General features: G+C 38.3%; 5 protein-coding genes across 6 annotated transcripts in view; 3 read left to right on the top strand and 2 right to left on the bottom strand.

Annotated features, from left to right (window-relative positions):
• The window catches only part of gusb (glucuronidase, beta), a 26,151-nt gene extending 15,212 nt beyond the window's left edge, over nt 1–10,939 (top strand). The window contains exons 9-12 of the mRNA XM_038273690.1: nt 4,345–4,429; nt 4,740–4,916; nt 8,217–8,352; nt 10,699–10,939. Coding sequence (XP_038129618.1) covers nt 4,345–4,429; nt 4,740–4,916; nt 8,217–8,352; nt 10,699–10,850 — 550 coding nt within the window. The 3' untranslated portion in view covers nt 10,851–10,939. The remainder of the gene's footprint in view (nt 1–4,344; nt 4,430–4,739; nt 4,917–8,216; nt 8,353–10,698) is intronic.
• A 7,381-nt stretch (nt 10,940–18,320) lies between these two features.
• vkorc1l1 (vitamin K epoxide reductase complex, subunit 1-like 1) lies at nt 18,321–28,408 on the bottom strand. Its single transcript, XM_038273689.1, has 3 exons — nt 28,154–28,408; nt 23,170–23,279; nt 18,321–21,103 (listed from the first exon to the last, which is right to left on the bottom strand). The coding sequence occupies exons 1-3, from the start codon at nt 28,342–28,344 to the stop codon at nt 20,877–20,879; spliced, it is 528 nt and encodes a 175-aa protein (XP_038129617.1). The 5' UTR covers nt 28,345–28,408; the 3' UTR covers nt 18,321–20,876.
• A 5,716-nt stretch (nt 28,409–34,124) lies between these two features.
• LOC119775636 (nuclear protein 2-like) lies at nt 34,125–35,130 on the top strand. The gene is made up of 2 exons (XM_038273685.1): nt 34,125–34,446; nt 34,824–35,130. Exon 1 carries the CDS (start codon nt 34,199–34,201, stop codon nt 34,427–34,429), a length of 231 nt encoding a protein of 76 aa, XP_038129613.1. The 5' UTR covers nt 34,125–34,198; the 3' UTR covers nt 34,430–34,446; nt 34,824–35,130.
• Nucleotides 35,131–36,583: 1,453 nt separating this feature from the next.
• znhit3 (zinc finger, HIT-type containing 3) lies at nt 36,584–41,370 on the top strand. 2 transcript variants are annotated; one of them, XM_038273693.1, is made up of 5 exons: nt 36,584–36,775; nt 37,376–37,407; nt 37,497–37,562; nt 40,968–41,045; nt 41,163–41,370. In XM_038273693.1, exons 1-5 carry the CDS (start codon nt 36,708–36,710, stop codon nt 41,345–41,347), a joined length of 429 nt encoding a protein of 142 aa, XP_038129621.1. In that variant the 5' UTR covers nt 36,584–36,707; the 3' UTR covers nt 41,348–41,370. The 2 variants fall into 2 exon arrangements, with proteins under 2 accessions (XP_038129621.1, XP_038129619.1); XM_038273691.1 differs by having other exon boundaries at nt 36,585–36,775; nt 40,965–41,045.
• A 675-nt stretch (nt 41,371–42,045) lies between these two features.
• On the bottom strand, nt 42,046–70,504 carry LOC119775635 (unconventional myosin-XIX). Its single transcript, XM_038273683.1, has 24 exons — nt 70,261–70,504; nt 66,707–66,839; nt 64,545–64,693; nt 64,324–64,437; nt 64,005–64,137; nt 59,222–59,291; nt 59,036–59,138; nt 58,864–58,960; nt 58,706–58,782; nt 58,489–58,579; nt 58,222–58,387; nt 54,690–54,763; nt 54,480–54,601; nt 54,198–54,311; nt 53,596–53,772; nt 53,380–53,517; nt 52,093–52,200; nt 51,939–52,009; nt 51,781–51,848; nt 47,426–47,568; nt 43,542–43,671; nt 43,208–43,293; nt 42,796–43,119; nt 42,046–42,712 (listed from the first exon to the last, which is right to left on the bottom strand). The coding sequence occupies exons 1-24, from the start codon at nt 70,324–70,326 to the stop codon at nt 42,599–42,601; spliced, it is 2,868 nt and encodes a 955-aa protein (XP_038129611.1). The 5' UTR covers nt 70,327–70,504; the 3' UTR covers nt 42,046–42,598.
• Nucleotides 70,505–71,145: the final 641 nt, after the last annotated feature.

The following is a 71,145-nucleotide window of genomic DNA, read 5'->3' as shown; positions in this document are numbered from 1 at the left end:
CAGCTGCCGCGGTGAACCGCGAGGAGGCGAACCGGCCAGAGGCTGCTGATGAAGGGATTCCTACTGTCGGCGCACCGCTGGTATGTGGGAATCTGAATGAACTGACTGCACTGATTACGTTTTCAGGTGTATTTTCTAACTTAAAAACATTAAAACTACTTTATTCCCACTGATCATAGCAAATATAGCTGCAAGGCAGAGAAAGGATAGTGAAGCTCCGCCCAACGCGCGTCAGACACAATTTTGCACCGCGCAGCCAGAGCAGCAAAGCTGCTTCAGCCGTGCGTCAGAACTAACTGGTACAAGCAGTAAAAATGAAGCAGCAGACGCGATTTTGCTGCTTTTGCTGCGTCCGGTGTAAAAGCAGCACTGCACAAAGATCGCCACTGTGCTAGCAACGAGCATGCTTTTAACTGGGGGGTGTAACAGTTCTCGCCGTAAAGCAAGTACGACTCTCGCGAGACTTCTGAGCCTGTGGGTGCGGGTCGGTGCTCCTGCAATTGCAAGTGCGGTATTTCCCCCACAGACCACCAGGGCGGCCGAGAATACCTTTGTTCAACCTGAAATGACTCATTTAATCATCCAAAACGTTATGGAACACATTAATTAACTGAAAATGTTGCATAGTGTGCCTTTAAATTATATTCTTCAATTTTTTTAAATTCTCCAATGGAACAAAAAAATAGTTTTGAAAAAAAAAATCTGACAGTTCACCTAGTTTCTAGAGTTTTCAATCATCTTTTCACACTAATGATAAAATAAATACCCACTTCTATTAAAGCTGCAGTCTGTAACATTGAGGAGAGAGCAGACTTCAACTGAAAATTTGAAGAAAAACAGGTTTCACGCCACTCTCCCACCCTCTCTGCTTCCCTCATGTCCAAGCTCCACCCCTCTCACAGCATCTGCGCGGCTACCGCATGCGACCAGAAGGGGGGGGGGGGGGGGGGGGGGGGGGGGATTCAGCGTGTGTGAGCTGTGATTGAAACTCCATCAGACGCTCCTCTGGCTGTGATTGGTTGTTTTGACTCGTCCCGAATTATTCTTTCCAGATTGAAATACAGGCAGTAGGCGGTACCAATTGAAGCAGTTTTTTTCACAGGTTACATATCACATGTACTGCTGTCTGGGCATAGGGACAGATTTAGCCAATATGACAAAAAAGTGATTTTTAGAAACTTACAGACTTCAGCTTTAAAGATTGGTGGGATCAAAGCTCAGTTTACCATTTTTCAATCAATTGAATTGATATCTAAAAGTTTTTTTTGTTTTTCTAAAAACTACTAATTGAAAGTAGAAGCCTTGAACAGAAAATTGGGTAAATGTATATAACCTGCATAGTAGCAGGTACTGTGTACATGTTTTATAAAGACAGAGAGCAGGAGTTTAACCTCTGATCCAGGAGAAGCATGGCTTTTAAATACAGAAGCTCTGTCTTTGTTCGATGCCACAGAGTTTATAGTTTATTCCCTGTAAAGCAGGGATGTTAAATTAGTCTTTGAGGGCCGGTATATCTCCCTGGTCCAACACCTCTGAATCAATGGCTTTATTCCCTTCTCAGATGAAGTCCGGTTCTTTAGAGTCCTGCAAAGGACTCACTAATTTCTTGTGTTAAAGCATGCATGCATCTAAAAGGTGCAGGACAAATGTCCTTGAGGAGGGATTCTCGCATCCCTGCTATAAAAATTGGACTCTCTCAGGCTGTCTTCTTGTTCCTGATCCCAGTTCTTTGGCTTCATGGACCGGATGTGTTGAGGAGAGGAGGGGGTCTGATTTGGAAACCTCAGGCTCTCATCCTTGCTACTTCTTTTTTTGCTGATAATGTTTTCATCTTAAATCCATGGCCCTCCAGTGTGTATTAAGGCATTTCCCAGCAGTCTCAGCCTGGTTTTCAGTTGTCTTTTTAATAATAATAATAATAATAATAAATCCAATTTGTACCGCACTTTTCATTAACAAAAAAATCTGTCTTTTATTTATTTCAAAATAAATAAAAGACGGATTAGGTCCTTCTCTGCATCCTGGTATGGATAAGCGTTATTTAAATTCTGTCTTTATTACTGTTGGCAGTACTAGCTAACTCACTGTGGAGGCTCTAAACCCGGGTTCTTCAACCCTGGTGCTCATGATCTATTGTTCTGCAGGTTTTAGATGCATCCCTGCTCCATAACAGCAAATTTAATATATATACCGTATTTTCACGACCATAAGGCACACCGTACTAAAAGGAGTAGTTTCAGTTATGTGTGCCATTACTGTATTTAACATGTACATGTCCTCTACTACGTTTAAATACCTCTACTGCGTATTTCAAAATAGAGCGGGAGCAAAACTGAGTATGATTGTGCTTTATTCATGTATTTATTACAAAGTATTAATCAAACCTGGGAGCTGGCCGTGAGACAGACACATCGCTGATGACACAGAGCGCTATGATCACTCCTCTGAAACAGTTTATTGACGCATAAATTAACTTAAAATGCAGAAATCTGCCGGCAGAATATGTTGGCTTTTATTATCCTTATCCAGAGGCTGCTGTTGAATGGGATTCCTACTGACAGCGCACCGCTGGTATGTGGGGGTCTGAGCGGCTCCTATAGAAATAATATTGGAAGGCAGGATAGTAATCTGGATGAACTGACTGCAATGATTAAGTTTTCAGGTGGACTTTCTCACTTTAAAAACATATTAAAACTACTTTATTCCCACTGATCACAGCAAATATAGCTGCAAGGCAGAGAAAGGATAGAGTAGCTCCGCCCAATGCGCATCAGACACATTTTTGCACCGCGCAGCCAGAGCAGCAAAGCTGCTTCAGCCGCGCGTCAGAACTAACTGGTACAAGCAGCAAAAAAAAAACACCTGGTCTCCTTACATTCACCTCCCTCAGCCACGCTTTCATAATCTCCTCAATGAGGAGATGAGGAGTTCTGCATAAAGCACATACCTGTTCTTTTATACACAATCCACGCCCACACTTCCCCCTTTAACGTTCTCATGGTGGTCTCAAAGGTCCGCAGTAACAACACACATGGGGCGCACCGCACTATAGGGTGAGCCGCACATTTTGAGGGGGGAAAAAATACGTTTATATGCGCCTTATAGTCGCGAAAATACGGTATTGATGGCATGCTGAAGAGATAATCCAGTTATTTGAATTATCAGTGTCTGAGCAGGGTTGCATCTAAAATAAACTGCAGGACAGTAGATCTTGAGGACCAGGGTTGGAGAGCCCTTCTCTAAATCCATCAGTTAGACCAAAGGTTTCCATCATTTTCTTGGTAATTTAATAGTTCTTAAACCTAACCAATCTTTTCAACTGTAGAAGACTGAGAAGTGAACAGCGCTAAAGAATATAAAAATAAAATAAGATCCCCTTTATTTGAAGTGTAACAGTTTATTTTACAGGGTAACAGACTTCAACGTCTCCATATATAGATAGAGATGTGTTTCTACCGCGATGTTAAACCAAGCCTCAGTGGTCCTCTTCTACTGCTCTTCAGGGGCCGCTGCCCTCCTTGTTCCAGCCCTGCATATATTAAATCATGAGTGGTTCTAGACCGGGGGCCAGTGGGTGCCAACGCCCCTGTATAAATGGTCCTTACCCCTGTACTAAAGACATGATACTAAATAAACGTTCTATTAAATACATTTTCTGGAACAGATACTGTGACTGATGGGTCACTTGAGCCAGCTTCATTTTTCTTTTTTTTATAGTTAGCAATATTATACAGTTTTATTTTATCTACAATTTTTTACATTTGCCTTGTTTTTTGTTTCATTGTCTCTCAGGCAAAGCCCACCTGATTCAAACGTTTGCTCATCCTCTGCTGCCATCTAGTGGTGCAGAAGCCTCACTCAGTTCATTTTATCAGGAAGCAATGAGACGCCTAAAACCGCTGATAATTGAGCCATTTATCGAGAATAAAGTACTTTTTCTGGAACTTTTCTTTATAACCATTTTGATGGGAAGTCCTGTAATTTGAAAAGCATATGAAATATGAAAGAGATGTTTTAGTTCAGCCTTGATTTCACGGAGGAATCGTTGAGAGCCTCCCTTACACTGCGCTGTCAGTCACTTTTCTGTAAAGTAAGGAATGCTGTTGGACCGGTTATGAAGCTGCAGCTAACAGCTGGAGTTCAGTGTTCCCAGAGAACCACACATCTTTTCCAAATAATCCACAAATGAACCGTGAGAACAAAATGGTCCCACTGTTCCAGCTGCACAGACAATTCCACAAATCCTGTTATCTCTCTGATTGCGTAACTGTGTAATCATCAATCCAATTTGCAGATCAATCTCCCTGGGACTCTGTGTTTTCAGTTTATTTTTTCTTCCTACAGGACTTTGATAGCGCACACCAGAGCGTTGGACCCCACCCGACCTGTAACCTACATCACAGACAGTAACTACGCACGGGACAAAGGAGTGAGACGGTTTTCCTCTTTATAACAGCAGTACAATAAAGTAAAAACGCTCCGATGTCCCTTAGATCTGACCATTGGGGTAAAGATGAGCCTTCAGCTAGGAAATTCTTTTCACTGCGGAGGGTAACCTGGGTCAAATTAATCTGTAAATCCTTTAATAGAGCATGTAAACACACAATATTTCAAACCTGTAGATATTTTCTTTTTTTAAAGAGGGACAAATATCAAACATCGTTTGTAGACATTGAGGACCTTTACAGGTTAGCTTAGCAAGCCTGGCGGCTCTCTAACATGTGCTGTTGTGTCTCCAGGCTCCCTTTGTGGATGTGATCTGCGTCAACAGCTACTTCTCCTGGTACCACGATCCAGGCCACATGGAGGTCATCTCTCTGCAGCTCAACACTCAGTTTGAGGACTGGTACGGAAAATACAAGAAGCCCATCATCCAGAGCGAGTATGGAGCGGATGCGGTGGCGGGGGTTCATAATGTGAGGAGACACACCTACACAAGCACCTCTAGCCTTCCAGACTGCTGTTCTGCTCTGAAGTTCACATACGAGCATTGTAGGCATTTAATCTGCCATTTTTTTACCAACGTGTAATTATTATAATCAATTGGATTTAAAAAAAAAAACAAAAACTAGATGTTCCAGTTAGTTGTTTTTTTTCCTTAAATATATACATACACACCTTTGATATTTTTGGATTAACTTTCTTTAAGTAGTTGCAGAGAAACGTCAGACTTTGGAGCCATCAACAAGGTCATGGCATCTTTCTGGCCAGAAATGTGACCACTTTACTGACATTTATAGATAAAAGTTAATTTGAATTGATTAACCTAGGAAAGCCTGAATGAGGCTTTGGGAAGGACATCCAAGCTCCATGTTTAAGAGTCACTATCCTGTTCGATCATTGCGATTTTGTACAGGTTGACCTATAGAGGTTTTATTTTCTTTTTCTTTAATCCTTTTTAGGATTATTTTTGACATCAGTCTAATCTACATGATTTGTATTCCGGATATTTTTGGGCCTGTTGTTGCTTTTTCTTCCTGCATTTATATGAAAAGAAATGTTACAAATGTCTCAATTTAAACAAAACACAAATCAAACTAAAGATTAGCAATGTAGCAATTAGCAAGGCAATAACTCCAACTTTTATTTACAAAACAGTTTTTATGCCCTCTCAATCTCTAACCCCACTCCAACCTTTTCAACAATTTAATAAACCACGGTCAACAGCAGGGAATTAATATTTTAATAAAATAAACTACAGTCTACTTTAAATTAACATAACTACCACCTTTAAAGTGTAATTATTTTAAGTTTAGCCGTTCATTCTAACGTGTAACAGATTTCAACATTGCTATCAACTAGGGCTGAAAAAATTAATCGGATTAATCATGATTAATCGATTAATGAAATAATCGTCAACTAATTTAGTGATCAATTCATCATTAAATACATTATAGAGAGTCTAAAACATGCTTTTAGCTGACAGAGCAATCCACTCAGAGCAGTAATCATATTAATTTGCATTTAAGATTAAAAAATTTTTTGGTCTGTCACTATGCTCTGTCCAGAACTTCTCAAGTGGAAAAGTTTTAGTTTTACTTGGTTTAATTAAGTAAAAAACTTCTTTAAGGAAACTTTTTTTTTTATCAGATTATTAATCGATTTGCAAAATAATCCTTAGTTGCAGCCCTACTATCAACAAATAAAAACGTTTTAACTGGGTCAGTTATGCGATGTCTTTCTAACACGCTCCCCCTGCAATATCAATGCCCCCAAACCCCCCCCACCCACAGTTTAGAAAGCCCTGCAGTAATGAACCATCCAATGCATGCATATATCGGCTAATACGATACAAGAGGAACATAACGTATCGGTCTATCTATGATATTTGCTTTTTCCCCTGTGCTTCGGTTGATGTGTTAGTTTAGTTGAAAGGCTCACATATTTATCCCATTTGATCCTAAAACTTCTCTCCAGAGAACTTTAATGCGATTCCAACAGGATGGTTCAGCTTATAAAACTGCTTCTACGATAGAAAATCTGATGATTTTACAAAACGATCAATAATCAAGAGTGTTTTTTTTTTTTTTTTTTTATGCCAGATTTTTGAAAGCCACAGGTTTTAGGTAGAAAATAGACAAAGACGTTCTTCCATATTTTAACAGGGCTGTATTTGTGTATTTAGACCAGTATACAAATCCATTTGATCCAGATTAGAGAGCATTCAGAATACCTTAAAACTTATGCTTCTAAATTCTAGTAAATTAAATGAATCCTGTTTTTTTTTCTCTAAACATAAAATAGTGTGTCTATTCCCACAGGAGCTGCATGGGTAGGGTGACCAAACGTCTGTATATCCCGGGACATATCCGTATTTCACGTCCTGTCCCGGGTTTTTTTTAGAAAGTGAGGAAATGTCCTGATTTCACTGCGCACAACGCTCCGTGTGACGTAATCCCTGAGCCGCGTCAGTGCGGGCAGCCCTGTTCTTAATCAAAGGCTCTGTTAAAAAACCTGGGCTGCATCCTCCAAGGACGCGGTCTACCTAGACTGGATCCTTCGAAGTCCTTGAAAATAAGGAGGCCGGAAGAGTTCTGTCTGTAAATTCGAACAGGTCTACCCTTCGGCGGGTTTTACCGCCGTATGCTCTGTTGCTTAGCAACCGTGAAAGTTGACACACAAAGCAGGAAAAGAATGAATACCGAGGTTTTCAAAACTGTTTGTTTATTTATTTATTTTAAAAAAAGTTAAAGTGAACAAAGACTACACTCACAAGAATCCAGAGTGGAATAAAGGTTCCAACAGCCGGGAGCAGGAACAAATCAAATCAAATGTAATGATAGAAACCTTAGTCAGTTAAATAACATGCTGCTGTCATTCTGCACATCTCTGATGTTGCTGCTATTTTCAAATATCCATTATTGTAAAAATGTCCATAGCTGCATATTGGTTATTAATTCTCCAGTTTTATATTGTTAAAACACTTTACAGAATTTTATTTTTTATATTTTAACTCTTCCCTATTATGTTATTCTTATACATTTCTCTAAGCTCCTCATTTGTGTGACCATTTTCAATAATCTTTCTGCTGCTGTAAATTTGCCCATTGTGGGACAATAAAGGGATTTTCTATTCTATTCTATAAAAGGGTTAGAAATATATAAGTAAATCTAAACAATGTATCTACAAAATGTATCTGCAAAATCTCTAATATTCAACAACAAAAAATACTTAGTTAAGCATATTGTGCAAAACAACAATAAAAAAATTAAAATCCTATCAGATTTATAGTCCCCACTCTGCAGATCTATTAGAATCTGTCCTTAAATTACAGCCAAACTCATTTACACAGTAACAGATTAAAACCTTTAGATAAATCAAACATTACCGCCACATATCTGACTCAATAACCATTAAAACAACTATTTTCATTAATTTCAGACGGAACTATTCACAGAGTTGTATTATTATATTAAACTGAACTTCAAATTTTCACAACTGTTCTGCGGCAAGTAAAATTTCCTCTGATCACGGAGCAAATCCCGATGATGAGACATTTGTTCACATTTGTTCTTTCAATATCAACCCCCCCCCCCCCCCCCCCCCCCCCCCCCCCGCTCCAAGGTGTCCTGGTTTTCCCAAATGAAAATATGGTCACCCTATGCATGGGTTTGTATCTTTTACGTCAGCTGAGAGTTTTCACCTGTAAATCGCCATGGTGACCAGATATCTGACACAGCCCAGCTTAAGAAGTATAATTGACTGTTTCTCCTCAGGATCCACCTGTGATGTTTACTGAGGAGTATCAGAAAGTGGTTCTGCAGAGTTACCACAACGTGTTTGACCAGAAAAGGAAGAAATATTTAATCGGGGAGCTCATCTGGAACTTTGCTGACTTCATGACCACACAAGGTGAGCAGGAACTGCCAGCGTTCTCTCTCTGGATCATTACTCCTCATCGGGGGGGGGGGGGGGGCAGAACGTTATGAGCAGCCATCAGTAACATCATTTTTTTTTCTTTTAAGCCCAAATATTGCATTTTAAATTTTCTTTTGCAAGTTTTAGAAGCAATTTTGGTTGCTGAAGTGAAAAAAAACAACAACTTTCCATTAAAAGAGATTATTGCTCTGTTATAACAAATTTGCATCCATTTATTTAGCAGTTTTAGCCTCTCTGTAAACCTTACAACAAGAATTCCCAAACATTTCAGCCTGAGACCCCCCAAAAAAGACTTACGACCCCCTAAAATACATTACATTAGTTCAGTTTATTCATATAGTGCAAATTCACAACACATGTCATCTCAAGGCACTTTACAGTATTTCCCTCTGTTTAGTTATAAGTGAAGTAGTTATAATTATTTTAAAAGTAAATACATTCATTTTAAAATGTTTTTTTCTTCCAAATGGTTCAATTATTTTATTCATAATTTTAAATGAATTTCAAGTTATTTATTGCTGCATTTTAAAATTTAATTATATATTTAATGTTTAAAAATACATCTACTTTCTTATTATACAGTTATTTACACTCACCGGCCACTTTATTAGGTACACCTGTCCAACTGCTCGTTAACACTTAATTTCTAAGCAGCCAATCACATGGCGGCAACTCAGTGCATTTAGGCATGTAGACATGGTCAAGACAATCTCCTGCAGTTCAAACCGAGCATCAGTATGGGGAAGAAAGGTGATTTGAGTGACTTTGAACGTGGCATGATTGTTGGTGCCAGAAGGGCTGGTCTGAGTATTTCAGAAACTGCTGATCTACTGGGATTTTCACACACAACCATCTCTAGGGTTTACAGAGAATGGTCCGAAAAAGAAAAAACATCCAGTTCTGTGGGCGGAAATGCCTTGTTGATGCCAGAGGTCAGAGGAGAATGGCCAGACTGGTTCGAGCTGATAGAAGGGCAACAGTGACTCAAATAACCACCCGTTACAACCAAGGCGGGCAGAAGAGCATCTCTGAACGCACAGTACGTCGACCTTTGAGGCAGATGGGCTACAGCAGCAGAAGACCACACCGGGTGCCACTCCTTTCAGCTAAGAACAGGAAACTGAGGCTACAATTTGCACAAGCTCATCGAAATTGGACAATAGAAGATTGGAAAAACGTTGCCTGGTCTGATGAGTCTCGATTTCTGCTGCGACGTTCGGATGGTAGGGTCAGAATTTGGCGTCTACAACATGAAAGCATGGATCCATCCTGCCTTGTATCAACGGTTCAGGCTGGTGGTGGTGGTGTCATGGTATGGGGAATATTTCCTTGGCACTCTTTGGGCCCCTTGGTACCAATTGAGCATCGTTGCAACGCCACAGCCTACCTGAGTATTGTTGCTGACTATGTCCATCCCTTTATGACCACAATGTACCCAACTTCTGATGGCTACTTTCAGCAGGATAATGCGCCATGTCATAAAGCTGGAATCATATCAGACTGGTTTCTTGAACATGACAATGAGTTCACTGTACTCAAATGGCCTCCACAGTCACCAGATCTCAATCCAATAGAGCATCTTTGGGATGTGGTGGAACGGGAGATTCGCATCATGGATGTGCAGCCGACAAATCTGCGTCAACTGTGTGATGCCATCATGTCAATATGGACCAAACTCCCTGAGGAATGCTTCCAGCACCTTGTTGAATCTATGCCACGAAGAATTGAGGCAGTTCTGAAGGTAAAAGGGGGTCCAACCCGTTACTAGCATGGGGTACCTAATAAAGTGGCCGGTGAGTGTATTTTATGGGATATTACTGTATTTTATTATATATTCTGTCTCTCTATAAAGGGTAATATCACAATGACTGATAAAACCATTTTTGCGACCCCTATACTGAGGACTGTTATTGTTAACGAGTATCGCAGGCTGAGGGGTGTCCAAAGACAGTCCTCCAGGCCTTTGGTGTCTTACAGGATTTCCCTGCTTTAGCAAACCTGATTTCCACTGATGGCAGCTGATCATCTAAGTATGGTGTTTGAGCAGAGGAGCTTCTCAAACACAAAATGCAGGTTTCTGAGCTGTTGGCTCAAAATCTGCTGGTTTAGTTCTCCTGACTCTTCTCGTTGATTCTCCATTTTCGCTTGGATCTGTTTTGGGTTTTTTAAGTCGATGCATGACGTCTGATCCTGAAACAAGTAGACCCATTTCTAGGTTCTTGATACAGATTCTGCAGTTGGTGTGTTTTTACCAGCCTCTGGCTTCATATACTGGGATATCATTACTGTGAACTGTTTTTGTTGACCTTTTCTTTGCAGGGATCACGCGGATGGTGGGAAATAAGAAGGGTGTTTTCACCCGGCAAAGGCAACCCAAAGCGGCGGCGTTCATCCTAAAGGAGAGATACTGGAGGCTGGCAAACGAAACCGGCACCCTTCCACTGTGGACCAAGTACCCCTGCCCACTGTGACAGATTAACACAGGTGTTTAGGGCCCAGGATGCATTGAATCATCGAAAGCGACTTTAGTGTTTACACTCAAATAACGTCTAATCAAAATGTGTAATGTGTAAAGGTCTGATTCATGTTAAACAAAGAAACAACTGTTATATTTTTGAATTTCTTTGTTGAACTTAAATAACTCAGGTTTAACGGGATCAGCTGCTGGAATCAATCTCTAGAGGCAGGACTGTTGGACCAATCCTTTTTAAATGCTTACAGGCAGAAATTATACGGCAACAGTAAACCTGCAATGGAGGCAAGCCTTTAATAAAGGACTGCTTATTAAAGGTGGAATATGCCCTTAAATAGAGATTTGATGAGGAAGCATCTGGGGTCCACTTGTTTGATATTGAACATGTTCTCCAACATACTGTTTCTCTGTAGTTTTACAGATGGACCAATAAATGCACCCCAACACACACAGAGCCTGGTTCTGCTTAAGGTTCCTTCCTCTTAAAATGGAGTTTTCCTCTCCACTGTCACTACATGCATGCTTGGTGTGAGGGATTGACCTTTTCCTGTAAAAAGTGCCTGAAGGCTGTTTGTTCTGAATTAAGACTGTAAATAAAGTGAATCTAATGAATGTTCCAGCCTGTACTGGTGGTAGCAGGGTTATCTTCTGGTATTCAAGTTGTTCTAGTCATATGCAGGATTTTATATTAAATTGATTTGACTTCATTATAAACAGGAGTGAGTCTGTAATTAGTCCAGACCTCACCTCAGTCATCCGTACTGATATCTAAACGCTTTTTTTTTTTTTTTTTGATTGGGGTTTATTTTTCTTTTCCAAATGATAGGTAAGCATATCAAGCATTCAACATAACATAGCCTCCAAAGATTAAAATTCAGATCTAAATCTGTCAGAACCTGCCTTTTTTTTTCTAAATAGTTGTTAGTTTGCTCTGACTTATAACCAGTATAAAAACAGAATGTGAATCTTATGTATCAAAGATGTTACCAGTAGAATATGCAGTGGAAACGATACAGCGGAACACCTACCTGGTTTATCACCTGAGCAAATCAGACCTGGGTTTGGACCTGCTGCGTTTCCCTGAATTAGACTAGATTCAATGGAACTGCTCCATTTAATTATGGTTAACGTTTTTCTTTTTTAATCGTTATTTTTGATTATCTCAACAACTGTTTCTAATTTTGACCTTCTTCCTATTCATTTTGTATCTTAAAGGTTTTTTATTTGGAAGAAAAGATCCGTTTTATGTTTGTTTTTTGAGCTTCCTGAAATATGAGTCACTTTAATTTTCCAATATTATTTGTTTTAATCCAATTTTACTGCTGCAGACTTTAGGAGTATAAATAATACACATACACTGTATACACAGGCCGTGAGACGATTTAGTTTTTATGGAATAAATATTGAAAATTAGAACAACTTTAACTGTGAGTTGACTAGCTAATGCTGGAAAAAGACATGAGATCATATTGTTGGAGTAAAGCAGAGGTGTCAAGTAACGAAGTACAAATACTTTGTTACTGTACTTAAGCACACTTTTTAGGTATCTATACTTTACTGCATTACTTATTTTTCTTGTTACTTCTGCCATCTACTCATTACATTTTTTTTTTTTTTAACAGTGTCCTGTCTGGCAAGGTGGCAATAAGAATAATTGTCTTGATGCCAAAAGGAGCCCAACAGATTTTACTTTCACAAGTGTAGCGGTATGGCAATTGCCATACTGCTCCACTTGTTTCATGCATATAAATTGCTTTATTATAATTATGCAGGGAGTTTTACAGTTCATATGGACACTGCAATGTAAGTAGAGCAGAAAAACAGAAGAAGAAAAAGGACAAAAGATGAAAGAAAGAGGAGATAGGAAGGAGACAATGACAAAACATTTTCAGTCTGCTTCATCACCTGTAACGAGATGAAAAAAAGAACAGCACAACCAAAAGACACGGTACGAGATATACAATAAAGCAACACCTTGAAACTATCGCTAAAGTAATATTATTAAGTCTGACATGTACTCTGTGTTACCTGAAGATATGAATTACATTTTCACACAACTATCTGTACTTTCTATTCCTTACATTTTTTAAACAAACATTACTCGTTACTCTTGGCTTCGGTTTTATGTTTATAAATATTTATTTCCCATCATGTGCTCCATCCAATGCAGATCATTGGCACCATCCACATCTAGTGGAAACTGGTGTAATTGGATGAGTCATAGAACGCAAACACTCATTGGTTAGCTAAAGGAAATCATCAGCAGCAAGCAGGTGTTCTTCAAACTGCAAACGTGAATTGTCTATGCCGTGCTACAATTTCGGATTCAGAAAAAGATGTTGAAATGTCTGAAAGGTCGGACACAGGCGAGAGCGTATTGGGAGACGGAGACCAACAAGACCTCCCTCATCCTTGGCCCTATCTCAATTAATTTTTTAAATAGTTGAAAAATTTAGCTTTCAATTCATATAAAGGCATCTGGCTGTTTATTAAAGGTTACTTAATAATTTTATACTTTAATTAGATTTTGGAGCACATACATTTGCACTTTTACTTAAGTAAAGAGGTCAAGTTGATCAACTTTAACCAGAGTGTTTTTAAACTGCAGTATCTATACTTCTACTTGAGTATCAAATGTGGATACTTTAGACACCACTGGAGTAAAGTTCCAACTAATTTTGATTTCATTTGTTTTTCTAAAAATCAAACTTAATATTGGTAAATTATGTGTTAAATTTAAATTAGATTTAATGATATAGATTTTTTTTTCCACATCTAAATCACTTGAGTAAAGACAATATGAAAACTATATGGAGTAACTGCGTGTTTTGTTTCCAGATCTTTTTTTCTTTTCTTCATATTTACAGATCGCTTTACTTTTGGGGAGGGCTTTCTTCTGGAGTGAAGAACAAAGACCCGTTTTATTGGTCAAGTGTGTTTGTAATGAGCTTGAAGAGAATGTAATCTGTAAAATTCTATTTAAAAATAATGCAAACTCCATCTCTAAATAAAGTTATTAAAAGTAGTTTAAAAAACTTTATAAAAATCAAACAAATTGAAAAAAAAATTGGTAGTGTTACTTTGCAAACCTTTTTTTGATCAAAATGCTTCATTTTTGGATTGCAGCAGTTTTCAAGTTCCAAAACAATAATGGGCCAAAATTTCCCCCATACACCTCTTACATTCATCCATTTTATTTAAACAGTATTGTTAAATATAAGACAAAATGTGACCAAGATTTTGCAGATACTCTTACAGGGTTAAAATAAATGGCGTGACTATTGTTGATAGTGGCATGATGACTGTTATCAGTGACTCTACCCGCACACTCATCACATCCCTGACCTTTGACAATGCAGCGTAATTATTATTCCCATCCTACTCGGGACATTAGACACTTAAATGGAGAGATATTCTTTAAAGATTTTTTTTTCCCTGGAAAAAAAATCTAAATTACACAGGCAACCTTTTCTTTCTGTGTAGTTTTGTGCACAAGTTAAAACTGGCTACATTGCATCACAACATGTCAAACATTGGTTTCTTTCACAATCCCAACAGCAAATTGGAATAAGAGGCAAATAAATGGAAATAAACAAAGAATTTGTCCAAAATGAAGCCTGAATCCTAAAGGTTAAAGTTCATGTTTTTGGTGGCTAGAAATGAGATTTTTAGTTATGTTCCAACACACCTGAATCAGATTGAATAACCTTGATTAGCATATCAAGTTGTAAAATTTATATTGACCTGGATATTTGATCCCACTGTGCAGAGCAGAGATGACTCTGAAAGCTGCAGGGCTTCAGTCCTGGAGTGAGACACCTGTGGATAAATGCACCAGATTTTCCTGTCACTGCTGTATTTTAGTGGGTTGAAGATGCCAGAGAATGTGGAGTTTGGAGCTGCTTTATTCGTTCCCTGGAAGCAGCTGAGAGCAGGCTGGCAACCAGAGCAGATAGCTTGACTAATAAAGCGCCAAATCATGCGTATATAAGGAACGCTACTATTACTACATTTAGCAATAGGTCGTAACCTTAAACTTTATAGTAATGAGTCAGATTGCATCTTGTTTTCCATTCACCTCTGATAAATCAGTTCAGAGCTGAATCTTATGATGAACAAACATAAGTTTGTGTCGTCTTTTGCTATAAACAGTTGCTGCAGATGCTGAAGATTTAAATAACAAAAAAAGACAGGTGGGTTCAGAGGGAATGTTTTAATGATAGATCATTTCAACATAACAGGTTCAAATTTGCTCGGCCAGCCTTCTTCGGATCATATATGAACGAGAACTTTTTTTCCCCCCAACATTTCTACCATTCCTGTAACACTTTCCATGTAAGAAAATACAGCATTTTAAAACATATTTGGCAATACAGAAGCAAACCCGGTGAGTTTCCCCCACAATGAATTTTAATAAACCATTTTTTTACTGACAAGTGAATTCAGATCCCTTCAGCCCCTTGACTTTTGTTTTTTTACTAAAATAACTCCTAATGTTAACAGTCTATACAGCTAAAAGAAAATAAAAATAATTTACCAAACTAAATTGCAATGTCATTTTTTTAACAGAGTGTACTCTTTTGAAAAAAAAAAACTGTGTTATCTAGATAACAATAAATGGAGAATAATACTGTAAAATTAGGATTAACTAAACAATTTGAAAAAGCAACCATGATTCAACAGGGTTTTTTAGTCGCTTGATTGAATTAAATCTTTGGGAATTTCCAATTTCTGTGATTCCGTCCTTTGGAAGGCAAGCAGAAGCGCCCGGTGCACTTCCTCTACAATCCTGTCACTGTTGCTCATCTTTGGCTCAAGGCCGGGTGATCAAACAGAAGGCACATTTGTTGGCATTAGTGATGTAACTAACATGGCAGTTATACCTCAGGGATTAAATAAATATTAATAAAATATGGAAGAAAAAAAAAAGAAATTTTTCTGACATCAATTATTCCATAAACAAAGCGATCCTTTATGTTTAACTCAAACTCATTTCCTAAAAAGTCGCTTTTAAGTGCAGCACGATCAGCACTGCCAGGTCTGTGTAAACCTCACCAGACCCATATCTGGATCCTAGCAGAACCTGGCAGCTTAATGTCAGTTTGAGTTGGGTTAAAAGAAAAAGACAGGCCTTCTGAAGGGGGGGGGATACTGGACACTTGGGATGAGCTCATTCCTCGTAAAAGACGAGATGTTTTATTTCATCCAATGTTTGCCAAGCGGGGAATGAAAGCAAACCGATTTTAACCTGGAACCCTTCTTTTCTGAGCAGCTGTTGGTTCCCATTCATTTCAATGCTTCAAAAACGAGTCCCAGACTGTGAGACTTGAACTATACAAAACAGAGATGGGCTGGTTATCAGCATAGAGGTTTGGAAAAGTTAAATTCCAAAAGTGCCCCAATTCGACGTTGAACCAATCCTTAAATATAGGCCATTTCAGATGCAGCAGAAGGGAAAGTGTCAGATTAGCAGATTTTTTTCTCCAGCTGTACGGGGCAAAGAGAAACATGATGCAGGGTACTGTGGGCTGAAACAAGGCTACTAACAAATATAGGGCTGCAACTAATGATTATTTTGTAAATCTATTAATCTTCAATTAATCAATTCATAATCTGATAGCAAAAGGTTCCTTAAAGATTTTTTACTAAATGAAAACTTTTCCACTTGAGGAGTTCTGGATTGAACATACTGCGAGACAAAAAAGGTTTTTTTATCTTAAATACAACCTGTTTACATATTTCTTTTATGATTTTGATATAATTAGAGGTCTAATTAAGTTGGCCGCTCTGTCAGCTAAAGGAATGTTTAACAGTCAGTTTCTAAATTAGTTGACAAATATTTAAATTATTGGATTAATCATGATTAATCCGATTGTTTCAGCCCTAAACAAATCCCTCACATAAAAGAAATATTTTAGGAAGTTGTGGAAACAACCAACTCCTTTGCAGGCTGGCTACCAGAGCAGATGGCCTGACTAACTTGTGTACCTTCCAGTCTGTATGTTACTATTAAATTTAGCTGGTATAGTTTCGCTTTAGTCTGCATATCGAAATTGGCTTTAACAGTGTTCTTACAATGTTTGCATTTTTGTCAGTGATGTCACAGTAAAGGACATCCGAGAAGCCAATCATAACACCTTTATCCTCTCCATTTCCCCCTAACCAATCATAACACAGCACTAAAGCTGGCTTCTCATTTAGCATTGTGGACAAGGGCTAGTTTAGCATGTTTAGCATAATGTTTAGCATTGGCATGATGCGGAAAACAGGCTGCACGGTGACACAGTGGGTAGCACTGCTGCTTTGCAGCAAGGTTATGGTTTCGATTCCCGGCCCAGGGTCTTTCTGCATGGAGTTTGCATATTCTCCCTGTGCATGTGCGTGTTCTCTCCAGGTACTCTGGCTTCCTCCCACAGTCCAAAAACATGACTTAGGTTAAAATGCCTCTCTAAATTCTCCTTAGGGGTGAGTGTGTGAGTGCATGGTTGTGTCTTTGTTAGTCGCTGGTTGCCAAGTGACAGACTGGCAACCTGTCCATAATGTAGAGTGCCTCTAGCCTATGGACTGCCGGAGATAGGCACGGGCCCCACTGTGACTCTGACAAAGACTAAGTGGGAGAAGATGGAAGGATAATTCTGAAAACATGAACTGGATTCTCCTTTATTCATTAAAATCATTTGATTATAGAAAAAAAGAAAACATATTAATCTGTCCACCCAGAACTCAAGTGAAGTTTTAGTTTGACCTGGTTTCATTCTGTAAACAAATCTTCTGTAAGGAACCTGATTATTAATCAACAGACCAATTGATTGGCAAGATAATTGTTAGCTTCAGGCCTAATATGAATCCAACATGATATAGAGGCAAAAGATCCAATGAGATGCACGATTTTGAACTTAAATGCATTTTATCTGGTGATAAAAAATAAATCTCACTTGACTGTAAAGACAAACACTCAAGTTGTGGCAAGCCGAATATGTCATCATTTAAGTATAAACTGATGCAAAAAAAAAAATTACCACAATTTCTTTATAATTACATTTTTCAGTAGAATAAGATAATCTGGAAATTATTAATTTTCAGACTTTAAAATTGATTGAAATCAAATCTCACTTTTTAAAACTATGGAAGACACCTGAGTTAGTTACATCAAGACTGCAGTAATAAAACATTACACATGTGCTTTGAGTTAAATGAAGCTGTGGGGTTTTTAGTCAAAGTTACTCCAGTTAAAGTTCATGGCAGCCCATGCCTTTTCATAAGTAATAATCGGATAATGGTCAGCAGAGAAAAGAATGGCTGCCTGGAATGTAAAGGAGGAAAGAGATTAGAGGTCTGCCTTGGAAAATGGTCAACATGAACCGCCATGAGCAATGGAAACGTGCCGGGATTGATTTATCTCTAGAAGCACAGTTCAACAGTTATCAGCACTTAAACGCTCCCTTCATTTACAACAGGATGCAAATCGTACTAAGAAAGGGGACCATAGGCGAGATGGTTTATTACCACAGATGACTCAGACCATTACATTTATTACAGTGACGGTTACAGATCTTTGTAAGTGTCCAACTGGGTTACGGCCATAGAATAAGAAAAAAAAAAAAAAAAAAAAAGGATGAATCCTGGCTGGAAGAATTTCAATCTTTCTACAAGCTACATGGGCTTTCTCCGCAGAGCAGTCTGATTCTGCTTCAACCCGTTGTTTGATCTAAAACCTGGTGTGGTTTAAAGAAACAAAAAAGAAGAATGGTGAGGGACTCTGTTGTCTCATCAGAACAAAACAGAAATACACATATGGCTTAACGCAACATTTGGTTCTCTTAAAAAACGCATGAGTTTACATCAACAGTGCACCAGCTTTGTTTTTTTTCCATGTAACCCATGATTCCCCCAACAGACACCAAAGTTACGCCAAACACAAGCAGTATTTAGTGCATCCGCCAGACTTTAAGACTCCTGAGCCAGCTGGAAGCTCTACCCCCTTGAGCAGACGATCACAGTGTAGCAGCCTTTTGCTACCTCTAGGAAAACAAGAGGGCAAACACTTCGGTGGCTTCCTGCAGGCATGGGCCGGGTACGGGGATCCAGCTGTACCAGGAAGTGTCCCTCTCAGTCTTCCAACTTTAGGTCCATTTTAAATAGACACCAGAGAGAGCTTTTTTTCTTTTTTTAAAACCTCTGAATATATTGGGCATAGAATAATGCAACCCTCCCAATTGACCCTCGCCTACACGCTGCTGTGCATTGCCAATCAGCTACCATTAAAAAATAAAATATTTCTGTTTGCAAAAACAACATAAATGTGAAATTAAAGGAGCAGTTAGAAGCTACTTTATGTCATCCCAGCTAGCTGAGTAGAAAGTCGGACCAGAACGGTAGTTTCTTTACGTTTGTTACCATCTAAAGGCCGGAACGTCAAAAATATGTAATCATCTGCAAATTTAACCCTCCTGTGGTTTAAATTAATTTCCTTGAGATGCTGTAAAAAGTAGCAGCATTACCCCTCCCCCTCTTGTTGCTGCACCATTTTGAATGTAACTTTTGTTTTAAAGGAGAGAAGTTTGTTCTGAAATAATTGACATTCAGGGTTTGATCACTAAAGTAGCCCGGGCCACAGACCTTAAAGTAACACTGTTTAGCTCTAAAAAGTTGGCAAAACTCAAACAGCCTGACCGGTTAACCACCTATTATCTGCTTACTCTGCAAAAGACAAAAAAAAGGATAATTTGCACAATTAACACTGTGAAAAGCACGACATTGTGTTATATTTAGTCAAGCTTGTCAGATAGTGAGAATCCCATCCCGGCCCACGCCTTGGCTCCTCATTTACAAAAACAAACAAATGGAACGATGTCACCAAGACGATAAAACCGATATAAACAAAAACCTCGGTGTCAGTATTTAACCCCCCCCAAAAAAGTAAAACACTTAGGAAAAATGGAAGGTAATTCACCTTAAAACTCCTATAGGCACATAAGTCTTAATGGATCCCACCCTGTGAGGTGGTTAGGAATGCTTCTTACACATACGTTAAAAAAACAAAAACAAAAAAGGTAGTGAGGGTGCCTTTGAGCAACCTGTGAAAATAACCTGCAGATCTGTTTCTGGTGTAATTATCTCCATATATAAACAAAGATCCTCCTGACCCATGTGCCCGACAAGCACTTCCCGATCTCGATCAGCGATCTTCCACATCTACCACAGTCTTCCTGTTGATTGGATTTTCATCTGCAGCTCAGTTTCTTTCCTCCAAACCAAGCCCTGAATATTGCTCAGCAGCTATTTACAGAATTGCAGAAATAAAACAAACAAACGTACTGATCTACACAAATCATCTCACAATGTCCCATGTTTATTTTAGTGGTCCTCATCAATAAAAAGAAATGTACTACGAAGTGTAAACATGGAAAAAAGAAACAAAACAAACGATTCTTTATAAACGGTAATCATTGCATCATCCTCTTCTCAACCTGCTGTAAGACCTTATCTGCAAACTAAACGGCAACCAGATGTGTTTTGTTTGGACTTGGGGACCTTTGCTCAGCACTTTAGTACAGATGATCTCTACTAATTCCAACTATACCATTTAATGTCCTTTTATCTTCTTTTCTACGATCCAGTTTTTATGTCGTTGAAAGGGTCCTCCATTTGGTGCGTGCCATGAGGGCTTCCTCAGGCGGCTGTGTTTCCCACTCGCTGAAATTCAGGCAGCTGGGCCAACCACTGAGTGGTTAAACAGGGAAGGGAGGGGATTAAAAGAACAAAAACCATCTTTCACTTACAAATCCTTCAGTGTTAGCAATCAATATTGAGATGTTAAGCCCAACATTTAAGTTAAATTTCTTCATTTTTTTAAACACACAGCAGAAATAAACATTGTTTGGAAGCAAGGTCTCCTGGTGGCAAGTCAAATGTTCAGAGGTCACGTTCACTGTTTGTTGTTTTCTTTTGTTTCATTGTTGTTGTTGTCAGGTTTTCTTTTTTATTTTTGCTTCTTTTTTTAAACCGTGACTCTCTGTGCAGCTCAGTCCTGCTTGGCTTGAAGCTTCTGCTTCCAGGCCTCGTTCAAGTAAACCAGTCGCTTGTAGTTGAGGATAAACAGAATGAAGTTCAGCGCATACGTGGTGATGCAGATGACGCAGAAGTCCTTTAGGACAAAGTAGAGGATGTAGCCCAGGTAGAGCGAGCCCATCACCGACAAGATGGACGTCGTCATGAGAAAAAGGGCGGCCATTGCGCTGACGGTCATTCCTATGGCGAGAGACACAAACTGAAGCTTAGCTGAGCAGGAGAGAAAAAAGAAGAAAAAAAAAAACAACTTGCACAAGCAAAGCTGATGAGTCTGGGTTTTCGCCGTGGATCAGACAGTTCTCCTTTCATACCAAGCGCCTCCTCGTGATGACATTCACCTTTTACCGCTCAGCAGACTGGTCATATTGTGCTGGCATCACATGGAGTTTCATCACAAGAGTTTTCTCAGTGTTTGGTCTTCATGAGACAGTTGGAAATTACATTTTCTATCATGTTTTTTTTCACCTCGTCAGTAACAATAAGCCTCCTTAACCTTAAGGGTCTACCATAAACAGCCTGTGGTAGACTGTAAACAAACCAAGCCTTTACAGTGAAAAGAAAAACTGACAGACGTCAAAGGTTAATAAATTAAACAAGTGGTTTCACAAAAAATGTCCTGATCATCGATTCTGTGACGCGTATTTGTTAACAAAGATCCCTCACAGGAGCAGCACAATGTCTCATTCACAGACTTGATCCGTCCCTAAAGCCGCATTTTACACATTTCTGGATTTACAGCACATTTTTTAAAGCCCCCTTTAACGATCAGGGTTATTATAACTCTATATGATGGACAAACACAGAGTGGTGTATAATTATGAATGTCATGGATACATGGTTTACAGACAAAAATCTGAAAAGTGTGGTGTGCTTTTTATATTCAATCCGCTTTAATCTGAACGTTCTAAATAGAATCCAAAGCAACCAACTGTCTTCAAGTGTCAAACAGAAGGTACTGAGGATGCTGTGCTAACATTTCCAGCCGCAACCAGGAAGAGAGAGCTGCTTTAAGAGGCAGGATTTCCTGAAAAGCAACCAATCACAGGCAGTTTACTTTCTCATCATGGGACAAAATTCGGCGAGAGCACAGAAGCCAGTAGGAGAGAATCTACAGACACATAAAAACCAAGAGCAGAGAAGGACCAGGAACTCATGCTCCTTCCCTAATATGCGTGTCACATATTAGGGACCCCAATGTTTTGAATCTTTAAGCATGTAGACTAGCTTACATTTGTTTTTTTCTAAATAAAACTGCTTGTCTGCCCTTTTGGTACAAGTATGACTTCAAATTAAACTCAGTATAAATCCAACATGTCTGTGACGGCCTCAGAGGTTTGTCAGGGAACAAACATGGAGTCCAAGGAACAATCCAGACAGATTTATTGGTAATTATATGAAAAAAGCTTTACATTTTGTTCTAGGCAATAAAAGAAAGCAACACCCTAAGATAAGGCCATCTCACAGAGTGCCATCGTTCCTAATAACAAGGAATGGGGAAGGGATCTGGTTGGACCAGTCCAGAGAGAAAGAGAAGCCCTCTTAGCCAACTTTTCTAGAAAGACTGAAACAGCCAGGCTTTATCAACACAATCCTTCCAAATAATAATTTAAAGCCCAGACCTAAATCTGATCAGCCAACTGAGCTCGAGCTATTTTCAACAAAAGAAAGGGCAAAATTATTACCCTATATGGATACAAAAGCTGAGACTTGCTATTGTACCCACAGCACCTTTCAGATTAATGTTTGTAATGATTTTTGAAGCCATGTTTCATTTTCTCTGTGCTTTATAAGATTGCCCTGTTGTGTATTGGCGACTCTCATAGAAAACTGTTTATATAAATCAAAGCCACTACATAACATGTTATAAAGTTAGATGCCAAGGTGCTGCTTACTTCCCACTGGAGCTGAAACTATTCAAAGTTTGTATCGCCTTATGGAAATCCTGACAGTTTGGTTTAACTGGGCTGCTGCTGTGTTAGTCAAATGAAAAGTCAGCCGTCTGGCTTAATGCTTGGTGGCAAGCCCAGGTGGCCGGGCAAGTCCACCAGCATAACTGAGCATGCAGCAGGAAGCGTTCATGTTTCAACAAGTAGAACAAGAGCAGAATCATTGCTCAGCTGCAGTGTGACCCAATATCATCCCAAAATGATGTCAAGTTTAGCTGGGTATTTAGATGAACTGGTGCTATCTGGAGCTACATATGCAGTATACACACACAGCTCACATCTACCAACGCTGCATCTTACCTAGTAGGAGCTGAAAGGCATAAAAGAGTATCCCGTAGACACTGTTGGGTTGGTTCAGCGCGCTGTCGTTCCCAAATATGGACCCCAACAGTCCGAAACCTCGACCCCACCTAAACCAGGAAAAAAACGCCAAGAACAAAGAGTTTCATTCAAACACAGCAATCTAACAAATCAGATTTTTGTATCATCAGAACTATAAATGAGGCAGTTAATAAAACAGGTCCTTCCAATGAGGGAATCCTGTATTCTTAGAGAGCAAAACTACAGACAGATTAAGTTGTTCAATCGACCAACTCAACACTTTTCCTCTCTGACAGCCATTGGTGCTGCCATTTAAAGCTTCTGTGTTCGTTTTGTGTTCAAAGATGGATTTTATTGCTTTTACTTCAAGGAATTTGAGATAAAAGTTGTTTCTTGGAAAACTCTTAAGGCCTTGCAGCATTTCATGATCAGTCGAAACATGCCGTTCCTGGAGGAACTAGAGATTCAGTGAAAAAGAAAACCAGCCATTTCAAATTTAACATTTAATCCATGCAGTTTGAAAAGCATTTTCTAATTACGCACTTTGAATTTAATTTTTAAAGAGAATAGAAGAAGAAACTTGTATTTTTATTAACCACTTATTCAATACTGGAATTTGAAAACGTGTTTTCATTTTCAAATTTCAGTCTTTCATAAGTAATTCATTGCTTATTAAATTATATATGTTATTACTCATTACCAGTTTAAACAATCAGAGTTGCTGCTCAGATGTAACCAGCTCCCTTATTGGTCCTTTTGTTAACCGTTTGTGGCAGTCTTATTTGAAATTTAGTTATTTATTTTTTATCAAATTATGCTTTTCAAATTGTCTGATTTAAATGTTAATTTTAAATTAGCTGGTTTGCTTTCTCAGTAACTCTCTAGGTCCTCCATAGCCGTTTAGCATGTTCAGGTTTCTTCCAAAATGGCAGCACTTGCTGGACTTTGCAGGTTTTGTTTCTCCTCTGCCCAAAGCATATAGGAAATAACAGGGAAATATTCATTGTCTCTCTTATTGCTAGCAGGTTCTATAGAGACACTTCACAGTTGTCTAAGCTTCATCCAAAAATATTCCTAAATGCCCTTCTCTTTAAGCTGGGAACCAGATCGAGCAGTAATCTGTCAGAAAGTAGGTTTTATATCCCAGCTCAATGTGTGATGCTTATCCGGAATGACAACCAACTTCTAATTTATGCCAGCTGCCAGTCAGAAAACCAGAGCTCCACGCTAATCCTTGTGCTCAGAATAGCCGCTAGCTATAAAAAGCATATCGTGCATTTTATAGGATATCAGACAAAAGCTGTAGTTGCTTATTTATCGAAACAAAAACCATAAAAAATGCAATTAAATTAGTGCACAGCCTCAGCATTTATGCCCCAGCTATACTGGGAGAGGAAGTTTGGTGTGGTAGGGAAGCTCCATCAAATTCGGCTGAGTCTGGTTTTCTTAAATTACAGTCTGACGATAGACTATGAATGAAACATCATTACTAAGCTTAATATCTCACGTTATTCTAAAAGGGGTTTGTTTAAATCCTGCTCTTTTTTTAGCGCTCAACTCAAGCAAACTAGTCTGATATTTTGTCTTAATATGTCAACCTTTTTATATCCATTTTTTATATCTCCTTATACCCTACGATAATATTAGTTAATTGAATTATATTCAAGCCTGTAATTTCAAATGTGACAAAAGAGTTTTAACTATAGCTTTTCCCAGATAGCGCTTTCCCAAATTTATTCCAGTTTATCATAAGTCATCTTTCAAAGAACCAAATTAATTCTCGATTAAAGAAACAGACAATTATCAAATATAGAAAACATGCTAGATCATTACTAGAAGTTTAATCAGTTTATTTATACAACCAATCAAAACACTGAGTGTTTTCTTTATGTCAATTACTGTGATTTATGTGCAGATTAACAGCACCAAGTTATATTAATGTTTCAAAACAGCTTTTAACTAAAAACCCAAAAACCATGAGGTTTTTTTTCCAGTTGCACTGTTAGTTAGTTGACTTTTAAAAAAGGGGGGGGGAAGGCTACTTCACTTTTCTTTCACTTACAAAAAAACATAGATACAAATTATAGTTTGACTTTTTGTATTAAAAAGCCAATAGTCATGAATTTAGCATTTCATTATTCTCTTAAGCTAAAACTATTTTCAAATCTACACAAGAAACACGTGTCAATTCTGCATGCTGGTTGACTGATTTACTGAGTAATATATTTTGTTAGACTTAAAGTGTTATTCTATTAAGTGTAAAATGAAGAAAAGTTGTATTTAATATGCACCTTTTAAATTCAGTGTGTTTATCTGCATTTTGGTCAAGTCTGTGTGTCAATACAAACAAACTAGTATACACATTAATTTGCCAGAGGAAAAAAAAAAATCATTAGTTTTTGTTTTATATAAAAATTATTTTCAAAAATAAATCACAAAATAAAACTGTAGTATGTTGAGTCAAAGTTACCACAACATGGGAATCTCTTTCCAGATCATTAATCATTACTCACGCAACTATAAAAGTTGTCAAAGTCACCCACTCTAAAGTTATTCTATATAAATGTTTGGCTGATCAGGAAATAAACCGATGTTCTTTTTTAGCTGTAAATTATCACTACCAATTCTACTCATAGTTTAAGCCATCCTCAAACAAAGCGACGACAGGTCCTAAACGGCCCACATTCCAGGGACATTGTACTTCCTCATGACCTTTTATCCATCAGGCAGGTTTTCTTCATTTTTTATACCCAATGTGGCAACTTAAGATGGCTCCTGACTATGAATCTAATCTATAGATGTTTAAACTTATTGATCAACTAAATGATAAGTAGCAACTTTATTAAAAACCTAAGTTTTTATTGCTATCACGAGGATCTTTCTATAAAATTTAGGGGTTTTCTTTACTTTTCAAGTTTAAATGAAAAATTACATCGTCATTACTTAACTATTTATTGTGCTTGTTTATTAAATACTGACTAAATACACAAGAACGTGTTTATTTAAATATTATTAAACTTGTTTATAACAAAACAGATTTTTTAAATGAACAAAATATGAGCTTATTAGATTATTTTATACAAAAAAATAAGTCAAACAGTAATGATTTCCAGTGCAGAGATTTTTCTGTTTTGTATATTTAAGAAACATTTATTAAGCTGATTTTTCCCATCTGTAGGTTTTCCAAAAATAACTAAGATCATCGTATTAAATCTGACTTTCATTTGGACTGTTTTGCCGGATCTGGATCCGCTTGTATCAAAACTTGTTAGACCAAGACTTTTACAAGACTATACATGCTTAGTTTATGGCCAGTGATGAGTAAAAAAATTTAAAAATTACAGAAATGTAATGCCATATTTGGTACATAAAAACAAGTTCCATAAAACATATATATACATCATCCTGGAGGGTCTGAAGAAAAAAAAAAAAAGATCAATACAAGAGGGCAGGTTTTGGACCAACTACAATAATTAGATAAAAGCCAATAAAACTGTCCTTGAATTTTCTCAAAATGTATATTCAATCTTCTTAGATACATCAGCAGGAACTAAAACATGTTGAGTTTATCTGTGTTTTTATTTGCATGTTACAATCAGTTTTTGATGCTATAATTTAAGTGGCATTTACACTCCTGTCTGCACCTTCCGATCCATACCTGCTCTTTATTTACTATTGTTTAAAAGAGATGGGAACACTAGTTGATGTGTGTAATCTTAAATCAAACTGATTAGATGATTAAAGCCAATCTACACCATTCAGAAACAAAACAAAGCCTATTTGTTGTAGCATCAGGCTTATCAGTTGACCTGAGACCGCATGAGGAACTGGCAGCAGTGTCTGATATGTTCAGGGTCCCTGTAAGGGTTCAGGGTAGATGGGGACATTTAGCTCCAATGCCAAGGCGCTAAAGTGGAGGCCGTAAATTTCAGGAAATCGTTAAAGAAGCGTTAATCCTTTGTAACAAAAACCCCGAATAGTATTACTATTGCATTATATCAAGAATTTCATATAAATACGAAAGCTCACTTTTAAATGTAAAGACTGTTCGTTTTGCCAACTTTGTTTCTTTTCCTGTTTGTTTTAATGTTTGCCTGTTACACAAAATCTGCTCAGTCAAAACAAATACATTTGTACAATTATTTACTTATGTGAAATATGCCTTGTAATATCACATTTTAAACACGTTTAACCTTGGAAAAAACATTTTTTTAACGGTAGTGCTAAAGTAGGATAGGAATATAGTATTTTTTAAATTATAAAAGTCCTCTTGTAAATTAAATGCACGACTGTTTGTTTTCATCTTTTTTTCTTTTCAATTAAACTGTTATAAATCCACAGCTCAGTCATAACATGTAAATATGTACTTTTTCTAAGGTAGAATAAACCTTTTTAAATCACATTTAAATCTTTACTTTAAAAAATGTTATCCTCGTGGAAAGAGTAAAAACAAAAAAACTCATGAAATAGAGCCATATGAAAAAGTTAAACCACAGGATTTCCCAGTTTAATTCACCAGTAACAGCAATCAGAAAGGCTCATCTATCACCTCAAGACTCTTCCGGAGCAGCTGAAGTTTCGTAGATTCACCTACTGTTGCTAAACTACAACAATTAAATTCAAATTAAAAGATTTCTTCTCCAAAAATAAAGCCAAATGAACGTAACTTAGCCTGCCGGCTAATGGTTAGCATCGTTAGCTTTGTCAAGCTAAATAGCTAATGTTGTGCTTATTTAAAAACAGTGAGCTTATTCCTAAAGTTATAGGTCCTAAAAATATCTATCGGCATCCCTGCAGTGAAAATATAACTTTTATAGCTAAGCCTCCGCCTCTCAGAGCAGCAGTCAAACATTAGCCGAGTCCTTTTGACAGCGTTAGAGCGCGCGACCCTTCCCAGATTGCCATAATAGCAGCCAGCTTCATTGAGCACCACAGAAGGCGCTCTTTGCTGAATTCAAATTACCTGGAGCTGAACACTTTAGAGCAGCTGATGGAGCTACTGACGTCGCACATGGCCTTATAAGTCGGGTCCTGGGCCTTTTCCCTCTCGACGTGAAACGCATACAGAGAAAGCAGAATACCCAGCAGGCAGACGAGGAGCCGGGCTATTCTTTCCCACCGAGGGGTGGACACTCTCAGGACGGGCGCCGCCATCACTCTCTGGCCTAGCTGGAGACGCGCATGCACACGCAGCAGGTTCGCCTGATTGAGGCAGAGCTGCGACGTGGAAAAACGTCAGGACGTGTCACCCCATAAGGGGCGGGGCCAGACAGCAGAATGCATCCAGAGGATAGTAGAGGAAAGGAAACTAATGATGTGTAGAGATAGCATTGAGACGAGAAGTGTAATAACATCTAGAGCAGGGATCACTAATTAAAAATCAGTAAAGGTCCGGAGACATTTTTAATTATAATCTGTTACTTCAAACGGAATTTTAGGGAAAAGGATTATGGCCACTGAAAAAACAAAAAGTTAACTGATTTATAATTTTATTTCAATATAATATGAGATAAAAGTCAGAATTCTGACTTTTTTCTTAGAATTCTAAATTAATCTCAGAATTTTGACTTATTTCTCAGAAATATTACTTTAATCTCAGAATTTTGGATCTTAATGTAGATGGGCACCATGAAGGAAGAGATGTGGGAGCACTCAGCTTCACTAACAAATATGTGAGTTGTTTGGGAAGACCAGTAACACATTGGTGGAAAATGACGGAATCAGACAACTTTTTATCTGCCCAAGGGGTCCCTGGTGATGCTATTTCATTACTGGAAGAACAGAAGGTGATTAAAACAAGAGAGCTGGTCTTTAAAACAGACATGGCTACAACTTGATGCTAACATGTTTGTTAGCTGTCAGAATTCAGTAAGAATTCTGAGAAAAAGTTCAGAATTCTGAGATTAAAGTCAGAACTCTGAGATTAAAGTCAGCATTCTGAGATAAAAGTCAGAATTCTGAGAAAAAAGTCTGAATTCTGAGATTAAAGTCAGAATTCTGAGAAAAGTCAGAATTCCGAGATTAAAGTCAGAATTCTGAGATTAAGTCAGAATTCTGAGATTAAAGTCAGAACGAATTCTGAGAAAAAAGTCAGAACTCTGATATAAAAGTCAGAATTCTGAAAAAAAGTCAGAATTCCGAGATTAAGGTCAGAATTCTGAGTTTAATTCAGAATTCTGAGAAAAAGTTCAGAATTCTGAGATAAAAGTCAGAATTCTGAGAAAAAAGTCAGAATTCTGAGATTAAAGTCAGAATTCTGAGAAAAGTCAGAATTCCGAGATTAAAGTCAGAATTCTGAGATTAAAGTCAGAATTCTGAGAAAAGTCAGAATTCCGAGATTAAAGTCAGAATTCTGAGATTAAGTCAGAATTCTGAGATTAAAGTCAGAACGAATTCTGAGAAAAAAGTCAGAATTCCGAGATTAAGGTCAGAATTCTGAGATTGAAGTCAGAACGAATCCTGAGAAAAAAGTCAGAACTCTGATATAAAAGTCAGAATTCTGAGAAAAAAGTCAGAATTCCGAGATTAAGGTCAGAATACTGAGATAAAAGTCAGAATTCTGAGTTTAATTCAGAATTTTGAGAAAAAAGACAGAATTTTGAGAAAAAAGTCAGAATTCTGAGATTAAAGTCAGAACTCTGAGATTAAAGTCAGCATTCTGATATAAAAGTCAGAATTCTGAGAAAAAAGTCAGAATTCTGAGATTAAAGTCAGAATGAATTCTGAGAAAAAAAGTCAGAATTCTGAGATTAAAGTCAGAACTCTGAGAAAAAAGTCAGAATTCTGAGATTTAAGTCAGAACTCTGAGAAAAAGTTTGGAATTCTGAGATTAAAGTCAGAACTCTGAGCTTAAAGTCAGAATTCTGAGAAAAATTCAGAATTCTGAGAGTAAAGTCAGAATTCTGAGATCAAGTGACAATTCTAAAATAAATTCAGAATTCTGAGGAAAAAAGTCCGAATTCTAAAAAAAAGTCAGAATTCCGAGATTAAAGTCAGAATTCTGAGATTAAGTCAGAATTCTGAGATTAAAGTCAGAACGAATTCTGAGAAAAAAGTCAGAATTCCGAGATTAAGGTCAGAATTCTGAGATTGAAGTCAGAACGAATCCTGAGAAAAAAGTCAGAACTCTGATATAAAAGTCAGAATTCTGAGAAAAAAGTCAGAATTCCGAGATTAAGGTCAGAATACTGAGATAAAAGTCAGAATTCTGAGTTTAATTCAGAATTTTGAGAAAAAAGACAGAATTTTGAGAAAAAAGTCAGAATTCTGAGATTAAAGTCAGAACTCTGAGATTAAAGTCAGCATTCTGATATAAAAGTCAGAATTCTGAGAAAAAAGTCAGAATTCTGAGATTAAAGTCAGAATGAATTCTGAGAAAAAAAGTCAGAATTCTGAGATTAAAGTCAGAACTCTGAGAAAAAAGTCAGAATTCTGAGATTTAAGTCAGAACTCTGAGAAAAAGTTTGGAATTCTGAGATTAAAGTCAGAACTCTGAGCTTAAAGTCAGAATTCTGAGAAAAATTCAGAATTCTGAGAGTAAAGTCAGAATTCTGAGATCAAGTGACAATTCTAAAATAAATTCAGAATTCTGAGGAAAAAAGTCCGAATTCTAAAAAAAAGTCAGAATTCTGAGATTAAAGCCAGAATTCTGAGATTAAATTCAAAATTCTAAAAGAAAGTCAGAATTCTCAAAAAAAGTCAGAATTCTGAGAAAAAAGTCAGAATTCTGATCTGTTGTAAGACTGAGCGCTACAGAAGATCCTAGCTATCAACATCTACAACAACTGGTAATTAAATAAATAAAACCTATGTGTTATTAAGGCATTTAATTTGCCTTTCCGATTAATAAAGTATTTTCGAATTGTATTGAGTGTAATAATTTAGTTTCATTTGTCATTTTTAGTTATCAAAGCTTTTTGTTTATTGTTGTTCTTGCACTACAGCAGTGGCAGCAGTAGGGGGAGCCATAGGGGTCGCTTCAGCTAAAGTAGATAGATAGATAGATAGATAGATAGATAGATAGATAGATAGATAGATAGATAGATAGATAGATAGATAGATAGATAGATAGATAGATAGATAGATAGATAGATAGATAGATAGATAGATAGATAGATAGATAGATAGATAGATAGATAGATAGATAGATAGATAGATTTTTTTATTATTATCATGGGGTCCAACAATTATTATCTGATGCAACCATTGCAGAGAGCTTTAAATGAAAAATATACTAGTTTATTATAGGTAACTCTTCATTCATAATTAATTTGCCTATTAATAGCTGTACATATGTGGGTGTTGCTGCTTAATTCACTGTATTTAGTTCTCCCATTATCTTAGGAAAAATACAGTGAATTGATTGTAACATTGTATGTATCATGCTAGACTCTACATGCATGTTTTAAATATTCAGAACCCGACATATTCATTATTCACTTAATTGTTGACATTGCGTGTATATGTTTACTGCAGATTTTAGTAGTGAGGGCCCCGTTTTTGTTTGCATCAGTGTGCATTAAAAAAATAGAAACAAAGGATGCTTCATAGACCCTCAATTTAATGCTTGGCCCCCCTTTAGCACCTGCAGAGAAAAAATATCTGGAGCTGGAAAAATGCACTTCAGGTTATTTTTGTTTATTGCTATTGGGAATGTGACCAAAAAGTATAAGCCACATGATTGGACTGTTTATTGCTGCAGTTGATATGGCAGCAACAGATGACCCCAAAATCAGGCCCTGATAACGCAACTATTTTAATGTCATTATAAATGCATTTTTAAAAACAAAGATTACTCTGTTAAACTGATAAAAGGAGGAGGTAAAACAGGAAAACCCTGAAAGAAAACCTAGAAGCTGCATGAGACTTTGACCTGGGTGGAGATTTACTTTCCATCAGAATTGGAGATGAGTATTTGGGGCAGATTTCACCTTGTGGGTTAGAGCAGTGCACTTGTGCTCCGAGAAGGTTGCAAGTACCCGGTTTGATCCCCACAGCCTGCACTCTGGGCAACTGAGCAAAGACCCTTAACCAAACACTGCTCCCCAGGCGCTGCACAGTGGCAGCCAACTGCTTCCCAAGGGGATGGGTAAAAATGCAGAGGTAAATTTCTCTAACAGGAGAACAATAAACCTCAAAACTCCCCAAGGAAATTTTGAATGGTGCCTGCCACTTGGTGCATATTCGTGTGTGCATAATATTTGGATTGGCACCAAAGAATTCATGGAGGTAGTTGGGTTCACCTTACATTGACTTAGACTTAGACAGATTTATTTTGTCATTTTGTACACACAAGTGTAAAAAAAAAAAGACATTTCATTTAGGACAGCTCTCTAGACAATTTCATTTTTTAAAGTGCAGCCTTGATAAGGTAAGCAGCAGTGATAAAAAAACATTGTGATATTAAGTCACCATATCTAGTTATGGAATGCACATCATTCATGTTTGCTTGGCAGCAGTGATGTCAGACAGATCTGGATAGGATCTTAGCATCTAAATGGGATTTTTATCCTGGTGGAAGAGGATCTGATGCTGGAGCATTAGGGACCTGTTGTCTGGGCTTCACCCCAGCAGTTGTTGTTGAGCTCCTACTGCCTCCAGCTCCTGAAGCACTCGCTTCTCCTGGCTCAGGGGAGGAAGAGCATGATGATGACAATGCTGTGAGGGTGCTAGCCTCCTGGGTTGAAGAGGCTGACGTGGTTGAAGCAGCATTAGTGCCATCGGCAGGTTTAGCAGCGACAGACGATGCTGGAGTAGGTGTGAAGCCAGAGGGGGCCGGGAGGAGCCGGCTGGGGATGGTTCAGTGTTTGGCAGGGAAGCACCTTGTGCTCTCCTCATTTTCACCCACAGAGGACCGTGCTCCACTCTAGATGCTGAAGATTGCCTGGGAACAGTCTCAGAGGAGTCTTCATTCATGCAGAGCTCTTTGTTTCTAATGGTGCAAGAGCATTTGGTTTATTGGCATTAATCACCATACCAGGTAACAAATTGCTTGTTCATGGTTGATGGCGACTGGCATCACAAAGCTGGCATTGGCAGCCCACTGCCCCCCAAGGGGATGGGTTAAATGCAGGGATACATTTCTCCAATATGAGATCAATAAAATTCAATTATTATTATTATTATTATTATTATTACTAGTAGTAGTAGTAGTAGTAGTAATAATAATAATAATACTGTCTCAAAAACTTCATAGGTGAAATAAGTTAAACCACATCAATGCACATTCAGGTGTGAGGTTGACAGTCAGTGTACAGATATAGGCGAAATCTGCTAAACTTGCATTCTCAGTATACGACAGTATACATGTCAGATTAAATAATTCTAGTTATACTTCAGTGATAGTATTCTAGGTGTTACTTTATTGTATATCTTGTACCATGTCTGTTGGTTGTGCTGTTCGTTTTACATCTATTTGAAGGTGATGAAGCAGACTGAAGATGTTTTTATTGTTATCTCCCTTTTATCTCCTCTTTCTTTAATCTTTTCTCCTTTTTTCAGTTTTTCCTTTCCTGTTCTACCTACATTGCAGTGTCCATATCTGTAATACTCTCTGTATAATCCTAATAAAGCTTTATATGCATAAATCAAGCTGAACACTATGGCAATAGCTGTACTGCTCCACTTGTGAAAGTAAAATCTGTTGGGCTCTCTTTGGTATCAAGACAATTAAATAATAATAATAATAATAATAAATTAAAAAAATAAAAAAATAAAAAATTGCATTCTGATGTTCAAATATTAATATTTACATATTTTTTTAACAAAAGAATTACTGAATTTTTTTTATTTATAAATCAATAAAACTGTAAGTAATCCGTTGTAAAAAAAAAAATTCACACATTGTAATAACAACAGTGGTGTAGGCTATAATAACAACTAGGGAAGAAAGCACAACCAGGCTGCCTGATGACGTTGCTCTGCGTATATAAACACAGAGTGACGTCATCTATTTACTTGCTCCCAGATCCGACTGATAGGAAAACAGCTGCTGCTCCACTTTCTCCAAATGGCGACAGATATGGAAAGATTTGCTTCCTTCGAGGAGGCGCACTACGATCAGTACGATTATTACAACCTGCACGAATACCCCTGCCACGCCGGAGGCAAGGGCCGAACCAAGAGGGAGATCGAGCTGAACACCAACCGCCACAGCCCCGCTGGACACGAGAGGAAGATCGCTGAGAAATATCACAATAGCCAAATGAAGCGCAGAAGAACCAAGAGCGCCTCTTCATGATGTCCCTTTGTTTACAGGTGAGACGCAGCATGTTGCAGTCTAACCTTTAAAACACTGTAAAAGTTTTCTTTTTTTGGTTGTTTTTGTTTTAAGCAACCAGTTTTTGCTGACTAGTCAAACCTCTGCCTTTGTCAGAATGCAGCTGGCTTTCATTTGACGTTTAGCATCAAAATAAAAGATATATATACAAATAGATATACATATAAAGTAGTGCAGTATATATATAGATATAGAGATATATTATATATCTATATATATTAGTGCAGTATAGTGCTCATGTGCATGTATTAACACGATTTAAACCTGTTGGTCCTGCATTGTCTTGTTATAGCCATGTTAATTTGTCTCAGGAAGCTTTATTTTACTTAATTTTTTTGTATTATTTTCTCTGCAGATCAGATGGATTTCTCAGGTTGACAACGGCCAAGTTTTTTTCTGCCTTTCCTGATCCAGCAAAATGGAGGTTGTGACATTGAGGGCATGCCCACTCATCAGTCACGAGACAACTCTCCATTCCTAACCTGCCTTGTAACTGGACCCACCCCTCTCAAGTTACAGCTTTCTGCAAATATTTAGTGCAGAGCTATATAGGTCAGCTGTGTGTGTTCTTGGTTAAGTTTGTGGCATAAATATGGTCAGATGGGTGCAGGTGTTATTAAACTGTACTGGATTGAATAAAATGTCTTAATTTGAAAAAGAAATGGGTCGCATTGTTTTGTCTCATCTTTGAAAATCTTTGCTTGAATGCACTCACAGGATCGTTCCGTTCGTTCAATCTCTGCTGGATGTTGAATCCCTGCCCCAGTTTAAGTTTTCTGAAGCCTGACCCTTGTTGCAGTTGGCTTGATCCATCTCCACATCATGGTTCAACATGGTGGCAGTGTATTTAGGGAATATATTCACAACACATATGTGTGCAAATTTAGATCTAATTGCCAAATAAATACTAATTTCCTTTCCATTTTTTGACTCGACACTTTGCGTCGGTCTGCTACAAAAAACAATTATTGTGTAAAAAGTCGATTTTGCAAGATCCTGTAACACATGCAGTCATTTCTATTGAGTAATTAAGTGTCATAAAATAACTTTCCTGGAAAGTGTTCCTGTATTCAAAGGACTAGATCAGTTAGCACTGATTGCATAGGTGGACAAATGAACCCAGATGCTTCCACTTTCTCACATAGCTATAAATTTGAGGTTCCAATACATTTCAGCTGTTTACATTTTTAATGGAATTTTAGTACGTTAAAATGTATTTTATATTATTTAATGGGACATTTATATTACATTTTACAACTTAATGATATTATTAATAATATATTTGTTTAATATGGAAGTTATGTCCCCCTGAAGCTGCACCTCGGGACTTACCTACCGGTTCTTTTCCTGGGAGCAAGTTATTTACTACTCTTAACTCAGACTGGGTAAAACCATGTAAAAAAGGACTATAAATCAGGAGTAAAAAAGTAACAGAGTTAATTCCAGATCAGGTCGTTACAGGACAGAGAAAATGCTTGGAGCTTGCACAGCTGTGGGCTCAAAAAACGTCAGCGAGTGTCCGGCAAAGATTGAGCCCCAAACAAGGTCATCTCCTGCTTCTTATACCTCATGAGTCCATGTGTTACATCAGGTGGATGCTTAGCTGTCCGTATCAAAAACTGATACGCCATCAATGCCCTGACCTGTATGCATCTTGCCTCTATGCCCAAGAACTACAGATAGCTCCCCTTTATCAGAGTGGCTCCAAGATGTGCCCATATCCTGTGTATTTCTAAAGACATGAAGGCTGTCCTGATTAGATGACCTCCATACACACAGTGACATCCACAATGTGAGGGAAGGCCTTCTAATCTGTCTAATCTGGCTAACAGAATAACAATGCACATGATGTATAAAGAATAAACCTAACATGTTAACTTATTTTCTGGCAAATTCATTTATTTTAATCACATTTATATATTTCCTAATGTATTATGGTTCTCCAAACAACTCAGGATCATATAAGAACGATCCCTTGACCCACCGACTCCCCCTCTCCTATACATAATCATTATTTAACAACGATTTGTTGTATGTTTCCAATATATAATCCAAATACAACTAATATTTTTTAGCATTAATGATAGGAAGCTCGATATGTTTCTGCAGCGGAAACTGGGGCTTTTATTGTGAAAGGCACACCTCTCAACCGGAAACTATAATTTCCATTCTCTGGCGTACTGAAAGAAATTAATCTAGCATTTTTCTGGTTTTCTGAGAACCGTATCCGTCTGGAACAATGCAGATATGCAGCGTGTGCAGCGAACAAACCCCAAAATACAGATGTCCAAGCTGCAGAATACGATAGTAAGTAAACGAGTTTGGGTGCTTACAGGCTAGTTTGTCACGTGTTAGTTTACCTGTTTATCTGCATTAAATAAGTAAACATAGATTAAAAATCTCAGAATCTTTGGGATTATATGCATGTCTCTTAAAAATAGTTTTATACTTTTGGTACAAATTAAAGGGGTAAAACTACATGTCAGAAAACTACGTAAACAACGGGAGTAAAGCGTAGCTATGTATGTTGTTGGTGATTAAAATATAAGAGAAATAAATTGATCGCAGTCGATATTTTATCCCGGTGCTGTGTACGCTTATTTCCTATTTTCTATATAAATATGTTTTTAAGAAAAACATAACACAAACGCTTCAACACATGGGACGGAAGCCTTTTTGGGTCAAAGGTATTTCTGAATTGCCCCCTACAGGCCTCTTTGAAACTTAAAGTAGAAAATGCATTTAAGGTAGATTGATATCATTCCTTCCCCTTGTTTTAGCTGTAAGTTTTTTTCCATGAAGGATTCATAAACATTATTCTGAAATTAAATAATAGTAATTAAGTATAAATATGCCTGATCCCCATGGTAACTTACTGCTTCCTTTATGTTTTTTAATTGTTTGCAGTTGTTCACTGGGCTGTTACAAGAAACACAAAGGTAAAAGCTTAAATCCTAAAAGTTGACATTTACATTTTTGGACTTTGTCTTTAAACCTGAAGTTAACATTTGTCATCATGTATTTGTAGACACCTGCCTTCCTGCTGAGAAACCGGCTTCACAAAGTCCTGCATCTAAAGATGCTGCTGGATCTGGTAAAGATAGTTCTATATTTTTGTAATTTATGTAATAAAGAGAAGCTCAGATAGTATATAAATTCATCAATCATATAGAGAAATGTACTTTTATTCATAGTAACTGATTATTATGGCTTACAGGTAATGAAAGCAAAAATCCAGCAGCTTAGAAAATTTTAGAAGGGGAAATATTTAAAACTAATAAGATTCACACCCTCATTAGCCAAGATGTGTCTTTAAAATGAAAGCATTACTGACTTTACAGATGTCCAGATGAACCACAAATGGTTGATGCTAAAGAAACTGGTTGCTGTGTGATATTTTATCCATGTATATTTATGGAAAGTTGCGTGGAAGGAAAACGAGTAGTAGAGAAAGATGCACCAACAGCAGGGTTGCGGCAGCCTTGAGAGGAATATCAACATAAATCTATGAAAGAATTTGGATTAGCCTGTTAACTGTCCTCAACTGAAGCTTATAGGAAAACTATGGAGGATGATGAGGGGCAGATTTTCCGTTTAAAATATTTGTTTTTATGATGCGCAGAATTGTAATATTTTTCCCTGTTCTACTTTTTCTAGCATAACATGTAGCGTTCCGATAATGGCAGGTTATTTGCTCAGTCAGCTGTCATCTCACTGGAGGACATGTTTGTAGTCCTTTTTAAAACAGTGTTGCTTTGATAAGAGCGATGCTTTAGTTTACACACTCTTAGCACTGTTGGTGTCTGGTTTTCCCACTTGATATTTTCTAAGATTAATTTATATTTCTTATGAGGAAAGTGTTGTAATCTTTTCTTTTTTTTTACTGATGAAACAACATAGTTTTCACCTATTTACTGGATCAAGACTTTTTTTTTCTTTTGGCCATGTTTATAATTTATTCAACCTGTATTAAATTACAGATTTAGTGCTCTTGATGCAGCTTAAATTGTTGGTAGTTTTCTGTTTTAAAGTCAGATTGGCTCCTTTTTATCTTAAGTTCTACTTATAAAGTTGTTTCTGTTGTTGTACACTATGTTTTTATAGCTTCAAATTGTACAATAATGGATTATTTAATTTGAAAGAAACTCATTTGTGTAGTAGGTATTTAGAAACCTTTATGAGCTAGCTTTCTTGGGAGGGTCTATCTTGGATTGTAATTATTCTTATAACTACCGTATTTTCACGACTATAAGGCGCACTTAAACGTCTTTTTTTTCCCTCAAAATGTGCGGTGCGCCCTTTGGTGCGGTGCGCCTTATGTGTGTTGTAACTGCGACTTTTGAGACCACCTCATTGAGGAGATGATGAAAGAGTGGCTGAATGTAAGGAGACCAGGTGTTTTTTTTTCCACTCATCACCATCGCTGTTAATATGTAACTCCATGCGTGCCCATCTCACAGCTGATGTGAAAAACATGGGGAAACAAATTAAGGCTGTGCTCGCTGTTCAACCGCTCGACATCGGTGTGAACCGGACCCAGCAGGTGCAGCAGAAGCAGCAAGTTTACATGCAAAGTAAATGGTTGACGCGCGTATAGGCGCAGCAAAAGGTCCTGCAGCGCGTTTTGAGCAGCAGGAGCGTTTAAGCATCTGCCAACGCGCTGCTGCTGCTCGAGATGGAAAAATTGAAGTTTTGCTGCTGGACGCGCCGCATCAACCAATCAGAGAAGCTGATCTGGGAGCTGACAGCGAGACAGACACAGCGCTCTGATGACACATGATATTAACGCAAATGAAAAAGGCTGGATGGATGAGGAGATGATGAAAGCGTAGCTGAGGGAGGTGTATGTGAGGAGAACAGGTGGTTTTTTTCCACGCATCACCATCGCTGCGTGCCCATCTCATAGCCGATGTGAAAAAAAAGGTGAATCAAATGGATACTGTGCTCGCCGTTATCCCGGGGGGTCTGACAAAGGAGCTTCAACCGCTCGACATCGGTGTGAAGCGGCCGTTCAAAGTAAGGCTGCGAGCGGCGTGGGAGCGATGGATGGCCGACAGAGACCACAGTTTCAGGAGAAGTGGAAGGCAGCGCCGGGCAAGTTACGCCACCGTTTGCGGATGGATTGTAGATGCTTGGACTAACGTGTCTGCTGGCTCTGTTGTTTGAGCTTTCGCAAAAGCCGGCATTATTTCTGAGGAGCTGCGCTGCACGGAAAGTGACTCTGACAGCGAAGAAGGGGAAACTGGCATGTCTGATTTAGCGCAGCTGTTTAATTCAGAAACAGAGGATGATGACTTCGATGGGTTTGATTAATACTTTGTAATAAATACATGAATAAAGCACAATTATACTCAGTTTTGCTCCCGCTCTATTTTTCTACCTGAAAACTTAATTCAACAGCAGCCTCTGGGCGCGTCTCCTCCTCTTCAGCGCGGTGGCTGGCAGGTGTTTTTTCATCTAAATAATCTAAATCTTGCAGCTATATTTGCTGTGATCAGTGGGAATAAAGTAGTTTTAATATGTTTTTAAGTGAGAAAGGCCACCTGAAAACTTAATAATTGCAGTCAGTTCATCCAGATTATCTATTTCTGTCGGAGGCGCTCAGACCCCCACATACCAGCGGTGCACCGACAGTAGAAATCCTTTCATCAGCAGCCTCTAGGCTGGGCAGCCTCCGGGTTCACGCGGTGGATGGCAGGTGTTTTTCATCTAAATAATTTAGGCTAAACTGCAGGCACCCATAAAAGCAAACATATTCCGTCGGCAGGTTTCAGGATTTTAAGTTAATTTAGGAGTAATCACAGCGCTGTGTCATCTGCGATGTGTCTGTCTCACGGCCAGCTGCCAGGTTTGATTAATACTTTGTAATAAATACATTAATAAAGCACAGTCATACTCAGTTTTGGGCCCGCTGTATTTTTAAATACGCAGTAGAGGTATTTAAAGGTGGTAGAGGACATGTACCTGTATATAAAAAACGCGCCCTATAGTCCGGTGCGCCTTATGTGTGTGTTAAATACAGAAATGGGACACATAACTGAGACTGCGCCTTTTAGTACGGTGCGCCTTATGGTCGTGAAAATACGGTAGTTGAGTTTTATTTGTAGCAGACTGAAATTGGATTTTTGGACTGTGAAGGTTGCTGACCCCTGATCTTCCCTTTGGAAAAAAACTTGTTTTTTTTTGCTCTAAATTTACTCATCTATGTGGAAAATCGGCAGTACTTTTAGATTCTGATTTTATTTACCTTCTTGGAGGAGCTTTATATTCGCCTCTATGTCTTCAGGTGACATTGCTCATGTAGGCACCAGTTTTTCTGCCAATCGGCCATTATGATCCACAAGCACTCATTTAATTCAAACCGCAAATGGCTACTTTCTCCCATAGTTTGTGAGATATGTGCAGTTGAACATAATAATCCATATATAGTCTCAGACTGAGACCATGTCTTGATGATGGTGCTTAATTAATTTCTGCAAATTTGTTAAATTCCCAGCAGAGCCTTGGAGTGTGGAAGATCTTCTGCAAGAAGACGACATCATCGACAAAGTGCTGCTACAGCGACTTCAGTCACTAAGTAATAATTCAGTTTTACGTTTTGTCTTCCACAGCCAGAGTTCAGAAAAGCTCTTTTTTTAGTTTTTGTTGAGGGGGGGTTCTTAGGTTTTTATTTCACTTCTCATTTTCTCTTCAGGTCAATCAACAGAGCTGAGAGATCTTCTCTGCAACCCCCACCTGAGACAGCTGCTGCGATCCGTTGACGACGCAGAAAGCAAAGACGCTGCGATTAAAGCCGCCATGCAGGAACCTCTGTTTGTGGAGTTTGCTGACGAGTGTTTAAAAGTTGTTGAAAATGAAGGAAATGCATTAACTGACTGATTAATAAAAAGTGTCCAACATTTCTTATATATCTTCTTTGTACCTGCCATAGCTGCTCTCAATGTAATTATAGTGCAACAGTATGTATATAATGTTCTAATAAAGACAACTTTAAAAACAAAGAAACTGATTCCTCAGAGCTGAAGATTGACATAATTTTATTGACTTTTTTTTTAGATTTAAGTTTGTTTTTTTTAAGACGTCCTTAAAAGACTTTGGTAGGTTCACCCATTTACAATACCTGCTTGCTGTTGTAGGGTGGGGGGAGGGTGAGAAAAGGACAGGTGGCCCAGTCTGTCCAAGGACAACACAGACATACAGGAAACATACTTATACCAAAAGTAAATCGACCCAAGTCTAAAAAAACGAACAAAAAAGCATGAAGAGGAACCAAGGTAAAGATGTGGAAGGAGATGGTTCTACTGTAATAATCTAGTTAAAGGAGATGCACATTACTGCCATTGCTGTCTCCAGATTTTAACTTTCAAAATGTTCTAAAAACTACCTAAAAGAAAGAAAAAAAAAAAACTGAAATGTTTGGAGCCCCTTTGTTTTCATCTATTAAATAAAACCTACAGTGTTTGGTTTTAATGCTGAAACTGATCAACTAAATAACTAAAAACCACATCTCTCTAAACCAAAGATAAAGCTTCCGGTTATGAAATGGAAAATATGTTTAAGATCCAAGAAATAAATGATTTTTTTTTTGGTTATTTAATCAGCCCTTTTGTTGATAAATTGTTCACATTGTGTCCAGGAGCAGGATGTAGGCGAGTCCCTATTCAGCTCATTTTAATGTACTGAAATTTGAAACATTTCTAAAAGTTTAATTCCTCATGATTTTTTTTTTAAATTTAAATTACCTGAATACGTGAATCCAAAGCTCGTCTGTGATTAAAATGGTTTTTGAAAAAGGCACCACATAAGGCCTAATAATTAGATATAATCTCCTGCAGGCTTTGACTCTTTAAAGTGCTTAAATTGTGCCATCTGCAGTACATTTTAGGTACTACAATCAGCTTTGAGTTTGTGCTTCTGTAAAATAGAAAATGCTGCAATAAATATAATCATGTTTACATCAGATATGCATGGCACATATAAACATGGCTGGGAAATAATCTCAAATATACAAGTTATTTAAAACTGCAATACATGGGCAGATACACAATTCAATATTCTGAATTAAATGCAGAGGAGAATAAAAGAGCAGGTTTGTCATTTTTTAGTGTGAGATCAGATGATATGACGTTTTTATAAAGTCTTCTCTAGCAGGATCTCGTTGAACCCCGTAACGTCGCTCTTCAGGTCCGGCTGCATGTCGGCATAAAGAAGTGGGGATCGCTGATAATGCAGCTTGACAGATCCCTGTTGTGATTTAAAAAATAAACAAGAATCATGGAAAAATTCCCGAGCTGATGAAAGTTTTGACAGGGGGTTGGTGTCCTCACCTTGGGTTGAGCTCTTATGGAGGCGAGCCCCTGCTTGTACTGGTTGGTCTTTACTTTGTACTCGCCTCTCCTGGATGGTAGGTTGAGGGAGGTCATCACAGATACCATTTTCTGAAAGCCTGTGGCTGTCAAGGAAACGGTGATGGACGGCGCCGAGGCCAGAGCCAGGCCCAAGGGCCACCCGCACACAGGGACGGGCTCCGGTACGCTGGGGAGCTGCACGGAGCCCCGCTCCCTGACAGTAGGGTTCAACTCTGGGGTGTCCTCCTCTACGAGATCCGTTGGATCATCGAGTTCTGCTTCAGCTAAGGATTTCAACAACGTCTGCCAGGGCATGAAAACATATCCATGTTATGTTTAAGTTCTATAGGAAATGATAGAAAAACAATGAATGGTGGCGCTACGCTCTCACCCTCCATTTCTTCCAGGTGTTTTGGATCACAGAGGCCGATCTGTTCCATCTCTTGATCCGTTTCCTGACCAGCCAGGACCTCACAGCTGCACACAATAACATGATCTGTTAACAAACTAAGTCACTTATTAGTCTACATATATTCATCCCCAACAGAACATTAGCCAGCAGCACGTGCCCTGATTTTAAGACCTGTCTTAAACACCATGTGCAGACATCAACAGCTGTTCCTGATTTATCAGGTCACAGCCTGCAGACACAGGAATGGATCGAGGCCAACGCGGCTCTGGCTAATTCCAGTCTGCTTCACCAGTCTGGAGAAGAAACGGTTTACCTGCTTGGATTAAAGTGGCAGAGTGTCGGCGGGCGAGGCGTCTGCGTCGCCGATATCGCAGCCAGCAACTCTGAATGGTGAAGGCGCATCGAGAGAGGATGTTCATTCGCTGATCCTCCAGCAGATCCAGCTGTGGGTTTAAAACATCCACTGAGACCAAACGCATTTCAATGTAAAAAACAATAAACTGGCAAAAACTTTAAGCTCAACTGACCTCACATTCTTCTTAACCAAAGCTTTTAAATATATCACTACAGAAAATATATTTTATAAGTGGGAATTTTTCTTATACACCAACAAAACGGCACAAATGTTAGAGCATATTAGTTTTAAAAAAAAAAGGATTGTTGTCCTTTTTTACAAATGTGTAGAAATGTGGAATTTGTTTTCAGTCCCCTAAAAAATCCACTATGACATGTCTTAAAGTGTAACTCACCCTAAAATCTTTTTTTTATCTTTTGCCGTTAAACTGTATAAACCAGGTGTTTAATGTTGACATTACTGGGCATCTTTTTGATTGTAACATTCAGCCCTTTTCTTCTTACAAGAGTCTCAGTATTGTACTTTGATATAGTATTATGCCTCATTTTTCCTATTGTGATACAGCTTTTCATCATCATCATCATCATCATTCTGCACCTCTTCTGCAGAACTGGTTTCAGCCATAACTTACTCTTAGTCTTGAAGCCAGCAGCTCCAACTGATAAAGCCCATTCCACCCAACTTTCTGTGTCTTGTGTGGGGGGCTGCGTTTACTGCTTACCGACCTGGTCTAAGTGGTGTAACTACCAGAGTCCCTCTTCTTTCTGTCCCTACTTTAATAAAGCTTAGCTAGCTTCCCTGCTGTAACCACAATCCACCAGCCCCCAGTGCCCATCCCCACACAGCCCTGCCCCGCAGGGTCTCAAAAATGTGTCTAGAGGGAGGGGTAAGGTTTTCACACTAGGATGAGTTATACGTTAACATCTCACAGGAATGTGTATAATTTATCCATCCATCCGTTTTACGTCACACTTATCTGAAGCGGAGACGCAAGGGGTGCTGCTGCCTATCTCCAGCTCTCTACGGGTGAGATTTGTATACGGTAATTTATTGTTTGATAATACTCAAAGGGCCGGATCTATCAAAGGTTTGCGTGTATAAAAACGTGAGCTATTTCACTGCGCACGCTAAAAAATGTACAAACTGAACTAACAACAGCTTGCTAAAAGGATTTGGTCTTTAAAACGTGCTAAATAGAGCCTCTTATCCATTTAGTACTTTTTCTGCAATGAATATGCAATATGGGGCGTTTACACGCAAAAGTGCGCCTTGTAGGAGGAGAACATGTAAATATATTAATTTAGCACTCGCAAAGTGATTTATTAAACCTGAAAGCAATTTTGCTAAAGGTATCTGACTCTATATTTAACACATTTCAAAAGAAGGTGCAAATGGTCTGTATGCGTAATTGCGCACACATGGCAGCGGTTATTGTCGCAAGAAGGAGACATTGAAATGAAGCAAGGAGACGCAGAGAACGCAGTTTTTCACTCCGTGTGAATATTTTGGGAATTAACGAGGAAACGATCAAAACATATCGTTTATCCAGCATTGCCATTTTGGAGCTGCAATTCCAGTGATTTGCTCCTCACAGAGCGTCAGCTGTACTTGTTCCTCAATGCTGGTCAGAGGCATCTCATCTACTGTGCCCCCTCCTCTTTTGTTCGCAGATGTTTTGTTATATGCCAGTTTTTCTTTGGTTCGCCTTCTAATATCGTGGTATCTTCTTTTTACTTCATCCACTGTTCGCAAGGTTTCACCAACAGCGTTTACTTTATTACAGATTTGTTCACATATAGCGTTCCTCTGTGTGACAGGCACACTTCTTTGCTGTAGCTCACTTAAATGTTTGTTGGCTTCATCCACCAATACCTCCATTTCCATGGGGTCGAATTTCCTTAAAACACGCAAAACCATCATTTAAATAGGGCGTCTCCAACAGTTTTGCACCTGCCACCAGTTACCCAATCGCTCTTGTTAAATCACCCGCAAACCATGGTTCAGCCCCTCGCGCAAAATTCCAGTTTGCGAGCGCAAATTACTGCACGCAAAATTGGATCTTGATAAATCCGGCCCAAAGTATAACAAGTAAAACAACAAAGTTACTATGACATTGCCTGGGCAGCCAAATTGAGTTACGCCACATGTATTGCTTAAATAGCTTGTCAATCTGGGGAAGCTCAGACTCCCCAGGCCGACTAGACCAATCGCAAAGCGGGAGGCACGTGTTTACACTTGGGTCAAATTTAACCATGATGCAACACTGCTTTTCTGTAACAACTATGAAGATTGAAGCCATAATTAAACAATGTTTTGTTTTGCCCAGAATGAGCTGGATATATCTTAAAAAGCTGCTATGCGAGCTTTGCTTAAAAAAAAAATCAATAAACGTTTTCGCGTCACATCCAAAACCTGTTGCTGTCGACTCTTCCGAGTCCCGCCGTGGTCCCCCTTTGATACTTAGCTGAACGCACTCTTTTGCAGATCTGACAACCCTTGCAGTGAAGGATGAGTAGAGTTGCTAGCTTTTAGCCTGACGTAGTCCAACTCAATTCTAGTCAGAATATGAGTCTGATACTGCTCCATAGAGCTGTGATTATGGGGCGTGTTTCGAACGAACCAGGAAAAAAATGCCTCTGCACTCAATTGGACAGACCTACAACCAATAAGAGCAACGGTGTGCGTGACGTATGTTAAGCGACGCATAGTTGTTGTCCACAAAAATCAAAGCGTGCAGTTGCACGCCTAGAATAAGAAGATGAGCCTTGATCGCGTTTCTCTGTTCCTCTTTTAAAATTAATTTGCTGTCGATATCTTCTAGAACAGACCTAATAGCAGAATCTACTCACCTCAACTCTCCAGCGGCAGCCATTGTTGTTGTCACCCAAGCGCGCTTTGGTCACATGGTTGATTACGTTACTGTTGATCATCTGTCCATCATCTTATAAAGCCCACCCTGGCAATTTGATTGGCCCGCCAGATATTGTGCGAGGATACTCGCGCTACTGTTGAGCAATGCCAGACCGAACTTCCCAACCTCAAACGTTGTGGGCGGGACTAAGATCGGAATGGCACCCAGGCTAGCTAGCTTTACCTTTAGATAACAATGGTGGAGGATTTATTTGAAAATTCTGTTCTTTCAAAGTGTTAGATGATCATTTATATTTTATAAAGTAATAACTGGTTCCACTATCTGTACCAGAGGTGTAGCGAGCCGTCTTTCCCTGTTGTGTGTTTTCTACCGGGGCTGCTGCAAGAGTATGACTCTGTAGGCTAGAGGTCAGCTATGGATGGTTCTGATGCCTCCATATTCCTCAGCATCACTACCCTCTCCCGAGCTTGAACTGGCTCACTGGTTCAACCAAATGTTCTGGAACAATTATGTTTCAATCCATCTCCATTATAGAATGTTGAGCTAGCTACAGTTACTAAATGTAGGATTTTGGTGTTAAAATATGCCTGTTTTATTTATAAAAACTCAGAACCACCTGGTACATCCTGCTGCGTGATTTTAATGCAGAATTCCATAAAATCAATGTCGCGTCATCAACACTTTAGCAATAAACAGCGGCAGAATTGAACACATGCCAACAAAAAGGCCTCTAGCTTTTTCAGTTAAGCAAATCAAACCAGCTGCCTCTGGCTGCAGGCTGACATGCCAAGGTTTGCCCCCCAGGGTATAAGGAAAAATCCTATACGTAGAATCTACTGCAAACATGAAAAAGAGGTGAAACTGTTTGCCATGATTACATTTTCTCACTTTACTTTTTTGAAACTTTTATATGTATAGTAAAGAAGCTGATCAAAAGAGTCTAGATCTGTGTGCATCTGTTATTACTGACCATGGGCTGAGTGAGAAAAACTTTAGTCCTTCCACAGTGCACCAGAGACCTGCGGTCGGCACCGGACGCATGGTGCTGGAGGGCCACACCCAGGAGCTTCTCCACCTCTTGCTGGAGAATGCTGGTGCTGTCGACGTCGGAATCTGAAATTAAAGAATGAGAAAGTCCCGTTGATTCAGTCAAACAGTCCTTCGTACGACGGCAGCACAACGGTGTCAGTATGAACAATACTTTGAGTTCAGGGGATGCAGACCTGATGACATTTAATCTAACTAGCTGTTGGGGTATTTCTGAGGGATATGTATCAACACTCGCAGACTAGAGATGAACTAAATGGGAGGGTTTCCTGGCACAGCCCTTTTAAACATATTCCACATTTGTTTTGCTTTTGGGGTTTTTTGGCACTGCTGATTTCAGTCCTTTGAAAAGGCTTCTTTTTGATCTCCCCTTCTCCACTTAAAAACTATTTTTCTTTTGTGTTGTGTTGTCTTGTCAGTTGTATGAAAGATTCAACAAAAAAATTACCCTCAGCTGAAAAAAAGGCGGTCATGTTAATTTCCCAGGAGATGTATGGACTGAGTTACAAATTTAGATGACAATCACACTTATGATGAGCGTATATATGACTGACACTACAGCAGTGGAGCAACATTTTTTTTATCAGGGTTTAACCTTTTTTTGTTAAAATTTTAAGGTTAAATTATTTTAACTAGTTTTTTAATCCTGTAGGACTTAGTTTTACTACGACTGTATTTTGTGTTTTGCTTTCAAAAATATTTGAAATAAGACTTCCAACCCAGAAGAAATGGTCTGATCTGCAGCAACATTTCCAAGGAGCTGACATGTATAGAATCTGCATCTCTGGACGTAACCAACAGGACAACCATTAGAGCAATATTGTTACAGACAGGAGGCTGCAGATACTGATTATTTTAATAATCAATTATTCTATTTTCTTTCATTAATCTATTAATTTGAAAAGATATTTTTTAAACTTGCTTGTTTTAAATGACAAAAACGAGTATATTTAAGTATATAATGCATTACTGCTGTAAGTAGGTTATTCTTTCAACAAGCGGCATGTTTTATAGTTTGTGTGCTACCTAAGTTGGACGTTTTTCAATAATCTGTTTATTAGTTTCAGCCCTACTTACTTTAAAGAAAATAATATAAAAATACCCTTTAAAAAATGACAGGTGGAGGCATGCATCTTCATCACAACAATACAGTAGTTATAAAAAACAGCAAGCTTGGATTCAAAGAAATGTGCAACAGAGCACGTTAAAACATTACATAAATGCCATGCATGAAAGATGCCTGCACCATAATAACACAGTTTAACCTTCAATAATTTCTCAATATAAAAAAAGGGCTCTTTCTATCTTATGCAGATATTTCTGTCGAGATCTGGTTTCAAACATTTCCAAAAAAATATGTTCTCAATTACAGCATTTTCCTTTTTGTTTATGCTTAAGCACTTTGCGTAGGAACTCTACAGATGGCATTCCCCGCACCCTTAAGGTTGATCTATACTAAGAAACCAGGTCATCTGCGCAGATATGCCCTTGCCCCTGCCGCAGACACTGCCCGATCCGTCCCAGAAGCACGATCCGTTCTGCGCATGCGCCATCCGCTCATTTGCACATGCACATCCGGGTCGTCCTCGATTTTATTTTGTTAAAAATACCTAAATGATGTTTTCCCTCCCCAAAAATAGTAAACGTACTAAAATATAATGTGTTAAAGGTTAACAATGTATCTCTTGAGAAAATAAATGCTTTAAAACCCTTTATTTTTTATCACTCTTCTGTGCCCGATCTGCACTGGAAATGGGATCCTACGCTACTTCCAGTGGCTAACTTTTTCGTCTTTGGATTTAAACATAAATCTAGTCCTTTGAAGTTTTAGGTTTTCGTTTCGTTTTAACCTTATGCTGTATAGTGCGTAATCTAAAGAAAAAAAACAACAAAAATGCAGATAAACATGGTTAATCATGTTTTGCCGGACTGCTCTGAGCACGTCTGATGATCACGTCAGAGAAGCAGTTTAACGAAGAAAATGTTAAAAGCATAAAAATTGTCTCACTACCCGATCCGGGACGGATGCACCGATATAATCATTGTAGCCATGTCTTTGTCTGTCGATAGACATGTCGATATCTATCTATTAATATTGCCCTTAAAGGAATGGTACACCCAAAACATGATTAGCCTTCATTTTCTACTCACCCCCATGCTGAACAACACTCTGGAGTACTTTTTTGATATCTCAAATGCATCTGGAGATCTGGGAGGCTTCTTGCTGTCTGCTGACATTCAAATAATGGAGGTCTATGGTGCCCGAGACAGAGTCCACAAAAAACGTGTCAATATTCCTCCATACTGCTCGTCCAATGTATTCCAAGTGTCCTGAGTTGGTAGCGTCCATAATTTACTCGAAACGAAGTCATTTAGAATGTTTTTAGAGCATAAACAGTAGTGTATAAGATTTCCTAAAAGCGCGCGCCTGCGAGTTCACGAGCCTACGGAAACCGCGGCAGACCAAACCAGATGAAAGTGCGCATTCAGCGTCTGCTCTGCCGATAATGCAAGCGTAGAAGAAGAAATGTGCTGTTTACCTGTGCAAAGAAAGAAACAACGAAAGAAAAATGTCTGAGGACTTCAGTGTTGAGGAAGAGCATGAGTTCTTTGCCGAGGTGAATGCGCACTTTCATCTGGTTTGGTCTGCCGCGGTTTCCGTAGACTCGTGAACGCGCTTTTAGGAAATCCTATACACTACTGTTTATGCTCTAAAAACATTCTAAATGACTTCGTTTCGAGTAAATTCTGGACGCTACCCACTCAGGACACTTGGAATACATTGGACGATTAGTATGGAGGAATATTGACACGTTTTTTGTGGACTTTTATGGACCTTTCTGCCTCGGGCACCATAGACCTCCATTATTTGAATGTCAGAGACAGCAAGAAGCCTCACAGATCTCCAGATGCATTTGAGATATCAAAAAAGTACTCCAGAGTGTTGTTCAGCATGTGGGTGAGTAGAAAATGAAGGCTAATCATGTTTTGGGTGTACTATTCCTTTAATGACCTATGTTTAATAATAATGAAAAACTTTCCTTAGTTTTTATTTTTATGTAGTTTGGACTTTTGATTTTTATTCTATTTTAGTTAATTGTTTCTTAGTATTTGTTAGTGAGTTTAGTCTTTATTTTTTGAAAATTCGTTTTTATTACTTTCTAGTTTAGTAGCACCAATGAAAATGTTTTTAGTTCTAGTTTTCATTGGTTTTATTTCATAAACTTGCAAACAATTCTTACAATACATGTATTTTCCCTTAATTTGAGCAAGTAATGGAGATGATTTATGGATGGAATGAGCATTTTTCTTAAAATAAAGAAATTCTATATCATGCACTTGAAATAAGACCATGTTTTTTTTTTTTAAATGTCAACTTTTTTCTATTGGCACACCTCAAAAAATATCTTAAAAGAAGTTTAAAAAAATCTTGAAATATGTAAGTAAATAAGTTAATTTTAGTAAGTAAATTAGATAATCTGCTAACGGCAGAAATATTTTTACACTAAAAATAAGATCATTAGATATTATGCAATTGAAATAAGATAATTAAAAAGTTTTTTCTTATTTTAAATGTAAACTTTCTTATTCCATTGGCAAAGTGTCTCGCTTACAAGCTTAAATTAAGACAAAACGCACTTATTCTTAAAAAAATCGACAACTTAGATTTAATTTTTTGCAGTGTAAACTGTCTGACTGCTCAAATCTAGAAAAAAAATGATCTTATTTAAGGAAAAAAAATTACTTAAGATTTTATTTTTCCTACTTTTAAAATAAAAAAGAAAGCTTTATTATCTTATTTTTAGGTGCATCATATCTAATTATCTTTTTAAGGGGAAAAATAATCATTTAATTGGCGGATCATCTTATATTGTCAACAAATTTTACCTTATTTATCGGTTAATTTTTGCAGTGTAATGAAAACCTATATAGTCATTAGGTGGGTCATCCTGTGTTGAAGGATAAAAGCTACCAGGCAGCTGTTTTAAATTATATAAAACTTCAGAACAAAACAGCAAAGATGGAGAAGGAGGGCATGATGCTGTGGCAGACTCATGCATGTACCTGGAACGTTTAGAAGATGTTAAAAACTCTGTCTTAAACACCAAACTGGAAAAAGTCCAAAGAGCAGGGAAGCAAGAACCAGATTTTACTAAGAGGACTAATGGAGATGAGGAGAAAAAAACAGACCTGCAGATCTAAGCAGAGGAGATCAAATCAGTTTCTTTAGATAAGCCAGGCTAATCAGGATCAGGTTCAATGATATGAAAAACTCACCGACACGCCCTGCTGATGAACATCTGGTGATTATTCCATAACGCAGGAAGAAGCTTTTGAAAGGAATTCTGTGGAACAGGAAAAAATAACAATTTAAATCAACCTTAAGAAAAAGAAAAACATACTTTTATAACCAAGCTGGAGGAAGACAGCTGAACCTTATGGGGAAGCCTGCAGCACTTATGTGAATGGTCTCCACGATCCCACAGGCCTCCAGCTGTAGGATGACCTGACAGAAGCAAATAAACTTCAGTGTGCGTGGACGCAGGTAAACAAGGCAGCATGCTGCAGATGTGGGAGCAGATCATCTACCTCCTTCTCCTTAAAGCTCAGCGGCCTGCAGTCTGCGTTGGGTTTGATGCAGCGGGTGTAATGAGGAGCTGTGGTGAGGAGGAGCTTCATCAGGTTCTCCAGTGAGTTCTGCAGTTAAATCACATCAATTTATCAGCATTTCACCGCACAGCAAGCCTGCATCACATTATAACCGCTGCTAGGCGATGATCATAAAAGTAGAGTCTATGGGATACAGTTAAAATTTACTCTTCAGAGGCGATTGGGTCGAAGCAAGAAAAATGGACCAGAGTAAAGATTTGAGCAGGTCTAAGGTTAAACTGGGTGATCCGATCAAACAGATAGGCTGGAGTTGTATAAATCACTGAACATTTTAAAGCAACATTGGGTAACTTTTTACACAATTATAAACTTCATCCCAGATATTATATCATTTTCTCAGTTAATATGCAGCATTTGGTGCATAGGATGCTCCGTGCTCTTCTCAAAATCTCTCCAATGTAACTTATAGTAGAATAGAAAATCCCTAAATTGACCCACAATGGGAAAATTCTGGAGGGTCGGTTGAGAGGGATGGCTATGATGTCACTGATTGGTTCATGTGACCCAGAGCTTTGAAATTACCAGTAACTCCATGACAAAGTGGTCTGATATTTATGACATTTAGCGACAGTGCAGTGTCTCCAGTTTCTTACAGGGGCGCTAAACATGAACATTACAGATCCAGTGCCCACTAGTGCCTAAAAGTTGCACTACGTTGCTTTAAAATTTATTTATTCTTTATGAATTGTATCAGAATACATTCTTTTTTTTTTCTCAAAAAAACAAATTTTTCATAACAAAACCACGCACAGACCCAATCTTCTAGATTTTAATTATCTAGAATTCACCATGAACCAATCTGGAAAGCAATTTATTGGAGCTAGCTATCTGGTTGCGGCCTGATATCCTTTTGTTTGGAGTAACTTTTGTGAGTAAAGAGCTGCAAAACTGCTGGGTCAGGATGGAAACATTATTCGCTTGTAGTTGAATCGGACATCTCACAACTCCTGGGACTTGGTGTCATACAACAAAGAAGACCTTCAGGTTTCTACATGAGTTTGCTAGTAAAACCAGGACCATTAGTTCATGATTTCCCCAAATGCTTTCTCAGATCCCATCACTATCTTCTGCAGAACCCTCATGGCAGCCATATAGCAAATGGAGAGCCTTGCTAAGACACATTCAGAACCCTACAGAACCCTTTCCAGAGGAATAATTAGAACCAGAATAAGTATACAGATGATAAATATTCAGGTTTCAAGCTACCTTAAACTTGGAGACCACAGTAACTTTACTGAGCCCCTTCGTGTTTGGGATTCCAGACTCCTGCTCTACGAAGATCTCATGGAGGAGGGCATTGTCCGACTGCTGAAGCAGGCCGACCAGTTCTGGTGGGACTGGGTCCTGACAGGACAGAGAAAACTTTTAAACGGGAACAGATGGGCGCCAGATCCCACAGTTTGTTTTTAAAGGACGTCTTACCTTGTTTTTCTCCACCATGCCTTCTATCTGGTAGCTAACTTTACCGGCGTAATGGGTCACAGTGAAGTGCGGCACCTGACTGAACTTGTCCCAGCTGATGTTGCGGTTTCCACTCAGCTCCTTCTCCAGACGAACCTTGAGCGTTTTCGAGTCTGACATCCGGTTCAGACGGCTCTCCTTCAGAGCAAACGCATAAAAATCACCAGGAGACTTATGCACTTGAGGACATGCAGTCGGCTCAAGGTTTAGTAAAAAATAAAGCCAATAAAGTCCTTTCAAAATATTTAGATGACTCAAGATGTGCTTTTTCAGCTTTAAATTTGACAATTGAAGAAAAGATAATTTACTTAGTGAAAGCAAACATTCTTAAGCCTTTACATGCCTTTGACTCTGTAGGTTCAGTGCTGAAGGGATTTATAGTCTAAATTGGTGATGGGTCTCTGTTTAGACGCAATTAATGAATTGGAGGGAAAAAATATCTGGTTATAATTATTTGGCCTGCTGATCACAGATAGAAAATAACTGGACAGTTCTGTATAATATGCAAATCAATTGGTCCATCACTGATTACAAACTAAAAGCAAAGCTAATAAAAATCATACCTCGTTAAGAAGAGAAAACACACTGACAGGGCTGCCCTCTAAAAGATCGAGACAGCTCTGGTTGTCTTGGTATTTAACAAAGGACCACTCCAAACCCTCGAACACGTACTCCTCCTTAGAACGGAAACAAAAAACAATGTTTAAAATACCAACATTTTAAAATATATTCTGGGTTTCCATTTGTCATTAAATCATATAAACACAAAAAAAGAACCCAGCAAACACAAACCGCTGCATCCCTGCTGAGATATGGAATAAATGATAGAAAAGGAATGACTGTACCTGCTGAGCACGGAGGTAATGTGCCACAAAGTGCTGCTGGAGTTTCTCATTGGTGTAGTTAATGCACAGCTGCTCCAAGTTGTTGATGTGAAAACACTCAAAGCCGTAAACATCCAGGACTCCTGCAGGTGACAAACAACAGCCCTGTCAGACGTCCTGCAGAGAAACTGGATTATATTTCCTCTCTGCTAGAGCAAGGTAAGCCTTTACCTATGAAGTTGGACCATTTGGATTTGTCAGCACATATGCAGCTGTTGATGAAGGTCACTAACCATTCAAATAACCTGTTGGGAAAAGAAAAATCTGATTTAGCTTATTAATACAAAATGATTAAATCCATACCATTTAAATAATCTCATGATGATCAATCACAAAGTTCTGTGTATTTTTCTGGGATTTTACTTTAATGCAAAATAGTTGATGTGCAGGCAGTTGGGAGGATTTTTGTTTACATGTAAATCTAAAACCGTTGGCATGCACAGATGTTTAGATTAAGCTAGACTATAATCACTGACCAGGTGACTTCAGAAGTACCTGTCATTAGACCTCTGTGTAATTTAATCTGGGTATAAATCCAGCTCAGGGTTTGTCAGCTTCAGCAGTCAGAGCAGAGCTTTTTTAATCCTTTTCTTCCTTCTAAGTTACATTTTATCAGATAACTGCCTCGATTTCTATGAGTTCTTTATAGAATAAAAATCACAAACAGACTTCTGAATAATTTTAAGCAGAACCTTATTTATTTTCTTTCATTTCGGATCCGTTTTATATGATGAAACACACTGACTGAACAATGGAGCCTCATTCAGGCGGAATCAAATAAATAAATAATAAATAAAATAAATAATAAATAAAATATCAGTATCAGACACTGGAGATGTGTAAATGTGTTCAAATGAGCTTTTCAGAAAGAAAGCTCAATATCAAAATTTACTATGTGAAAAGAAAATTCATAAGAGTTATATCAGAGTTTATAGGCTTGATTTTATTTAACATCTATAATAATGTTTTTTGTTTTTTTGGTTTTTACAGCACTAGTAGCTTGTATTTGTATACAGTGGGCTGACAGGAAAGGGGGTTAGAGAGAGGGGGAGAGACATGCAGCAAAGGAAGCACAGGTCAGATTCGAACTCGGGTCGACCATGTCGAGGACTAAGGCCTCCATTGATGGGTTGTGCGAGCTAACCACTGTTCCAATGAAGCACGCATTTAAAATAATACACAACATTAAAGGTTCAAGAAATTAAAATTTATGAAGACATCCAGACTATTTTATCTAGATAGAACTTTGAATTAAAATGTTAACTCAAAGGAGTCAAACTTCAGATTCACTGAAACCATGATTCTGAACCAGGACCATCAATCCATTTTCCGTCACGCTTATCCCAAATAGGGTTGCAAGGAATGCTGGTGCCCATCTCCAGCTGCCATTGGGTGAGAGACAGGGTACACCCTGGACAGGTCGACACAGGACAAACAACCATTCACACACATACTCCCACCTAAGGAGAATTTAGAGAAGCCAATTAACCTAACAGTCATGTTTCTGGACTGTGGGAGGAAGCTGGAGTACCCGGAGAGAACGCACACATGCTCTGGGAGAACATGCAATCTCCATGCAGAAAGGCCTGGAATCGACTTTCTTGCTGCAAGACAGCAGTGCTACCCACTGCTCCACTGAGCAGCCCAACCCAGAACCATTTACCGGGTAAATTAAAACAAAGCCCAACACTATCATGAACACAGTTAAACAGTGAGTTGGCAGCATTATGCTTTGACAGCATTCTTCTTCAGCAGGAAATGCTTAGTTCTTATTGAGAATCTGAAGCAAGACCTAAAAATCACAGTTCAGACTCTCAATGTGACTGAGCTTGAATCTTTCACTGAGGAACTGACAAATATGTCTGTAAGAGCAGAAAGCTGGTAAAGAGAAACCCTGAAGAACAAACAGCAGCAGCAGGGTTCTCACCCATCCTTCTCTTTCAATTTACTCTCTGTGTTGGAGCCGAGGTTTATATATATTATATATAAGGTTTATATTTCACCTTAATGTGGGAACTATCAAAACTATCAGCATAATTCAGCATAATTGTAGCTGAAACACAGTTTCAGCTACAATTATGCTCATTAAAAGTCAGTGTATCAACCTACAGTAGTTCTCTTTTTAATGTGAGCATGACCAGCGTTTGTAGTGAAATGCACTGGACAAAGCCATGGGAGAGGAAGCTGAGATGTCAGTCCATAAGCTAAAAGGCCTTATTTTCAGCGCTGCAGAGACATTTGAACATAGCTGCCTGGTAGGCTGAAATACAATGGCAAAAAAGTTGCTTTAAACTAGGGCTGAACGATTTTGTCATACTCAAAATTGCAATTATTTTCAACCAATATGCGATTGAGGTTTCCATTTGCACTAAAGACAACCATGTCACGGTTTTACTCCAGGGTTTCAGTTTTTCCATGAGCTTGAAAGCCCGCTTGTTCAGAATCCAGTGCTGCAAGACTTTGCAGTAACATTGTCAGGAAAAAGTTCTACTATAATGCATAGATCTAGGTGCTAGCTGGAGCTCTCTGTTCCCTTCTGTGCAACAGCATACCCACTTTAATCATATTACCTCCACTTAAGGGAGAGATTTAGTGTTACTCTTTACTCTTACTCTTGTTAAATAGATTGTGACTAGAATTTGTCAGGTTTCTGTTTCTGTTATGTTTTTTCTTTTGAGTGTCCAGTTTTGCGTTGCTCCTTGTTTTCTAGTTTTAGTGGGTTAATTCTTAGTTTATTGAGTTCTTTGGTTTTTTCTCAGTTACTGTCCTAGTCTTGGTTCTGTTATGTTTTCTTTTGAGTGTTTAGTTTTCTTTTCTCCATGTTTTATAGTCCTATTGGTTTAATTATTATTTTGTTGTCATTTCCAATCTTCCAGGTTTCTATTTGCTGCCCTCTGCTGCTTTCTTATGTTCTCCTTTTTCCCTAGCTCTTTTCCTCTTTTGCTGTGTGCACACCTGCTCCCAGTTTCCTCATTAGCCCTGTCTTTGTCTCAGTCTCCTTTAAAAGCCCTCTTCAGTTCCTCTTTGCTGGGTCCTCGTCCAACCTCTTCAGTCTTCCTCCACTTCGTCTCTCTGAGCCCTCCTTGTGATTTTGATTCCCCTGATGTCTCCTTGGTTTTTTGGTACGTTTAGACTTGCGTTTTTTCTTATTTTTTGATCTGTGGACTTTGGACTCCTGGTTTCATGTTTGTTTGAACTGTGTTTTCCTTTTGATTTTTTTTGTATTCCTGGTTTCCCTGTTTATTTGGACTTTGGATTTAATTTTGCATTTTTGGATACCCTGCCTCTGTTTTCAGTTTTTGTTATTATTCATCATCTAAATCTCTTGAAAGATTCACCTCTGCCTTCCTGCCTCTGCCTTTGGGTCCTCAACCATCAAACAAATCCTGACAAAATTGAGGCCCTTTGCGACTTGAAAAGTGCATTTTTATAAATTGCAATTATATTGTAAATGTAAATTTAAATGTAGATGTACAGTTTTAAGACTTTTCAGACTATACAGTTTTTCAGACCAAAGTAAATCTATAATCCGCTCCGCATTTATGCACTTTTTCTTGTTAATCTTTTTCATTGAATCCCAAGGCGACCAATTCCAAATGAAACAAAGCATCTCGTTTACTAAACAGAAGCATTCTCGTTCCCCTTCAGCCTTTTTAGAACAACATCACACAGCAAACTGATGTCTGTGCTGCTTCCCTCTTACCGTCCGTAAATGACTTTGGCCAGGCAGGCCCGTCTCACTCCGCACTCTGCTTGAGAACAGGGCTTTAAGACGTTCTGCTTCCCTGCCTTCAGCATCCTCACTCTTAGACACATTTGGAGCTCCTCTGCCGGGACAGCCAGGAGCTTCGCAGCCCTCTGCAAGTAGACTAAAATGATGTTTGATATTAGAAAGCACAGATTTCACCAAATGTGCCTGTTAAATAAACCATAAACTTATAAGCTTTTCATTTTTCTAACACCAAGCTACCTTCAGAGAGTTCATCAAGGTCGCAGGGATGGGATTCATTCGTTGAAGAGCAGAAACTCACATTACCCAACTGCAGAATCCCGGCTAAAATCTGTGATGGAGAAGAAACCATCAGCACTAATGTTCAATTTCTAAATAAAAGCAGCTCTCACAAAGACAGTCGGTTGATATTGGAACTTCTCCCAATGTTCAATAAAAGATAAGAGGTTAGCGTTACCCTGAAAATTTGTCTTTGCCTTTCTGCTTTAATCCCAAGGTGAACCATCGCCTCCACGGTTTCATGAAAACTATCCTCTAGAAAACAAGAAACGTATTCATACAACAGGAATCACACCTTTATGACAAGATAAATCTATATAAAACTCCTTTTTCAACCTTCAATTTGTTTTTCACAATTAGGCAGCCACACAAAGCGCTGATTAGGCGCCATGTTCCACTCCTTCCTCTGCTCGTCTGTGGCTCCTTTCATCATCTATAAAAACAGAAGACAGCTTTCTAAGTCTACATCCTGAGGAGAACAGCTCAGCTGTCAGGCGCAGATCCTCACCTGGTAGAAGATGTGGAAGTTCCTCTCGTTGGCAGGCTGACTGGCCACCCTCGTTTTCTCCAACAAGTACGTCTGCACCGAAGCCCCTACTAACAGCTGCCCCCTGGGTGGGACACAGTTTAAACAGGGTCAGCGACGCCATGGATGTTACCTGGAGTTAGGACAGGTGGAAGGTGGGGCGCCTACCTGTCTAGCTGAAGCTGGATGTACTTTCCGAAGCGGCTGCTGTTGTTGTTCCGCAGCGTGCAAGCGTTGCCTGCAGGGAGACACATTCAGAGACATCTTCACTGCCTTGTTACAGAAATTTTATATCTCAAGGTTTTATGTTTGTTTTGTTTTTTTGCAATTACCCAACATGTAAAATTTGTTCTATATTTTATTTTTTGTGTCAGGAGATGGGTTATACAGTGTGGATGTGAGGCTCTGCCACTTGACTACTTGACCTCTGCTGCCACTGAAGCATTAGAGAGAGGACACCGGCGACTGTTTTTGAAGATGAATCACAAAAGATCACCCATAATATCAGGAGAATAAAACTTTAGTCTAAAGCGATGAAAGGGGCTAAACTGGGCATGCTTTGGTGGCGCAGTAGTTAGCACACATGACCCATGTACTTAGGCCTAATTCCTTGACATGGCTGACCGGGGTTCGAATCTGATCTGTGATCCTTTGCCTCATGTCTCTCCCCCTCTATCATACCCCCTTTCCCATTAGCCTACTGTACAAAAAACGAGCCACTAGTGCCCCCCCCCCCCCAAAAAAAAGGGCTAAACTGGAGTGCGATCGGCATCGGAATAAGAAAAGAGTAAACATGGGAGAAGTTTTCAACCAAGAGAGAGCTTGGATCTGTCCTGGGAAAGAAAGGTGGCCCAAAGTTGGTCCTGGTTTTGCTAAAAGGGTTAAAAGCTTCAACATTTATAACTTTCTCACCTTTGTGCGTCTAACCTAAAGACCTGAGCAGCAGCTTTTCCTTGAGAATGCACAAAACTTCTGACGTTTTATCTAGTCACCAGCTGTGGGTTGGCTCAATAAAGCCAACCCAGTCTCATGGGAAAATGTACCCCCACTACGTTGGTCCACACTGCAAAACGTAGTGGAGGTACATTAATGGCCATTTTTTTGTGGTACTGTTACATTTCTTCTGCTTATACGCTTTCTATTGTTTTACGTCCTAGTCACGTGACTTTCAAGATTCCAGCTTGGAGAAGAAAAAAATATATATAGATGGTCGATATTCGCTAATTTTTTTGTGGAAAGATTAATGACTTGAGTTTGTTTTTGCATTAAAATGAGTTTTGATTACATTTCTAGTGAGAAATGTATAGTTTGTTGCCAGAATATTTACTCAGGGAATGTACATGTTCACTTGCTTGTTCGTTTCTTGCAAAGATTTTTCAAGATAATGTGAAACTGTAACGCTTTGGTATAAACATGGCCGAGATTTCTCTAACTTTTAGTGGGAAAATCAATAATTTCAATCAGTTTCTGCATTTAAATGGGTTTTGATTACATTTATAGTGAGAAGTGTAGGGTTTATTTACATAATATTTACTTCGTGAACATACATAATCACCCGCTTGCTAGTTTTTGCTACGGTTTTTCGGATCTCGTCAGGATTATGTGAAATTGCAACGTTTTGGCTGCTACCCATCGCCTAGCATTTAGCTGCCGCCCCGATTCAACATTGAATTCTTTGTGATTTGACTCCATCTGACGGATCAAACCCTCGCCACTGCGTGCGTTGCGTCTGAGGTTGATTTTCAGATCAATGCATTACGTCGTGGCATACGGGAGAAAATAATGTTGACAAAATGATCATGGGTTAAGATCGGATGTGTTTTATTTGGAAATCTACCAGATCCTTTGTGCATTTAACTTCCTGTTTGGTGCGATCTCATTGATGGATTTTGACCAGATTTTGACCAAAGAGGAACTCAAAAAAAACAAAACAATTTAAATACACAACCAGCATATCTGGAATCAATGACAGAGAGCGACTGGGACCAGAAGTTTATTAATTTCTCCCCATTGATTTCCATTCAAAATGTTTTCGATCCCACCGGGCTCTAGGGAAGGGGCGTGCATACCGCCACCTACTGTTCATCAGTGTGTAGCAACATTGTTTTACATCTATTAAATTCTATTTTGTAATTTTGTATTCTGAAGATAAATAAATAATGCTTTCCTTAATCTATAAATATCTTTTATATTTCCTTTATTTCCCAATAATCCTTTAAGACTCAATTCTTGGCCTGTCCTTTCAACTCTTTTCAATTTCTCCCTTTCAGGTTCAGATGTTTTACAGTTCATCAATAGGTGTTCTACATTTTACACATCCTTCACATTTATCATTATTTTTCCTCCCTATTAAGTATAAATTGTCATTTAAATAAGTATGACCTACTCTTAATCTGATCATTATTATTTCTTCCCTTTGGTTTCTCTCATTAATATTTCTATTTAATACTGACTTTTGTACTTTATATAACCTTCTTCCTTCCATGATGAATTTACAGATTTTTGTGAGGTGAAAGAAAAAGGCTAAAAAAAAATAAATAAATAAATAAATCTGAAAATTGAGCATTTAGCCTTGTTGGGTTTAAGTCCTGATTTCTACTGGGCTGTTCTCTCACCGTATGTTTAAAATCGATATGATCATTATGTCTCAGTCTCAAGTCTAACAGGTTTACTTCTTTTAGGAGTTACTTAATAACAGAGTTATTGTTTTCAGTAAGAGAGGAATCTAACTTATTACTTTTCACTCATTGGTAACGTATTAAATGCAACCTAATGTGGAAGGTTAAATCAACTTGGGAGGGAGCGGGAGCTGAGGGGGCTTGATGAGGGAGGGTGTTCAGCATGAAATGGCTGCTCAGTTACAGCGTTACTAAAATCAAAGACTAAATTTTCCTGTGCTTTGCTCATTATATTCAATGACAGAAACTTCATCCAAATTGGTTAAAAGCAGCTCTAATCCAATGAGGGATCTAATATCATCTTTCCATCAACAAGTCAGTATCAGTATCAAATCAGTATGTCGCTCTTTACTTCTTTAATCAGTCTCTAATCCACTTAGATGGTTTAGGCTATTGTTGTTTTTTCTTCCCTTTTTCCTGCTTTGTTTTTGGAGGGAGACATTTTATATTTGCTCATTTAAAAAAAAAAAAAAAAAAAGCCTTTTTTTCTCAATTAATTTTATCCTTTAGCTAAATGAAGTTTTTAATGTGTATAAATAGTTTGCTTCATTTAAAACATTAAACACAACATCTACATAAATATATTGCAGTCGATTTTCTTGGCTCTTACCACACATTAAAATTAAGATTAGTATACAACGTTTTCAGAAATGGAGCTCATTTTCATTAAGCAACTATTTACCTTTTTAATTGATATTAAACTTTCCGTTTTTGATGATTTAACTCCAAGATGTATTTAAGCTAACAGCAAAAATTGTTTTCCTAGTAACTAGTTTGTGATGATTCCTTTGACAGTTCATGTTTTTTATTTTATTATTTTAGAAAAATAGTTTTACATAAAAGAAACGTCCCTGTGGAAGCATTTCAGCATCAACCATGCCTTTGTTCCTGCCGCTCCTCTATTGGTGGACAGTTAACAATCAGCTGAGCGGGGGACATCTGCAGCTCCTCCAGTGGCCACCAAGAGTCATTTACCTCTTAACTACCACCCTGATATATGCTTTCCTTGATCAGCCAGACACTTTCAGCGAGGAAGCCATCATGGAAGCTTACTATTTTTCTTCTGAACAACCTATTAAAAGCATCTAAGATGATTTGCTCTCTTCACAGAACACCTAAGCTTAAATGACAAAGGTATGGGTTCAGGCTCGGACTGGGAACAATTTTCGGCCCTGGCATCCATCCCCCACCCCAAAAAAAAACAAATAGAAGCAAAGTCAAATGCGTTCATCTCTAATGTGCAACATAATACGAATAATCATTATGGATTTAACCCATGAATCTTTAAGCATCACACGACAACATCACTAAAACTTCTATAACACCATTTCTACCGGCTATTAACATGGTTAATACTGGTAATTAACATGGACGCGACAGTGACTGCTGCTGTGTAACATCCACACATGCACGAAGCCAGCCAGACACCCACCAGCACCACTCACCACATCAGCAGGGTTTCAAAATGTCTCACATTTTCCAGCCCAAAAATCTTTCATAAACCGTCTGGATATACCAAATCTTGCCCAATTTGAACCAAAGTCTATTGATCTCTTAGGCCATAAATCTAAAGAAAAAAATTTTTTTTACCCATGGACGGCCATCCTAAACTGCCAGATTGGGAAACATCCCAACCTGGCAACAATGCACGTGAGACGGGAAACGTTAGCCTTTAGATGCAAAACCCCATCATGCAACGCCACATATTTTTGCAAAATATTCAGACATAAATTCGCCAAATATAAGAGGAACATCATAGTTTGGTTTAAAAACAGCATTTTAGTTTTACTATAATTTAGTTTGTAGGATTTTACAGTTTGAAGAAATAGAAAACGACACCATATGCCATCCGTCACAAGGATGTGCCTAACAAGGAAGGGCTATATATACCGCATGCATTATTTAGGTAGATAACATTGTATTACTTCTTGAGCTCCTTGAGTTACTTACTGTCACAGGTAGGAGCTTCAGCTGGAGAGTAAATGTTGGGGCCAGTTTGATTTAAGGAGGGCCGGCCCTCGCACGCAGAAATTAGGACCAACCCACCGGGCAAATCACAGCTTACCAGTCAGAGTCTGGATGGGTTTCAATTACTGTCAGCTTATGTTTCTTATCAAGGCAATGAACCCCACTGACTGCATTTAGGAATACATATTTTAAATCTATCCCTTCAACAGCACAATAACATGCATTAAAGTTTGTGTTGGTAATAACATAAAATTATCTTTTTATCATCTTTTAAAGGCGCTGCACATCAACTTTGTTGTTTTTACCAAAAGCTTCCATCAGAGGATTGGAGTCCAGCACTCTCCTCTCTATTCTCTCCACTGTGTCCTGACTCCTCACAGCTGGGGGGGCGGCTGCCACGGTGGCGTAGTATTTCATCAGGCAACGAGACGTCCATGTCTGAAACAAAATGAAGCATCAACACACCATCAGTGATGAGCAAGAAAAAACTAATACTAGCTCCGTTTGTTCAGCTGAAATCCAGGTATAAAATAAAACAACACCTCGTATTTCAAACATATATTAAATATTATATTTAGCATTATGTGCGTTAAAGCATGATGTATCCCATCGGTACAGATTTACCTTTCCGGCTCCGCTCTCACCGCTAACAACCAACGACTGGTTCATCGGCTCCAGCTGACCCTGAACATTCCTGTAAGCCTCCTCCGCCACATTAAAGATATGAGGTTTGAACTCCTGTTGGCAAAAACACAGAATATTCAAAAGGATCCAGACTGTTAGCTTTATTTGGTGACCGAATGAATAAGTCAATGACGTGGAGCTGATGCAGGGATGACAGATACCTGAGGCTGCGTGGCGTAGTGATACTCCCTCATCACATCCACAGAGTAAAGGTCTGGAATGGGCTGGAAAGGGTTCAGAGCCACCAAGGTGCAGCCAGCATGGGTGTAAAAGACCTTCAAACTGTACCTGGCCTGCAGGCATTTTAGCACTGCCAGAAGAATGGCACATATGAGGCATTAAAAGCACAGACATTAAAATATTCCTAATGTTTTCTTCATTATATGAACCAATCCGGTCAAATTAAGCATTGTTTTTCTGCCCCTTACGGAGCATTGAGCATGCAGCGCTGCCATTCCTCACTTGTTGCACCAAGCTGCAACCTAACTGGCTGAATATGAGGGACTGCAGGTCTTTATGCTCAAATCTGATTTTACCAGGAATCTGATTTTGTTCTTTGTATGGTTGCTCCCATTACCTTTAAAATATGCTCTGTATCTGACTTCTGAGTTAGCTGCCCCAAAATGACCTTCACACGCATACAGACAAAGCGTTGTCACACGAAGCAGGACAGTTAACATGAAGAAATTGTTATTATTTTTTTAAGCCCATAATAAAGCCATTTATCGAGTCAACAGGTGCTGTTTGTGAATTTCACGAATAATGGGAGAGTAAAATACGCTGGATATGGAGACCCACCCAGCGATGGTGGGGCAGGATGAGTTTATTCTGAAGATAATCATAAAGAGGACAATTTTTAATCGTATATGTTGCCGCCTCTCCTCTCAACTCTTCTCTGTCTCCATGAACCCCAGGCGGCCTCAGCAGATGGCCACTCACACTGAGCCTGGTTCTGCTGGAGGTTTCTTCCTGTTAAAAGGGAGTTTTTTCGCCTCCACTGTCGCTACAAGCATGCTTAGTGTGAGAGATTACTGCAGAGTCAATTAGTCAATGCAATTAACAGTTTTTTCCTTAAATAGAAATATTTGAATCAATCTGACAGTATGATCTGGTTGAACTGTCTCTGTAAAGTGCCTTGAGGTGACATGTGTTGTGAATTGGTGCTATAGAAATAAACTAAATTGAACTGAACTCTACAGGCTGGAGACCTGATACCATCAAATGTATTAACCCAAAACAGAGGCATATCCTCACATGCTCACTAACCTGTAAAACATTTTAAAGTCCTTTGATTGAAAGGTTGTATATGAAAGCTACAATGCAAACTATTTCCCATATTGTGATGGTTCCTTAAAGCCTTTTAATTAGGCCTACATAAAGTTTTAACTCTGTTTATTTATGAACAATAGGGTCTTGGGGTCTATTCATTCTGCATCACTGCAAAAACTGAAACATAAGTCAATTTTTCTTGAAATAAGTTTATTTTTCTTTAGTTTGAGCAGATTAATAAGAAAATTAGCCAATAGAATGATCATTTACAATTAAAATGAAAATAAAAAAACACAAAATATTACATTTTATTATCTTATAATCATACCCGGATTAATGCAAAGGCAAACCAGGCATGTGCATAGGGCAAGATTGCTAGGGAGGGCCAGACAGAGGTCCCCCTCCGGCTAAAAAAACCCACAAAAAAAACAAAAAAAACCTCTTGACCTACATTCACCTGCAATGAGAACAGGGCCTTAAATATTTCTCTCATTTGCAAAGAAAATTCCCAAGAAAAAATAATTCAAAGGTATGGAGACCCCCATCGCTCACTCTCACTTAAGTCACATATTATTAAAACAATAGTTTGTCACAAAGCTGGTGAAAGCTGTTTGTTTTAAAGCGTTTAGTTCAGTTGTTCTCCAAACTGGTCCTCAGGGACCACTGAATGATTATCATGCTTCTCCAGCACTTGATAACTGCTGAAGAGGCCATGCCATCATTTAAATCAGGTGCGCTGAGACAATGATAGACACCTAAACTTGGCAGGGCAGACATACTTGTGGAGCAGGTTTGAGAGTAGAATTTAGCAGAAGAATAATGTCCTACTATGATTATAACAGTCTTTCTCTTTGAAGAAGCACTCAGAGCGTAGCAAGTTACCAAATGCAGTTTTTTTTTTTTTTAAGAAGAGAAAATGTATCTAAGCTTATTTCAGGCAGCTGGACGGCAGCATGCAGCATTTAATTTAAAAACTTTCAAACAGGGGAACAGCAAGACAGAATATTTAACAGATTTACTCCGTTAAATTATACAGAGATGTGAAATCTGGTACCTGTTGTTGGAGTCACAGGGTTAACTTTGGTGAGGTCATCAAAAGTGTGTAGTTGTTCTTCATCAATAAGGAAGGACTGAACATTCCCATCCAATGAATCATCGAGGCCTTGGTCAGGAGAGCAGACTTTCACCTGTATGGAAAGATCAGATGAGAAACGAAACATCTGAGCCAAAAAGATGATGACACTGGTTCTCTATGTATTGTGTTGTTATTCCCACAACAAAGGGGACCTATTTAATACACAAACAACTCTGTGCAGAAATATAAACAAGGACTTGGGTCCAATTCAGTGACACGCTCATGGCTCCTATGGATTTTCCAAATCATAGATCCTTACATTCTGAGATCCTTTGGGGGACTTTATTAGTTATCTATGACCTAAAACTTTTGGTTAGTTTGGCTTTTATTATCTTTTTTTTCCTCTGACAAATCATCTGTTAAAATTGTAACAACGCCGTCTTTTTTAGGACAAATCTTAATCGGTTAAAATTGAAATAAACAAACAAAAAACAAACAAACATATATATACATATATATATATATACACATATATATATATATATATATACACATACATACATATATATATATACATATATATATATATATATATATATATATATACATACATATACAGGTGCTGGTCATAAAATTAGAATATCATGAAAAAGTAGATTGATTTCAGTAATTCCATTTAAAAAGTGAAACTTGTATATTATATTCATACATTACATACAAACTCATATATTTCAGATGTTTATTTTGTTTAATTTTGATGATTACAAATGACAACAAATGAAAATCTCAAATTCATCATATCAGAAAATTAGAATATTACTGAAGACCAATAAAAACAAAGGATTTATAGAAATGTTGGCCAACTGAAAAGTATGAACATGAAAAGTATGAGCATGTACAGCACTCAGTATTTAGTTGGGCCTCCTTTGGCCTGTATTACTGCAGCAATGCGGCGTGGCATGGAGTCGATCAGTCTGTGGCACTGCTCAGGTGTTATGATAGCCCAGGTTGCTCTAATAGTGGCTTTTAGCTCTTCTGAATTGTTGGGTCTGGTGTATTGCATCTTCTTCTTCACAATACCCCATAGATTTTCTATGGGGTTAAGGTCAGGAGAGTTTGCTGGCCAATTAAGAACAGGGATACCATGGTCCTTCAACCAGGTACTGGTAGCTTTGGCACTGTGTGCAGGTGCCAAGTCCTGTTGGAAAATGAAATCTGCATCTCCAAAAAGTTGGTCAGCTGCAGGAAGCATGAAGTGCTCTAAAACTTCCTGGTATGTGGCTGAGTTGACCCTGGACCTCAGAAAACACAATGGACCAACACCAGCAGATGACATGGCACCCCAAACCATCACTGACTGTGGAAACTTTACACTGGACTTCAAGCAACGTGGATGAAGTGCCTCTCTTCTTTTCCTCCAGACTCTGGGACCTTGATTTCCAAAGGAAATGCAAAATTTACTTTCATCAGAGAACATGACTTTGGACCACTCACCAGCAGTCCAGTCCTGTTTCTCTTTAGACGCTTCTGACGCTGTCTGTGGTTCAAGAGTGGCTTGACACAAGGAATGCGACAGCAGAAACCCATGTCTTTCATACGTCTGTGTGTGGTGGTTCTTGAAGCACTCACTCCAGCTGCAGTCCACTCTTTGTGAATCTCCCCCACATTTTTGAAGGGGTTTTGTTTCACAATCCTCTCCAGGGTGCGGTTATCTCTCTTGCTTGTACACTTTTTTCGACCACATCTTTTCCTTCCCTTCGCCTCTCTATTAATGTGCTTGGACACCGAGCTCTGTGAACAGCCAGCCTCTTTAGCGATGACCTTTTGTGTCTTGCCCTCCTTGTGCAAGGTGTCGATGGTCGTCTTTTGGACAACTGTCAAGTCAGCAGTCTTCCCCATGATTGTGTAGCCTATAGAACTAGACTGAAAGACCATTTAAAGGCTTTTGCAGGTGGTTTGAGTTAATTAGCTGATTAGAGTGTGGCACCAGGGGCCATCAATTTTGAACCTTTTCACAATATTCTAATTTTCTGATATGATGAATTTGAGATTTTCATTTGTTGTCATTTGTAATCATCAAAATTAAACAAAATAAACATCTGAAATATATGAGTTTGTATGTAATGTATGAATATAATATACAAGTTTCACTTTTTAAATGGAATTACTGAAATCAATCTACTTTTTCATGATATTCTAATTTTATGACCAGCACCTGTATATATACATACACATATATATACATACACATATATATATATACATATATATATATACATATATATATATATATATATATATATATATATATATATATATATATATATATATATATATATATAATTTAAATTGCAGGAGCATTAGGATCTACTTAGAAACCCAAACACACAGCAGAATGAAGATGTTTTATTGTTGTCTCTCTTTTATCGCCTCCTTCTTTCATCTTTTCTCCCTTTTTTCTGTTTTTTCTTTCCTGTTCTACTTACATTGCAGTGTCCATATAATCTGTAAATCTCTGTGCATAATTATAATAAAGCTATTTATATGCATAAATCAAGCGGAATACTATGGCGATAGCCGCACTGCTCCACTTGTGAAAGTAAAATCTGTTCGGCTCTTTTTGGAATCAATATAATTATTCTCATTGCCAGACAGGACACTGTTAAAAAAAAGAAAAAAAGAAACCCAAACATATAAAAGAAAAAAACCCTAAATAATTTCATAATAGGGAAAACAACTGTTATTTTTCTACATTTCAGCTCATAGTGCCTGGCAAGAGCCAATTAATAAACATTTAATTGTTCTATAAAAGTTAAATAATGTTTTTGCACACTATCTAAGCTGACATTTCAAATTTTAATTCAACCAGAATTCTGTCTTTTTTATTTGTTTTTTTTAGGTATATTATTTTATGTTTTGTTTTGTCAACAGCCTAAAACGTGACAAACTATTACATGTTTTAACTGTGTAAGGAACCTTTTTTCCCTGCCTGATGGAAGCCTGCCATATGACCTGAACCTGCTGTCACCCGGCCAAGGTACTCACTGTTTCCAGACACACTTAATCCTATAGCATTTAGCCTACATCCCTACATTCCGCCATTTTTTGACCGGGAGAAAGAGATGGAGTCATTTATTTAGTAAACAAATTAAAGTTTGTCATTGTCATAACATGAAATGATTATTAGGTAATACTGTCTAGCTTAAATGATAAATTATGAGTTTTACACTTTGCAGTGCTGAAGAATAGAAAGTGAGTAATTTTATATATATATATATTACTAACAGATATAGATGATTACATAAAGCGCTGGGAACTATTATTGTTCAGGCGCAGAACGGTCACAGGTATATGTGTCCCCCTGAGTTCAGTAAAACATAGATTATGGCTAGTGTTCACATGGCATTCATAGGCAGGATGAAAACTTAAGATTAGCGATTTTATGGTTAATTTAATGTATTTAAAGTTTCTATATTCAAAAAGATAAGGGGTGGAAACTCAAGTGAAAAACTTGAGTTGGGGTCCTAACTTACCCCTTCTGCCGCTCCATTCCTGGGACCAACTGCAACGTTACACCGCCGGTCGGTGGAAGAACTCATTGATTTGATCCTTTTTCTGTGTATGTCCTTAAATTAAATAAAAAAAAAATAATGATCAAGGGAGATTAAACCGTTTTTAACTCCAGCTGGTTCCAATTACACAATGAAAAAAACAGTTACTTTAATTATTCCACTGCCGTCAGCCTCAAGGACGACTTCTACTGGCTGTCCTGCTGGCTGCCAACAGCCAGACTCCCAAACCTCCCATCATTCCCGCCCTCTTCCTGCGCGTTCACTGACTGCTCTGGACTGTAGGGACGGAGGGGAATTAGGGCTGATTTTTATATCAGTTAACTTTAGTTACCTAAAGTTACATCAGTTAACTAAATTCTGAAAAAAAAAATCTGACTCCCCCCCCCAGAAAGCTTACTTTAATATCAGAATGCTGACTTTAATCTCAGAAGCTGCACTTTTTTCTTAAAATTCTGTCTTTAATATCATAATTTTGTATTGCTGTTCTAAATAAATACTTGTACCGGTAAATGGTATTTCCAATAAAACAACCACCCATGTATATCATATAATCTCTTATTTAAGCAGGCATAAAGAGCTACGTATTTAAGCTATTTCTAGATATACATATGTAAAATACGGAAGAGGATTAGGGCCACTGAAAAATTTTTAAAAAAAATTACTGATTTTTAAATTTTATTTCAGTATAATATGTGAAAAAAGTCAGAATTCTGACTTTAATCTCAGAATTATGACTGCATTCTGACAGCTAACAAATATGTTAGCATCAAGCCATGTCTGTTTTAGAGACTAAACTAGCTCTCTTGTCAAGCTTATTGTGTGAATGCTGTAGGCATTCACACTATT

Source organism: Cyprinodon tularosa, unplaced genomic scaffold, assembly GCF_016077235.1.
Source record: "Cyprinodon tularosa strain WSP-4 unplaced genomic scaffold, ASM1607723v1 ctg885, whole genome shotgun sequence".
Classification (NCBI taxonomy): domain Eukaryota; kingdom Metazoa; phylum Chordata; class Actinopteri; order Cyprinodontiformes; family Cyprinodontidae; genus Cyprinodon; species Cyprinodon tularosa.
The sequence above is the reverse complement of the archived record's forward strand: the minus strand, read 5'-3'. Positions and strand labels throughout refer to the sequence as shown.

What these genes read in the sequence shown, in the direction of transcription:
- znhit3 (XM_038273691.1), top strand. Translation starts at nt 36,708, where the DNA reads ATGCAGATATGCAGCGTGTGCAGCGAACAAACCCCAAAATACAGATGT. An exon ending in CTGTTACAAGAAACACAAAG is followed by an intron (nt 37,408 to 37,496) that starts GTAAAAGCTTAA and finishes ATGTATTTGTAG; the next exon opens with ACACCTGCCTTCCTGCTGAG. An exon ending in TAAAGATGCTGCTGGATCTG is followed by an intron (nt 37,563 to 40,964) that starts GTAAAGATAGTT and finishes TTAAATTCCCAG; the next exon opens with CAGAGCCTTGGAGTGTGGAA.
- LOC119775636 (XM_038273685.1), top strand. Translation starts at nt 34,199, where the DNA reads ATGGCGACAGATATGGAAAGATTTGCTTCCTTCGAGGAGGCGCACTAC.
- LOC119775635 (XM_038273683.1), bottom strand. Translation starts at nt 70,326, where the DNA reads ATGAGTTCTTCCACCGACCGGCGGTGTAACGTTGCAGTTGGTCCCAGG. An exon ending in TTGTGAAAAACAAATTGAAG is followed by an intron (nt 58,783 to 58,863) that starts GTTGAAAAAGGA and finishes CTTGTTTTCTAG; the next exon opens with AGGATAGTTTTCATGAAACC. An exon ending in TGAGCTTTAAGGAGAAGGAG is followed by an intron (nt 52,010 to 52,092) that starts GTAGATGATCTG and finishes TGCTTCTGTCAG; the next exon opens with GTCATCCTACAGCTGGAGGC.
- vkorc1l1 (XM_038273689.1), bottom strand. Translation starts at nt 28,344, where the DNA reads ATGGCGGCGCCCGTCCTGAGAGTGTCCACCCCTCGGTGGGAAAGAATA. An exon ending in TCTAAAGTGTTCAGCTCCAG is followed by an intron (nt 23,280 to 28,153) that starts GTAATTTGAATT and finishes TTCCTGGTTTAG; the next exon opens with GTGGGGTCGAGGTTTCGGAC. An exon ending in TGCCTTTCAGCTCCTACTAG is followed by an intron (nt 21,104 to 23,169) that starts GTAAGATGCAGC and finishes CTCTCGCCATAG; the next exon opens with GAATGACCGTCAGCGCAATG.